Below are 56950 nucleotides of genomic sequence, written 5' to 3'. Positions count from 1 at the left end.
CATTGTGGGGCTTGGAAACAGGTAGGAACACGGAGAAGCATCTTACTAGATAGGCAGGAACACAACCCTTGAAAGATCATTTTTCATATTGCTGACTTCAGAAATGCAGCCTGAAGTGATCACAGAAAACATTGTCTGGAGTCCTGTGCAGAGGACAATTTTAGTCTCATTCAAGACAAAACTCATTTAACCCCCACTCTATGACCACAACCTTAATTTCTCATGATGGTAAATTCATGTTCATTAATCCTTGTCATTCTCAACTCCCTTCTTTATCTTAGTATTCAGTCCAGCTTGGGCTCAACAGGTCTTACACATGCTGTCACAGCCATGGTGAGTTCATACAAGGAGCCGTGCATAGATTATTTTAGGAAATGCATGCAGAGGTAGGAGGTAGGTTTCTATATGACTTGTTTAAAATCCTTCAGTACTGGAGTTGGGGATTTAGCTCAGTGGTAGAGCCCTTGCCTAGCAAGTACAAGGCCCTGGGTTTGGTCCTCAGCTCTGAAAAGAAAAGAAAAAATCCTTCAGTGCTCTTTATCCCTCCCATTTTCTTTCCTCTACCTTATCTGCCTCCCCTCACTTTAACCTTTCTTGAACTGTAATTTTCTTTTAACCCTTTCTACCAGTGTATACTATCTCTCCTCCCTTCATGGTCCCACCCAATGGCCACATAGTAATTTCAAAGTCTCTGTGGATATTCCAAATGCATCACACATATTTGAACAGTGGGAGCTAACATCCACAAATGAGAGGAATGAAATGATGTTTATCTTTCTGGGCCTGTGTTACCTCACTCAGAAGGATGCTTCCAGCTCTATCCATTTTCCCATGAGTTTTAAGTTTCAGTTTGCTTAACAGCTGAGTGATATTCCATTCTGTCCTGGTGCCACATTTTCATTACCCTTTCCTCAGCTGATGGGTGTCCAGACTATTTCCATTCCCTGGATATTGTGAACTGAGCATGAATGAACATGGATGAGCAAGTAGCTCTGTAGTTGGATGTAAGTCCTTTGGGATTATGCCCTGGAGTGACAGAGCTGGATCTTGTGGGAAATCTATTTCTGTGGAGCTTCCTCACAAATTACCTTAGTGGCTGTACCAGTTTGCCCTCTTACCATCAGGGACTGAGCTTTCTCCTTTCCGCATATCCACAGGGCTCAGAAACATCCTTTTTAATTTTGGGAGTCAGTCTACAGCTTATTGACAATATGTGCATATTAAACAGTCCTCTGTGGATGGATGTTGAGAGGAGTGTACAGTGCCCAGCTCTTTTCTTCGGCTCCGGGCACTTTGATTGTCTGCTTGCTCCCGTAGTTATGATGTGCATGGACTGCCCCTCTGATTCTCTAAGCAAGCACCCAATTAAATGTTTTCTTTTCTATGTTTCCTTTGTCATGGTGTCTCTTCACAGTCAACGATAAAAATCTAAGACATTAATTTCAAGTTATAGTGGTAAAAATAGTATGATCCTACCACATAAACACTTATTAATCAATGAACTAGTATCAGGGGCCTAGGTATAAATCCACATACCTACACTCACCTGATTTTTGACATTTATGTTAAAGACAAATACTGGCAAATATATAGCATCTCCAAGAAACTGAGCTGGGAAAACTAGATATTTAACATGAAGAAGATGAAACTTGAATGTCATCACTCACCTTGTCCAAAAATCAGTTTCAAATTAATCAAAGACTTCAAGGTTATCTGAGATTCTGAAACTCCTATGGGAAATTATCAGGAGTACATTTCAGGATACAGGTTCAGATAAGATCTTCCTGTATAGAATCTTCTCCACACAGGAAATGCAGCCATCAATTAAGAAGTGTGACTTCATGAAGTTAAAATGGGTACAAACGGTGAAAGAAACTGTTATTCTAGTATAGCAGCCTTCAGACTGGGAGAAAATCCTCACCAGCATTAAATCAGTTAAGGACCACTGTCAAACAGACATAAAAATAAAAAAAAAAAAAAACACTGAGAAAACAGTCACTCCAATTAAAATTGATTATGGGACTGACCAGAGCATTCTCATAATGAGAAACACAAATGAGTAGAAATATTGAAGAGTGTTCACCATCCTAGTTATGAGGAAACTTCAAATTATAACTATCTGAGATTTTATCTAACCCCAGTCAGAATGGCTAAGTTTAAAAGAAAGTAAGCGGGACTCTGGCCAGGGAGGCAGGTAGGCTAACTCTTGAGCTTTACCTCTCCCTCCCCTTCTCCAAGTGCAAAAAAAAAAAAAACAAAATCAACAACAACAACAAAAAAGGCCTTTTAGGAATATTAAATTGAACATGAATAACAAATTATGGTAAGTCTAGGCACAACCCCTCATATCAATGCTAGATGAGGTAACCCAAGTGCAGGCAAAAGAATCATTGATACCAGCCACTCCCATTGTTAGGATTCCACAAGTAGTGAAAAAACATCTTTTTTTTATTACAAAAATTTTTCCATTCATTTTCCGCACCAAAGAACCCCTAGTCCCTCTTACGTCCATCCTCCCAGCCTCCTCTTCCCAACCCATCCCCCACTCCCCCACACAAGAAGGCAAGGCCTCCCATGGGGAGGCACATCCAGTAGAGGCAAGTCCAAGCCCCTCCCCCTGCCTCAAGGCTGCACAAGGTGTTCCATCATAGGTAGTGGGCTCCATAAAGGCCGCTCATGAACCAGGGATGTATTCTATTCCCACTGTCAGGGGGGCCCCAAGCAGATCAAGCTACACAACTGTCTCCCCATGAAGAGGGCTCAACCCAGTCCCATGCAAGCTCTGCAGCCATTGATACAAGTTGGTTTGGTCGCCTCTTCAGGTTTCCCCATCATGATCCTGATGCACTTGCTCATAGAATCCCTCTTCTTTCTCCCTGACTGGACTTCTAGAACTCTGCCTGGTGCCTGGCTATGGATCTCTGCATCTGCTTCCATCAGTCACTGGAGAAAAGCTCTGAGATGACAGTTAGGGTATTCACTGATCTGATCACTGGGGTAAGCCAGTTCAGTTCAGGCACCATCTCCACTATTTCTAGTAGTCCAAGCTGGGGTCATCCCTGGGAGTTCATGGGACCTTCCCCAGCACCGGGTTTCTCTCTATCCCCATGATGTCTCCCTCTATCATGGTATCTATATCATTGCTTTCCCACTCTGTCCCTGTTCCAGCTTGACCATCCTGTTCCCTTATGTTCTCATCCCCTATCCCCTACCCTCCATTGCCCACCAACCATTTCCAGTTTACTCATGGAGATCTCATCTATTTCCCCTTTCCAGGGCAATCCTTGTATCCCTCTTTAGGTCTTCATTGTTAGTTAGCTTCTCTGGAGATGTGGGTTATAGTCTGGTTATCTTTTGCTTTACATCTAGTATCCACTTATGAGCGAGTACATACCATGTTTGCCCTTTGAGTCTGGGTTACCTCATTCAGGATGATATTTTTGAGTTCCATGCATTTGCCTACAAATTTCATGATGTCATTGATTTTCTCTGCTGAGTAGTACTCCATTGTGTATATGTACCACATTTTCTTAATCCATTGTGAAGAGAAAACTTAATGGAGGATATTGTGGTTGATTTTAATTTCAACTGGCCACAAATTAGAATGAGTTGATATGGCGCCTCACCTGAAGAAGTGTCCTGATTGCTTTGATTGATGGTGGAAGACCCACCCCGATGCCAAGGGTAAGGAGGGGGATGATGACTTGCCTTGTGCTGGCTTGGCCTTCCCTCTTATTGTCTCTGCTGCTGATTTCTTCACTGGTACCACAACAAGCATTTCCAGGAATCCGTCCTGGACTCCGGATCAGTGACTCTCCAGGAAGCTTCCGGGTTTTCTGTGCCAGACTGGAGCTGCAGAGGTACCCTGCCTTGTGACCTGAGCAACCATGTGATTTTTGGTCTGCCTAGTGGATGAGAGACAGCCGTTGTGGGATTACTCTCACTACTGATGTACTCCCCTTCAAGTATGGAGCAATTAGCAGGTTGTCAGCCTCTCAACTGGGAGTCAGCTGTTGATACTTTTCAATGTAAACTGTCTTAATACGTGATTCTATATATTATGCATATATTACAAATACATTCACCCCATTGATTATCTTCCTCTACAGAACCCTGAGTAATACAGAGGGGCTAAGTAGAACACAAGTGGTGTGAATAGGGAAAGGTGAGTAACGGGGAAGAGGTTAGAGGGCAGGACAGAGGAGGGGGTAGTGAGGGAAGGAATCACTGAGGATGTCTGAGAAAACACTGTACTGAATCCTACCATTTTATGTGTGCTTGAAGTTGAGGTGGAGCCTCACCTGAAGGAGCGTCACCTTTAATCTGGGCCATACTTTCTGCTGAAAGCATATATAAGAACATAGAAGAAGGAAGCTTTTGCTCTTTGCCTGCTTGCCCTCACCTTGCAGGCATATCCCTTCCTTCACTGGCATTGAAGTCTATTTCTTTGAGATTCCAGTGTATACTAAAGGCCAGCTGAGACATGCAGCCTTGTGGGACTTGGAACTCATCTCAAAAGGAATATAAACTTGCAATAATATAAAACTTCTTTACCCTTAGAGTCCGTGTTAGAATCCATTTATTCAATATAGCATTTCAGTGTCCTCAAGTCATCATTTAGACTCATTATTTTCTTTTAAATCCATTATTTAATATATTATATGTAAAATATTTTTTCTCTTGTGTGTGTATCCATGCAAGGAGGCTTTCAGACAAGGTCAGATGTTGTCCTTTATTGCTCTCTAACTTATTCACTTGAGACAGGGTTTCTCATGAATCTTGATCATAATGTTTCAGGTAGACTGGGAATCCAGCTAGCCACCCAGCACTGGGATGACAGATGCATGGCTTTTATGTGGGTGGTGGAATTTGAACTTAGTTCCTTATGCTTGCATATGAAACACTTTATCCTACTTTCTAGGCCTATAAATCTTCTTGTTTGTTTGTTTTTCAAGACAGGGTTTCTCTGTGTGATATTCCCGGCTGTGCTGGAACTTAATTTGTAGACCAGGCTGGCCTCAAACTCACTGAGATCTGCCTGCTTCTGCCTCCTAAGTGCTGGGATTAAAGGCATGTCCCAACACTATCTGGATTATCTTTTTTTTTTTTAAAGAACAAAAAAGAAAAGGTAAAACTTGGGTACTACTAAAATTAAGGCCGACCAAAAAAGGGAGCACATCAGAGATCCATGTCCCTTGTATTGCCTTGGTTTATGTAACCTCTTCCTTAAGGAGGACAGACAGTTCCATCACTCTTTACACCCCCAGTGTCCTCAGGCTCCTTCCGTCTGCACATCCCTCAGCCCCATGAACGAGGCTGTGAGAGTCTCTTCTATTGTTTGTTTAAAAGTCCCAGTTAGAATAAGTCTTCCTCAAGACCCAGTTATACCACTCTTGGGTATATACCCAAGGAATGCTCAATCTTACCACAAGGACACATGCTCAACTCTGTTCATATCAACATTATTCATAATAGCAAGAACCTGGAAACAACCTAGATGCCCCTCAACTGAAGAATGGATAAAGAAAATATGGCTCATATACACAATGGAGTACTACTCAGCAGTAAAAAACAATGATATCATGAAATTTGCAGGCAAATGGATGGAACTAGAAAATTTCATCTTGAGTGAGGTAACCCAGACTCAGAAGGACAAATATATGTACTCACTCATAAGTGGATACTAAATGTGAGGGAAGGGATGGCCAGACTGCAACCCACAACTCCAGAGAGGCTAGCTAACATGGAAAGACCCTAGGAAGGACACATGGATGACCCTGTGAAGGAGAAGTGAATGAGATCTACATGTGTGAGTGGGTGGCAGAGAGTGAGGAGTGGGGGATGAGAACATAGGGAAATGGGAGGGTCAAGCTGGAACAGGGACAGAGTGGGAGAGCAGGGAGGAAGATACCATGATAGATGAGGACATCATGGGAATAAAAAGAGACATGGTGCTGGGGAGGCTCTCAGGAATCCACAAGATTGACCCCACCTTGGTCTGTTGGCAGTGGTCCAGAGGGTTCCAGGACTGGTCTACTCTAGTGACCAGCCTAGCAAATAACCTAGCTGTCATCATAGAGCCTTTGTCCAGTTACTGATGGAGATAGATACAGAGATCCATGGTAAAACACCAGGCTGAGCTCCGGGAATGCAATTGATGAGAGAGAGAGATACTGCAGGCGAGGGACGTCGAGATCATGATGGGAAGACGTGCAGAGATGACCAGCCACATTAATGGAAGCCCATGAACTGTGGACTGGTGGCTGTGGAGGCCCATGGGACTGGACTAGGCCCTCTGGATATGGAAGATGTTTGTTTGGCTTGAACTATTTGGGGGGCACCCAGGCAGGGGGATCGGGATCTGTCCCTGGTCTGTGGGCAGGCTTCTGGAACCCAGTGCCTGTGGTGTGATGCCTTGCAAAGCCTTGGTGCAGTGGCAGGGGCCTTGGATCTGCCTAGACTCAGTGTGCTGGGCTCTGCTGACTCCCCATGGGAGACCTCGATCTGGGGGATGTGGGGATGTGGGGTGGCTGGGGAGGGAGGGCTAGGGGGTGGGAGGAGGGAGGAAGGGGCATCTGTGGATAGTATGTGGAGTGAGTAGAAAATTTCTTAATAAAGAAAAATGAAAGAAAAAAATAAAATATCTGTACTATAATAGTAAAATAGACATTTTTTAATTGATATTAATGATAAATTATACCTTGTATGATAAAATACAAATATTTAAAAATTTTTTAAAAAGTCCCAATTAGAGCAATCCTGTGCCTGATGTTCCTTGATTGTCACATTTCCTCTCCTGGGCTGATCTTAAGGACCCCAGCTGCCTGCTGAATCCTGGAATTTTCCCTTACTCTGTATTAAAAGTTTGGCCTCAAAGCTCTCTTTTATCAGTTTGACCCTGTTTTCTTCCTGCTTACTCCCCAGTTTTCCCACAGGTTCCAAGTTTTAGGATCCCAGGAAGCGCTCTTTAGCACAGATCTAATTTGTACTATTTGCTCCCTGCATTCTGCCAGCTGTGTGAACTATCAAAACAACACCTCCCTTTCATCTTCTTTTCATCTGCTTGTCCTGAGGTCAGAGATGTGGAGGTGTCATATCCAAGGTTGATATGGTGGTATTTTATTTGTACTGAAATGTAATTTTCATTGTATGTTAATAAATAAAGTTGCCCAGGGGTCAGAGCTATTAGAGCCATAGCAAGAGCATGGTGGTGGTGGCGGCGGCGGCGGTGGTGCACGCCTTTAATCCTTTAATTGGTAGAAGAGCTAGGTAGATCTCTCTGTGTTCAGGGATACAGCCAGCATTGGAGACATATGCCTTTAAGACCTGGAGGGTGGTACTTACAGGCAGTGACGAGGCAATCATGTGTTTGGGTTTACAACCAATGAGAAGGCAGAACAGAAAGACTATTTAAAGACAGACACACAGGAAGTAGCTCTCTTTCAGGGAAGCTAGGAGCACTGCAGGAGGTAAGATTTTAGCTCTGAGCTCTGACCTCTAGGCTTTCTCTTTTACATTGGTTCTGTGTTTCTTATTTTAATAAGATGGTTGGTTACATCTACATCTGGCACCCAATGTGACAAGAATCCATTAAAAACCGCTTGGGGTCGGCTCCCTAGCCCGAGCAGCAGGCTCCCTTGCCCCGGCCCAGGTCTACTTGGCCTCAGGCTGGACTAACTGTGAGCTGCTTGCTTAAAGCTGGTGCTACAAACAACTCAGGCCTGCCCTGCTGAACAGGGCCCCTGCCTGTAAAGCCAACAAACGTGGTGGGAGCTTAAGGAAGCCAGACCCAAGCCTTGACTCGGCTCAAGAGGGAACACGTGGCTGGATTTAAGCTTTAGCCAGCTATGCTTTCTTGTTTCTCTCTCTCTCTCTCTCTCTCTCTCTCTCTCTCTCTCTCTCTCTCTCTCTCTCCACACATAGGACACTAGGAGGCTATTTTGAAATTTCCTCGGATTTCTACTGTTCTATACAGATTTGGTAAGTCATAAAGGAAACTATTTAAAAGACAATTTTTTTCCACATTTAAAAAAAATGGGTTTTATGTGTACATTGGAAGAATGGGTTTTGTTTGAAATTTTAGGCAGTCTGACAATGGAACAACTATATGAGAAGATTAGTATTATTGGAATTATGCAGTTTATCACTATGCTTATCCTCATTTTACAATTTAAAAAGATAGTCAATTTAAGTGCCAGGATGACAGCTTTAGAAAAACTTGTTAAACCTGTAAAAATTCAGACAGAAGAAATTAACAGTGAAGTTGTTTCAAGTTTGGATCATAAGTTTACAGAAAGAAAGCCTGTTTTCACACAGTCACCCTTAATTTATCCTGTAACCATACAGCAGTTGCCTGATCAAATGACTACACAAAATATTTGGGCTCCAATTGAAATGTTGGATTTAAAAAGGTTTAAGGAGGCAATAGTATCTTATGACATGCATTCCCCATATGTAAAGCAAATGTTAAACTCTTGGTCAACATATAATAGGATTGTAACACAGGACTGGCAGGAGCTGGCACAAGCTGTTCTTGAACCCAGCCAGAGGCTTCAATTTCTAACTTGGTTCAAGGATGAAGCTAAAAACATAGAAAAACAATGGAGGGATAAAGGAATACAAGTTTGCCAGTATCAGCTTATTGGAGAAGGCCAATATGCTTCAGTACAAACACAGTTTATATGATGTCCAAACCCTAATTTTATGTCGAATGGCAGCCTTGAATGCATGGGACAGAGTTGAGGAACCAGGAAAAAAAACCCTGAGTCATTTACAAAGGTTATGCAAGGCCCAAAACAATCTTTCACAGATTTTTTACAAAGACTGGCTTCAGCAGTAAAGAGAATGGTCTCGGATTCAGAAGCTAGTAAGATAATAATTGAATCTTTGGCTTTTGAGAATGCAAATGCAGCATGCAAAAGAATAATCAGGCCCTCAAAGGCAAGATCTGCACCTTTGGAAGATTGGGTTAGAGATACAATTAATGTTGAGGCTCATGAGCATGATGATATGTGGGTAGGAGAAGCAATTTCAAAAGGTTTGAGGAGTGTTAGATGCTTTGGATGTGGAAAGCAAGGACATTTGAAAAGGGACTGTAAACAGGTCATTCCTAGAAACAATGTTTCTTCAAAAAACAATGACAACAGAATGCCCCTTCCTTCTGGAGTATGCAGAAGGTGTGGTAAGGGAAAACACTGGACCAAGGAATGTAGATTAACAAAGGACAGACAGGGTAATCCTTTGCCTCAGTTTTCGGGAAACTCCCAGAGGGGCCTCATGCAGGCCCCCATAGCAAATGTTCAAACCTTTACTGCAGCCATAGAAAAAAAGCCTGCTCAGAGCAATTAAATAACCAAATGCCTATTGGAATAAATCATACTGGCCAGGATGATGAAACAGAGAGAATAGAAAATTCAGGAAAAAACAAAGAACATTTTTTGGCAAACTTCTATTAATGAACAGAGACCAAAATTAATGATAAAAATAAATGGTCATATAGAATACTAACTAATTCTAGAAAAAAGGCTTCAATTAGCTGCATATATATGTCTTTGTGTTCGAGTCTCTTATCAGTTTTCTGCAGGAAATCACGGCAAGGCCTAATATCAACTGAAGTCTCCAGGAAGAAGACAGGGCCCCACAACAACAACAATTCCACGTGGACAATAATAGTATCATTAAGCTGACAAACATCATCTACAGATCAGCTTTGAACTACAAGGTGCTCAGAGCAATTTTGAGATGACTAGCTGAGATGATCCATTCTGAAATACTACTTGAATAAGGACTCGAGATAAACCCTGAAATTTGGCATTATACACAGACTGGATAATAATGAAGGATATAGTTACCTTTCCTAGAATTTGACAATTAACCTAAAATGTTTCTTTCAGGATAAAGATAACTTCGCCCATACCCAGCAGGAAGCATTTTTAAGAATACGACGCCTACATTCCCAAAGAGGTGTTGTGGGGTGGGAGGTTTTTTGGTCTTTTTAATGGGTTTTGGGTCTGGGATAATTTTCATTGTTTAGGGGGATTGGTTGCAAGTTGTTGTCAAGGGTTAGGAAAAAGGCTAAGCAAAGGAGATTAGATTTAAGGTTCTTGTTTAAAAAAAGAAAGAAAAGAAAAGAAAAAGACAATTACTAGTTTAAAATACTTTACATTATTGCCAACTATTAGGATATAAAGAAATGAAAGTTAGTAGTTAGATATTACAATAGAACTTGTAGTCATATTAGATATGTTTTAAAAATTGAGCAGATATATTTTAGACAGGTCATCTTCAAACCCTTCAGAGATCTACAGAATATGGCATTTAAAATGTTTTAATAACTTAGAAATTTTTCTTTTTTGAGACATGTCGGCTCCTGGCAGTACCAATCTACTTCAGAGAAAATATGGGCATTGAAGAAACTGCATATGGAGTTAACTTTCATTGTGGCAAAAGTTAGCCACTGGACAACAAAGTATCCTCGAATCAACAGGACAAAATGGACAGACAGGACACAAAACAAAGGAGTACTGATTGTTGCCAAAACAAGTGTGGTTATGGCTTTATCAAAAGGCATCTTCTGAGGCCAGGACATTATGGCACCATCCCTGAAGTGGCCTTTGCAATCTGGAAAAGGTACAGTGCCCTTTTCTTCGAAGGCAGCTGAACAGTCAGTGGGCCGATGGCTTCTGTTGTGCAATGGAACAGCAGCTGAAAGCTCATGCCTCTCAATAGTAGACTGGCATTTAATAAAGGGATGTGGAGAAGAAGGGGATGCTGAGATGAAGCCATATATACACAGCCAAGAAGAATGGACAGCTGAATTCAAAAACTTTCAACAATTTCCAGAATTTAAAATCCTGAATCATGATATGACACTGGTGGAATTCAGGCGTTTCTGGTACATGGACTGCTCTCACCCAATGTGAGATTGAACTGTTGACCTTGTGTACATCCTACTCCACAAATGAGTCTGCCAGATACGCTAAGCCTATAGGCTGAAGATGATGCCCCAACACTGCGGAGAAACCTCAGGTGATTGCCCAGGCTGCTGGCTGTTTCTGTCAACTCACAAAATTTTTGGAAGTTGCTTACATGCACTTCCTGTTTTTATTTTTGTTAGCTTATATTATTTCCTTCTTGGGTCTCTGAGGGAGTTGAAGATTAGTTAGTTATAGTTGAAGGTTAGTTAGTTATAGTTGAAGATTAATTAGGTTAGAAAGTGAATTAGATACATTTTGTACTTACCAAAATAGGATAGATAAGGGAATTATTTTCTCTAATTTGTCAAATACAAATGGACTAGACATTGTTTAGGTATTTGTTACTTGTATATATTGTGTATAGTTATTGTACTTGTGTATATATAGTTTTTCTTTTGTAAGTTATAACCTTTTGCCTTTTTTCTTTTTATTAAAATAGAAAAGGGGAAATATGGTGGTATTTTATTTGTACTGAAATGTGATTTTCATTGTATGTTAATAAATAAAGTTGCCCAGGGGTCAGAGCTATTAGGGCCATAGCAAGAGCATGGTGGCCGCAGCACATGCCTTTAATCCCAGCACTTGGTAGAAGAGCTAGGTAGATCTCTCTGTGTTCAGGGATACAGCCAGCATTGGAGACATATGCCTTTAAGACCTGGAGGGTGGTACTTATAGGCAGTGACGAGGCAGTCATGTGTTTGGGTTTACAACCAATGAGAAGGCAGAACAGAAAGACTATTTAAAGACAGACACACAGGAAGTAGCTCTCTTTTGGGGAGAGCTAGGAGCACTGCAGGAGGTAAGATTTTAGCTCTGAGCTCTGACCTCTAGGCTTTCTCTTTTACATTGGTTCTGTGTTTCTTATTTTAATAAGACGGTTGGTTACATCTACAGGTTGATGTAGCTAGAATTTTCCTGCCTTGCCCACAGTCAGGACAAATCTCTGTCACCCGCCAGTCCCACAGCCGCTCAGACCCAACAAAGCAAACACAGAGACTTATATTGCTTACAAACTGTATGGCTGTGGCAGGCCTCCTGTTAACTGTTCCTATATCTTAAAGTAACGCATTTCTACAAATCTATACCTTGCCACGCGGCTCGTGGCTTACCAGCATCTTCACATGCTGCTTGTCCTGGCAGTGGCTGGCAGCGTCTCCTTCTGCCTTCCTGTTCTTTTATTTCTCCTCTGTTAGTCCCGCCTACACTTCCTGCCTAGCCACGACCAATCAGGTTTTATTTATTGACCAATCAGAGCAACTTGACATACAGACCATCCCCCAGTACAGCCAAGTGCAGACCATCTCAGACACCTGCACTCAGGCCCATGGTCCTAATCATCCTCTATGCAAACCTGCTGGGTAACGCCACAAGGAACCCAAGAAGGGCTCCCACAGGACATACATTAACATCCCACAGCACTTCCCCTTTTCTTTTTTTTAAAAAGGAAGGTTTTAACTTTTACACATCTCCAAAGCCAGCTTGGTATATTTGGGAATTTGGGCGTAGCTTCTCTTACTACTTCCTGCTGGAGGGGGGCGATGTATCTTATGGGGACACAAAGAATATTTAAGGATCATGGAGTAGTCCGTGAGGCTGTATCGTCTGAGCCAGTTTCCTTGAAACAATTCTGGATGTTGAATCATCTGGGCCATGGTGTCATCAGAGACATTTCAGGTGGTCTTGGCTGGTCAAACCTGATGTATCTTAATCTGGAACAAATCCATTGCCTCTGGCTTTCTGTAGAAACAAAAGCAGAGTCTCCTTTCCAAAGCAAAACATCCTTAGACATAAATTTCAAAATTGAAATACCTTTAAAATATACACATTGATTCAACTGAGCAGTCTTTACAATCAAATGTCTTTCTGCAGTTAAAAATCCCAAAGACAATATAATCCAGACTCTCTGTGTGATATCCATCTTTACATGGCTTATTTTTTATATTACTTTTACTTTCTCTTTAAAGACTTTATTATTTTAAAACTTTCTATTTCTTTATATAACTGTCTATGTTCCTTTTCCTCTCTCTTCCAAGCCTATGTACATTTTTACACACATTGTAAAGCATTTAAAGTCTTGTTCCATCTGAATCTGTCTTATTGTGAATCTATTGCTTTAAACTGCAGCATTTGTAAGACTGAAACAGCGCTATGGCTGCTGGCTCCGCCCACCTCAGCTTCCCAACATGGCGGTGGTACGTTTACCGCCAGCTCTGGGAGCTATCATGAGTCTATGCTTTTATCTAAGCAGCGTGTAGCCCAGAAACCTTTTTTGTTTTGTAACTAGCAAAGGCTAAATCCACCACGCAGCTTAATGTGCCACTTGCAGAGGCCTCATTTCCGCCTTACTGCAGGTTAAGCGCACATGCCAGGAACGCACAAGTAGCTCAAACCGGCAGCTGCCGCTCATTTGAGAGACACAATTAGGAAGCTGTTTTTAGCTCCATTTTAGAATCTTTTCTCAGGTTTTAGGTAGAAACTCTTGCCCCACGTTGGGCGCCAGATATAGATGTAACCAACCGTCTTATTAAATAAGAAACACAGAAACAATGCAAAAGAGAAAGCCGAGAGGTCAGAGCTCAGAGCTAAAATCTCACCCTTCCGCCTGCAGTGTCCCAGCTTCCCGAATGAGAGTTCTATTTCCTGTCTGTTCGTCTATTTAAAGTATTTTGTTCTGCCTTCTCATTGGTTGTAAACCCAAACACGTGACTTTTTTAAAAAAAGAAAAGGGGAAGTGCTGTGGGATGTTAATGTATGTCCTGTGGGAGCCCTTCTTGGGTTCCTTGTGGCGTTACCCAGCAGGTTTGCATAGAGGATGATTAGGACCATGGGCCTGAGTGCAGGTGTCTGAGATGGTCTGCACTTGGCTGTACTGGGGGATGGTCTGTATGTCAAGTTGCTCTGATTGGTCAATAAATAAAACCTGATTGGTCGTGGCTAGGCAGGAAGTATAGGCGGGACTAACAGAGGAGAAATAAAAGAACAGGAAGGCAGAAGGAGACGCTGCCAGCCACTGCCAGGACAAGCAGCATGTGAAGATGCTGGTAAGCCACGAGCCGCGTGGCAAGGTATAGATTTGTAGAAATGCGTTACTTTAAGATATAGGAACAGTTAACAGGAGGCCTGCCACGGCCATACAGTTTGTAAGCAATATAAGTCTCTGTGTTTGCTTTGTTGGGTCTGAGCGGCTGTGGGACTGGCGGGTGACAGAGATTTGTCCTGACTGTGGGCAAGGCAGGAAAACTCTAGCTACAGGTTGATGCTCAGACTCTTTGTCCATTGTTCTTGACCTTAGTTTTTGAGGCCAGTGCTCATAACTGAACCCAGAGCTTGCCAATAAAGCCAGTTTAGCCAGTTTGCACTGAGTATCCCTGGTCTCTAATTGAGAGTGCTGGAGTTACTCACAACCACTCAGCTTATACGTGGGTTATAGGGATCTGAACTCCAGTGTTCATGCCTGCACAGCAAGCCCTTCATCCACTGAGCCCTGCCTCCAGTCCCCTCCTCTTGGGAATGAGACAATTTTCAACTGAGAAACAGTTACATAACATCTAATCTTATCTTTGTGTTTGTGTGTGTTGTATGCATGTGTGTTCATGTACGTGTGAGGGTGCTTATACTCCTGCTTGCATGCATAGTAGAGGACAGAGGTTGATGTTGGCTGCCTTCCTTGATCACCTCCCCTGCCCCCAACTTGTTTTTTGAGACAGGGGTTCTCAATGAGTTTTAAGCTTATCAATTGTCCAGACTAGCTGGCCACTGCTTTCTTGAGAGCCTACTGTTTCTGCCTCCAGTGATGGCATTACAGGTACATGCCACCCCATCCAGCATCCTTCATGGGTGCTATGGGTCTCAGCTAAAGTCTTCATGCTCGTGAAGCAAACAGTTTATACCAATGACTCATTTGTCCCTCTCATCAGCTGCTCATATCTTAATCAATGCTATGAGTCATCAGCACTTTCAGAGAACTCATAAATTCTTAAAGTGTGATACAGTTGAATGTACTTCATCTTCTTTTCCCCCTTTTTTCTTGATCCTCCCAAAATGCACTCTTCCAGGAATGCAATTTATAAATTATAAAATTATATTTCAACAATACAAATAGAAATTTATTTATTTATGTTTTTACATTTGTTTCTTTATTTCTGTCTCTCTGTGTATGTAGAAGAGTTCACACCTGCCAGGGCTTGTGTGTAGAGGCCAGACAACAACTTGTGGGAGTTTATTATCAGATTGTATAATGTGAATTTTGGGGATTGAATTCTCATTTTTCAGGCTCGGCAGAATACACCCGTACCCACTGAGCCATCTCACCAGACCCCAAATACCTTTTCTTATTGAAATTTTAGTGTATGTTATGTTCTTTATATGATCATCAATATGACAATATTATAATTGGACACAAATTTAACTTAGAGAATGAAGCTATGGCCAAGATAGACAGCTAGCGGGATAATAGAGGTGGTTTTCAGCTGCACACTCAGGTTTGATCCTGTCTTTGTGATTGCAGTACTGAGGCCTTTCATGTCAAGCTAATCCTTGTTCTTCTTTCCTACTGCCAATTAATTTGTGTTCCCTTTCTTCTATATTTTCTCTCCTTCTATATAATCTATTTCTTTTTAAAAGTTATATTTTTTGTATTATAAAGTAAAAAAAAATGTATTTGTGTGTATTGCCTGCATATCTGTAAGTACGCCATATGCATGGAGTGTGTCTAGAGGCCTGAAAACTGGAACTGGAGTTTTAGAAGGTTGTGAGCTGCTTGGTGGGTTCTAGGACTTGAACCTGGCTGGGTCCTCTGATCTTAACTGCTGAGTTAGCAGCCAGTGATCTTAACTGCTGAGTCATCTCTCCAGTCTCTGTAAGTGGTAGAACCTTTAGTATATGTGGTCAAATGTAGGTGCTTTGATGTTGTGTGAATGTCCTTCAAGGGGTTCGTGTGATAGTGTCCTTTCTATTGCTTTTGCTTCCTGCTTGTGGGGTGAACAGTTTGCTTGGTTACAATGTTGACCACCGTGTCAACATTGTAACAACCATGATGGTGTAATTCAGCACAGTTGTGAAATACCTAAATCAATAGATACGCCCAATTTTGTCACAGAATCTTTGACCATAAGCCAACATAAATCTTGCCTTTTTTTTTTTTTTGAGAGATTAATTATTCCAGGTATTTGGGTATGTCGATGGTAAACTAAGGCTTTCCCAGCCCATGCATTTTGCATCAGGTATATTCAACCTTTATCTCCATTAAACTTAAAAACACTTTGAGTTGTTGTTGTTTGTTTTGTTGAAATGAATGTCTTAGGTTCAATAACTTGCATTATAGGCTTGTTATATGAAATGAATTTATTAATAACAAGCTCCATCAATGATATTGGAGGAAGGGTTTTGGGAAGGCTATGATGCTAACAGAGGTCATGAGGATGACACAATGTCAGGAGAGATGGTTTTATGGAGAGAGCAAGAACAAGTGACACATGAGTAAGGTAAGTCATGTGTGGACATGAGGATGGTTGACGTCCCCAAGGACCTGCCTGACTATGGTGGCACCTGGACCTTAGATGCCCAGTGTGCACAAGTATGAGTAATACTTCTACAATATTATTACTGCAGCCTAAACTACTACACCATTTTCTTATTCTGTTTCTCTTCCAGACATTCTAATTAAGGTACCAATCATCATACTTCATCCAGAGAAAAACAAAGTGTTAGTCCTGGGAACAGGATGTGAGATTATCAGCAAATAAAAGGGACACTGCCAGCAATCCAAAGGATCATATCATGGGTGTACTGGGAATGTCAAACACCAACATCATATGCCCTTTTTAATCAAAAGTTTGTTAAGTATTTTATGGTGCCATATATAGATTAAAGTAATTCTTCAAGATAAGTAATGACAAAAAGAGGATCTCAGGGTTCTCCACTGGTCCGAGCACAGAATTATAAACGTTCTTTAGTTACTATCGCTAGAAAGATTCTGATGAGGAGTTTTAAGAATTGATTGTGCATTAACAAATTTGTGGTCTCTAAAGTTATGGTTTCTTTTGACTTTAGCTTTAAGTCTACCTGTTGAGAAAATCTTTAAGTCATACTAGACCTTTTATAAACAGGCTTGTTGAGAGCAGGAAGGGCGTAAAGCTCAGTTGAGTGTGTTTGTGTTTGTGTGTGTGTGTGTGTGTGTGTGTATGTGTATGTGTTTATTTGTATTTGAGATACAGAAAGGAAGGAGGGAGAGAGAATCTGAGGGAGATGATTCTGTTATAACTCAGGCCCGTGGGCTTATCCTTAAGTTTTCTCATGGTGCTACAGATAGGAGAAAGACTCTCTGGTGTTAACCATTAGGTGTTATGGTCAGTAGCTGTGGGCGAATTGAGTCTGATCTAGTTTCTTGTTTGTTTTTAGTGTTTTTGTTTTTTTGAGGCCAAGCATCACCATGTAGCTCTAACAGGAATTCACCAGGCTGGCTTCAAACTCACAGACTCATGCCTGCCTCTGCCTCCTGAGTGGAGACCTAGGGTTAAAGGCAAAAGATGTGCACCACCCTGCCTGGTCTGTACTTGTCTGAACTAGTTTTTTTTTAATGTCTCTCTAAGGAGAACTTTGGCGTCTTCAGTCACCGTGTCAAGGAAAAGAAGTTGAAAGTAAAAGGTTTTCCTAAAGTAGAGACCTGTAGCAATGGACCCACCCTTAGCTGAGGCAAATTTCTCCACATATTTCAAAAAATTTTCTCCAAATGTTTTTTCTTTCTTAGTTTCTAACAAATAAGGAGATTTAATGATTTCTTTCAGTTGTTCAACAGGCACTTGGGAAGCCTTTGCCATGAATTCCAGGGATTCATCATCCACTCCAAAGAGGACTCGAAAGTGGTTTAAACTTGCCTTCAGCCTCTCCACATCCTTGTCCTTGAGGATGCCCTTTACAGGAACAGTAGCCAAAGTTCCAGCCTTGATGGCCTCCAACCAATTCATCTGTTGCATAGCCTTGTGCTTTCTGTCAATGGCTGCCTCAGTAATATTCGGTAAGGAATTCATAAAGTTTTGAAGTGTGTGAGTAGAAAGTTTGTTTTTCAGCAAGTCCTTCAGGATTGGGAAATCATAGTCAGATACATTTTTGTTAGAGATCAAGAAGATCGGTGGTACATCAAGGTTGTTTTTCTTAAAGATATTCTCACAGCAGCTTCGGATATGCTGCAGTAACTTTACTCTGTCAAAGGTATGTTTGCATGCTTTCTCAAATTCTAAATCTATGTCCACCTTGGTTCTCACGTAGTAGAAATCCTTCTTCATCATGCTGAGTGCTTTGGCGAGGTCTATATCATTTTTCTTAAATCGTGTGGCAGAAACAATAATGAAGAAGTCATACTCATTGAATTTCATTTTCTCCACATAATCTTTAGGTGGGAAATTTGTGGTTCCAATCCCAGGCAGGTCCCATATAACCACATCTGGAATGTTGGGGTGTCTGTATGGAGTTCTCCTCATGGTTGTCTCCACCACCCCAACTGGAGCTGAATCTTCCTCTTCATGTCCAACCCCCCTGAAGGCATTGATGAAACTGGACTTCCCACTTCCAAACTCTCCTGTTACAGCAATATTGAGTGGGGTCCTGCTAATTTCTCTTAATGCATCAGTAATTATAGCATTTGCCTTCTGAATGTTTCCTTGTGCCAGATATAACTCAATTGAAGTGATGGTTTTCTGAGAAATGATCCCGTTTTCAGCCTTAATCATCTTAAAACATCCAATGAAGCTGGAGCATATGTCTTCATCCTTAAATATGTCGGAGAACAGCTGACTCATGGCGGTAAGCAAATAAAGGCACTGAAAGGAAGAAGGGAGAGTAAGTTGCTAGAGACTGATGTCAGAGGGATAACTTTGTGCTTTGTCCTCCCAAACCATTGTATCATCCAGACAGATGCCTGTCACGCTCTGATGGGGACTGGTTCTTATGTATTTCTACTTGCTCTTAGTTAAGACTTTTATGATGAAAAATTTCAAACTCAACCAAAGTAAGAGTATTCATGACACCATCTGCATGAGCCCTTCAGCTTGCTTCAACTACTTTAGAAACCAGAGTCACTCTGTTGCATCTAATTTGACTGGAGTATTCCAGGCAAATCCAAGATATTCTTTCATTCATGTATATTTCCTTCAGTATGTGTCTTCAAAGTATGGGAAATTTTAACCACCACAAGTGTAATTTCTCAAACTGAGAAGCAGGTAATAACTGTCATCTATGTTTAATCAAGGTCAAATCTTTCCAACAGTCACATAAACCTTCAGTTTACACTTTTACTTTCAGCCATTTTTATTTAGTTGACATAATTACTAATTTACTTTACTTCTTTCTTTTCCATAACTTAGAATCCATCTCCATGAGCAATGAAAACTTACAATAATAATACAAAGCTTCTTCATGCTTAAAGTCCATATTAAAATTCATTTACTCAATGTAAAATTTCAGTGTGCTCAAGCTATTATTTAGCTGTTTTATTTTTAATGAAAATCATCTCCCTGTGCACTGGAGAGTTCCACAGTTTGTAGAATGCTTCTAGAATGAAGAAGGCCCTGGGTTCAATCTGAAATATTGTGTAAACTCTGGATGTGAACACACATATAGATAAAATCTTACAAACTCATCTACATGTTGGTCCATATGCAGGTAAGATTATGTATTAAAAAGCAGACTAACACAGAACATAGCAATGAGCACTTTCAGCATAGTAGCAGAATACAAAATCAACAGAAAAAACAGTAGTTCTTCTACATGCCAGTAACAAACTTCCTAAGAAATAAATCAGGGTGGAATTAACTAAATTAATTGACTATCCCATCAAATTAACTAAAATACAAACACCCAGGCATAAGTATAATCAAGGAGACCAAAGACCTTCACAATAAAAACTTGAAGAAAGGAATCAAAGATGACACTAGAAGATGGAAAGACCTTTTGTGCTCATGAAGTGGGAGAATTAGCTCTATGAAAATAATTGTATCACTAAACCTGACCTTTGGGTACAAGGCAACACATGAAAATTCCAGTTCCATTTTTTTTAATTAAGAGATTTTCTATTCATTTTACATACCAACCACAGATTTCCCTATCCTCTCTCCTCCCACCCTGAGCCCCTCCCCAACCTACCCCCCATTCCCATCTCCTCCATGGCAAGGTCTCCCATGGGGAGTCAACAGAGCCTGGTACACTCAGTTGAGGCAGGTCCAAGCCCCTCCTCCCTGCACCAAGGCTGCAAAAAGTGTCCCACCATAGGCACTAGGCTCCAAAAACCCAGCTCATCCATTCTTCATAGAAGAGAAAAACCAACCCTAAAATCCACACAGATGGACAGAAGACCTATAAAAAAAACCCTCAGCAATCCTGAATGAAGAGCAATCGTGGATGCATCATAATACCCGTGAACTACCTAGAATGCAACCACAGTGACAAGAAGCAGCCTGGTATTACAGAGAAAACAAACAAGCAACCAACCCACCCCCAGAAATGCAGGCCAAGGAGTTGGATAGAGGAACCAGAAATAAAGGCAACCATGGAATATTGACAGAAGCATCACAAATATACATAGGAGAGGAGACAGTATCTTCAGCAAATGATCTGGGAAAGCTAGATATTCTCATATAAAAGTGTCTAAATGTTTCCCTTTTTACTTTGTTGGGAAACCACCATTGTAATTGTCCATGGGAGCAGAACTAATATTTACATTCCTGCACTCCCCCCAAACCAGCAACATTTGGATGTTCCTTCCCTCTCACCTCCCTCCTCTCTGACATTTGTGTGATTTTACCCCTGCTGATTAATAACTGGGGTGAGACAGAATCTCAATGGAGTTTGTGTTTTAAGAGTTACTGTGTTTATTTATGTGTTTATTTTCGGGGGGCGGGGGAGGTGGATAGCATTGCTTGCCGCTGGGTGCCTGTGTGTGTAGAAGCCAGAAGTAGTCATTGGCTTCCTCTGCCACCACTTGGTGCCTATTACTCAGGAACAGGGTTTCCCTCAATCTGGGTCTCACTTCTCTCCTAGGCTGGAAATAATCAAGCCCCAAGAAATCTTCTTGTCTCTGGATCCACTCAGTGCTCGTGTTACAGGTATTTCCTGGTTGTCTGCCCAGCTTGTTATATGCTTGCTGGGATGTGAACTCTGGTCATCACAATTATGGAGCAAGCTCTGTTGACCACTGAGAAATCTTTCCAGCTCTTCAGTGTAGTTTTTGATTTGCATTTTCCTGGGCAAAAGATTTTGAACGTTATTGTCAGATATCCATTGGACATTTTTGCTTCTTTTGATGAGTGTCTGTTTTGTTCATTTGTTCATTATGGATGGAATTTGATATATTTGTGTTTAAAACAGCATGTCCTATATACATTCTGTATACTTATTCATCACTGGATGAATCCAATCCCAAATGGTCACCCTAAATACATCTATTAATAAGCAACATTAAATGGACTCATTGTCGGTTGTATATGTACATATACTTATGTCTATATACACAACAATAATTAAAGAAGTCATGAATTTGGGAGATCATGGGATGACTTTGGAAGGGGAAAGAGAGGGGTAGAATTGATATAAATACATTGCTCATGTATAAAATTCTGAATAAATTTAAATTTAAAAAGAGACTTTGTTGATGAAGAGTGAGAGCTACTTTTATCTGTGGTTATAAGGACAAGAATTTCCAATACAGTTAACGCCATAATGATTTAGGAAAATGCAGTAATAAGTGCTTCTCTAGTGTCTATAACCTCTCCAATTATGGATAGTAGTCTAGGTTTACAGTACCAGGCATAAATTCCTTTCTATAGAATGGGACTGAAGTCCAATTAAAATCTTTGATAATATAAAGTGTCACCATTGCATCTTTGGGGACGTCTTGCTGGGCTGGTCATTGTGGTTTCTAGGCTTTACAGCTATGTGGGAATGGTTTTTTCTGAGAAATGCTGTCTTTACAAATCAAACTTTCACCTGACCTGGAACCAAGTTAATAATGTGCTTGGAGATCATTTAGGAGTATGCACTCATTCTTCTTACAGGCTGAGTGTTCTACTGGGTCAGAACCAGCTGACCTGTGAGAAAAACAATGTAATCCATCTTACTATGTTTTGGACGCCATGCTGAACTTGTTCCCTGATTTTCCTTTGTGACCCATTCATATCCCTGATTCAGGAGAATGTAAGTATGCCTAAAGTGTAGTGGCTAGACCTAAGCACATTTGCTGAAAACAGTGTGTTATTGAAAAGTGTCCCTCTTTCAAGTAAACTGTTGAAAGCCACATGTGGGTATAGACTGATGACATCTGATTGTGAAATTGGGTGCTGTTCTGAGTTAATAGGGCCAAAGAACACTCTCCCCCCAGCTTGTGAGGCTGCTGTAAAGATTGATTATCCCCCATTCCTCCACAGTACCATGTTTGCTGTGCTGATGAATAAACATGATAACCTTTGTTCAAGGGATCAGGTCAGAGGAGAGAGCAGATCTGTTCTGACAAATCAGGCTCGCTCTTGGGTAAATGACACCAAAGTTCAGTTTCTTTTCCTTCTCATCGTGCTCCAGTGGGGTTAGGCCCATTGCTTGCTTTCCCCCCTGGGCACTTTGCATAGCATCTGATACTGGGAGAGCTAGTCTCAATGAGGAGGCTTCCAGGTCAATTCCAGATGGGTTCCTCCAAGTCCTGTGTCCAAGGTGTTTTTAGTAATAGGGCCTTATCACCAAGTTCTGGGAGGCCCCCAAGGGCAATGCCAATGGCCTGGGTTGTTTTGGTGGTTTTCTAGACCCTCTGATTGAAAAGTCAAAGAAAGGCTTCCCATGCCTCATACTGGGATTTTCCTCAGATGGTCTTTGGTTCTTAGAGGTGAGCATTATCACTCCATGTTGCATGCTTCCATTAAAATATGTGCATTTACATTCATACACATATATTTATACATGTATGGTACATATGTATTTTAAAGTAGGCTTGTAAAGTAATATATTCCCCCATGGCTTTTCAAATGGCCTTAGTGTTATTTCTCCTTCAGTCTTCCCTCTCCCTCTGAGATGCCCTGCCCCCAGTTAAAGCCCCTCCTGCTTTCCCCCTTTCCTTCTTCACAGCGTGTGTCCTACCTGCTGTGGGATGGTCTGTATGTCAAATTGCTCAGATTGGTCAATAAATAAAACACTGATTGGCCAGTGGCCAGGCAGGAAGTATAGGTAGGACTAACAGAGAGGAGAAAAGAAAGAACAGGAAGGCAGAGGGAGAGACTGCCAGCCGCCGCCATAACAAGAAACATGTGAAGATGCCGGTAAGCCACGAGCCATGTGGCAAGGTATAGATTTATGGAAATGGATTAATTTAAGCTATAAGAACAGTTAGCAAGAAGCCTGCCACGGCCATACAGTTGTAAGCAATATAAGTCTCTGTGTTTACTTGGTTGGGTTTGAGCAGCTGTGGGACTGGCGGGTGACAGAGATTTGTCCTGACTGTGGGCCAGGCAGGAAAACTCTAGCTACACCTACCACCCTCCTCCATAGAGTGTCTTTTCCCTCCTTCCCTATGGCCCCTGTCTGTTCTCATTGCTTCTGTAATTATCTCATATTATACACTCAAATCTGATTCTCAGCTAGAACCCACAACTAAGAGAATAAGTAGAGTCTGTCTTCCAAGGTCTGGTCACCTCACTCAGTAACCGTTCCCCATTCTATCCATATACTGGCACATTTCATCATTTCATTTTTCTTTACAGCTGAAAAGATTTCCAATTTATATATGTACCACATTCTTTAATGATCTATTCATCATTTGAGGGACATCTAGGTTGTTTACATTTCCTGACTATTGTGAATAGATCAGCAATGAACGTGGCTGAGCAAGTGTCTTCTCAATAGGATATAGATTCCCTTAAGTGTATGTCAAGGGGTGGTACAGAGGTCCATGACCAGTCACAATACAGACAGCAAGTGACAATACAGGGAACAAGTGATGCTGGGATACCCAACCCCAACTGATGCATCTACAATGAATCCATCACATCTAGGACTCAGGGAATATCACAGAAGAGGAGACAGAGAGACTGTAAGAGTCAGAAAACCAGGACATCAGCTGTAAATGTCTTTTTTTTTCTTTTTAGACATGGCAAGGATGCTCTACCCATAAAATATCAAGACTATGGTTGCCTATGCAAGGTGAGCATAATGACATCAATTGACATATCCACGTGGGTGGGAGAAATTTCTCAAAGTCTCATTTTTAGATGAATAGTTACAGGCAAAACCAACGGCTGCTGAGAAAGGGAGAACCAGTTTTCTTCAGCAACAAGTCTACTGATAGGTCATCCAGTTCAAGCTGCCAGTCCTAAACACATGTACATATGAGCAGCACTAAATGGATTTAGTAGGATGTGGGTATATATTTTTTTGTGTGTATGTGTGTGTGTATGTGTGTTTGTATTTGAGATACAGAAAGGTGGGAGGGAGAGGGAATCTGAGCAAGATGATTCTGTTATAACTCAGGCCCATGGTTAAGTTTCCTTAAGTTTTCTCATGGTGCTACAGATTGGAGAAAGACTCTCTGGTGTTAACCATTAGGTGTTATGGTCAGTAGCTGTGGGCGAATTGAGTCTGATCTAGTTTCTTGTTTGTTTTTAGTGTTTTTGTTTTTCAGGCCAAGCCTCACCATGTAGCTCTAGCAGGAATTCACCAGGCTGGCTTCAAACTCACAGACTCGTGCCTGCCTCTGCCTCCTGAGTGGAGACCTGGGGTTAAAGGCAAAAGATGTGCACCACCATGCCTGGTCTGTACTTGTCTGAACTAGTTTTTTTTTAATGTCTCTCTAAGGAGAACTTTGGCGTCTTCAGTCACCGTGTCAAGGAAAAGAAGTTGAAAGTAAAAGGTTTTCCTAAAGTAGAGACCTGTAGCAATGGACCCACCCTTAGCTGAGGCAAATTTCTCCACATATTTCAAAAACGTTTCACCTAATGTTCCTTCTTTTTTTAGTGTCCAACAAATAAGGAGATTTAATGATTTCTCTCAGCTTTTTTTAACAGGCACTTGAAAAGCCTTTGCCATGAATTCCAGGGATTCATCATCCACTCCAAAGAACTCAAAAGTAGTCTAAACTTACCTTCAGCCTCTCCACATCCTTGTCCTTGAGGATGCCCTTTACAGGAACAATAGCCATAGTTACAGCCTTGATGGCCTCCAACCAGATCATCTGCTGCATAGCCTTGTGCTTTCTGTCAATGGCTACCTCAGTAATATTTGGTAAGGAATTCATAAAGTTTTGAAGTGTGTGAGTAGAAAGTTTGTTTTTCAGCATGTCCATCAGGATTGGGAAATCATAGTCAGATACATTTTTGATAGAGATCAAGAAGATTGGTGGTACATTAAGGTTGTTTTTCTTAAAGTTACTCACACAATCGCTTCGGATATGCTGCAGTAAGTTTTCTCTGTCAAAGGTATTTTTACATCCTTTCTCAGTTTCTAAATCTATGTCCACCTTGGTTCTCACGAAGTAGAAATCCTTCTTCATCATGCTGACCGCTTTGGCAAGGTCTATATCATTTTTCCTAATTCGTGTGGCAGAAACAATAATGAAGAAGTCATACTCATTGAATTTCATTTTCTCCACATAATCTTTAGGTGGGAAATTTGTGGTTCCAATCCCAGGCAGGTCCCATATAACCACATCCGGAATGTTGGGGTGTCTGTATGGAGTTCTCCTCATGGTTGTCTCCACCACCCCAATTGGAGCTGAATCTTCCTCTTCATGTCCAACCCCCCTGAAGGTATTGATGAAACTGGACTTCCCAGTTCCAGACTCTCCTATTACAGCAATATTGAGTGGGGTCCTGCTAATTTCTCTTAATGCATCAGTAATTACAGCATTTGCCTTCTGAATGTTTCCTTGTGCCAGATGTAACTCAATTGAAGTGATGGTTTTCTGAGAAATGATCCCGTTTTCAGCCTTAATTGTCTTAAAATATCCAATGAAGCTGGAGCATATGTCTTCATCCTTAAATATGTCAGAGAACAGCTGACTCATGGCGGTAAGCAAATAAAGGCACTGAAAGGAAGAAGGGAGAGTAAGTTGCTAGAGACTGATGTCAGAGGGATAACTTTGTGCTTTGTCCTCTCCAAACCATTGCATCATCCAGACTGATGCCTGTCACGCTCTGATGGGGACTGGTTCTTATGTATTTCTACTTGCTCTTAGTTAAGACGTTTATGATGAAAAATTTCAAACTCAACCAAAGTAAGAGTATTTATGACACCATCTGCATGAGCCCTTTAGCTTGCTTCAAGTACATTAGAAACCAGAGTCACTCTGTTGCATCTAATTTGACTGGAGTATTCCAGGCAAATCCAAGATATCCTTTCATTCATGTATATTTCCTTCAGTATGTGTCTTCAAAGTATGGGGAATTTTAACCACCACAAGTGTAATTTCTCAAACTGAGAAGCAGGTAATAACTGTCATCTATGTTTAATCAAGGTCAAATCTTTCCAACAGTCACATAAACCTTCAGTTTACACTTTTACTTTCAGCCATTTTTATTTAGTTGACATAATTACTAATTTACTTTACTTCTTTCTTTTCCATAACTTAGAATCCATCTCCATGAGTAATGACAACTTACAATAATAATACAAAGCTTCTTCATGCTTAAAGTCCATATTAAAATTCATTTACTTAATGTAATATTTCAGTGTGCTCAAGCTATTATTTAGCTCTGTTTTATTTTTAATGAAAATCATCTCCCTGTGCATTGGAGAGTTCCACAGTTTGTAGAATGCTTCTAGGATGAAGAAAGTCCTGGGTTCAATCTGAAATATTGTGTAAACTTGGCTGGATGTGATGCTGGGATACCCAACCCCAACTGATACATCTACAATGCATCCATCACATCTAGGACTCAGGGGAAATCACAGAAGAGGAGATGGAAAGACTGTAAGAGTCAGAAAACCAGGACATCAGCTTCAAATTCAGTAGGATGTGGTGTGTGTGTGTGTGTGTGTGTGTGTGTGTGTGTGTTGTGTGGTAACGGGAGTAGAGATTATAAATTTGAGAATGAGTAGTGGAGGATATAGGGTGAGTTGGAATGGAGAGAATGAGGGGTGGGAATCACATAAGAATAGTATTCATGTATGGAATTCTGAAAAAGTTAAATAAAACCCCCACCAATGGAGAGTTCTATGCAGGACCGGTTACAAGCATACATATTAACAGGAAAATATAGAACACTAGAATAGGTGAATTTGTACACTGGAGCACAGTGAGCTTAGGGAATGAGTGTAAAGTGTACACTGGAGCACAGTGAGCTTAGGGAATGAGTGTAAAGTGTACAATGGAGCACAATAGGATGAAGAAGGGACAGACAGTCTCTGTTAGAAACCCTGACACCGGCAATCAACAATGTGACTCGGGATTTTTTTTTCTATGAGTGTAACTGAAGACTCAAAGAGCAAAAGAACATGAAGACAAATACAGCAAGAAATTTAACTTGGATTTATATAAAAAAAGGGGAACAGCAATAAGCCCAATGTAGGAAGAATAAAGAAACTAGCAAACAAAAACTCAATTGAAATCCCTTTGCTTGCTGAGCCCCATAATGCTATGAATAATTACTCAAATTAGAGGCTTTAAGGACTATGAATAAAGGCTGGAGGAACTTGGCTTAGTGGATAGGACTGCTTGCTGAGCAAGTACAAGGACTTGAGTTCAAATCCCAAGTGTCCAATATAAGAAAATGAAGCCAGTCATGGCCAAGTGCACCTGTGACCTCAGCGCTGGGAGACCAAGTGTCAAGAACAAGCAAACAAACAAATAAGCAGACAATATCAAGTAAATAGGAAGTAAGAGTAAAGACAGACCATACACAAACGTGTGGAAGCAAGCAAGCGAGCAAGCAAGCGAGCACGCGCGCGCGCACACACACACACACACACACACACACACACACACACACACCCGGGGGTGGGGTAGGGTGGGGGCAGGAGAGGAGGCCATGGAGAAAGAGGAGAGAAAGGACCATTTGTAGTTCATGCACAGGTTCAGTTTCATTGAAGATATAGCTTCTACATGCTGGGATGATTATAGATCTCAAGACAGGAAAATTCTACTAACATCTCACCGATTCACTCTATTAAAAAAAAAAAAAAAGGAGCCTTCAGTCTAAGCTTCTAAATCTAACAGGATATTCGGTAATGAGATCAACTCCTCCAATTTTCCTGAGCTGTTTCTAAGAAAGCATTCCCAATATTCTGGGGCTGTGCAGGCTTGGCTTCCAATGACAGCTGTTTCCTTGCTGCCCTGGCTCTCCTTTCCAGCTGAGTCAGCAGAGCCCTGCTTCAGGCAGCTTTCCTGCCTCTGAGAGCCATGTGACTGGCACTCTTCTCTTCCTGCTGAACCACTGTTGAGAGTTTTTGAAAAGGGTGTAAGTCGGGAAAGCACAGGAGGAGATGCTGTTGGAGACCTGAATCCTGAGCTACACAGACTTCATGTGTGGGCTAAAAAACAAACAAACTAAAAACAAAAACAAAACAACCCCCTCCCAAACCCATTTTCTTTCTGGCTCACAGTTATGACAAAATGTGAGCTGTCCCCCACTGGAAGCCGAGTATCTTAGTCCTCCAAATGTCTCCTGTGTATCTTACAGATATGGCCCTGACGTCTGGAATGGCATACAGATTGTTTTGGAAAAGGTGTTTATTTTTAAGGAATGTGTTACTGATCTTGTGTCTCCCTTGGAAGAGGAAGAGGAAGGGTCACAGCTGCTGGTGAACTGTCTGCAGGAGTGGGGGACGGGGTTGCAGAATAGGGGGAGGGTTTCAGAACAGCCGCAGCAGATCTGCAGGCTTTAGGCCACAGTGCTGGCAAGGTTACACCCTGAAGCCCAGGAGCAGGCAGACTTCTGAACATCTCTGGAGTTCTAAAGCCAGTCTCTCCCCTCACCTCTCTGCTTTAATGGACGTTGGTCCCACAAAGCAGTGGTATTGTACCACATGTTCACGGGCTCTCTGTGCATCTTTCTCCAGCAGATTTGAAATTTAGATTCTCAGTCATTGCCATCGTTTTTTCCTGGACTCAGTAGCCGACGCACTATATTGTCTTTCTGGCTATTAAATAGAGCAATTATATAAATTATATAAATAAAGCAAACTTCCGTTATTTTGATTTCCAATGATGAAAACAACGTACTAACCCAAATTACTGATTAACATACAAACCCAAAAGAAAACACGTCCCCCAATCACCACCCCCCTCCCCGTTAGGACCCTCAAACTTAAACAATGTACAGGTCCCCTCATTTTCCTCCCTAAATACAAAATTGCAATTTTAAGTTTAAATTTCTTTTCCCCCAGTGGAAAAGGACACCAGTGTCTCAAGGGAAGGACAGGAATTAAAAGGTAAGTGTACTGGCTGGTGCCACTAACACTAGCATTTGTAGGCATAGGCAGGAGGATCAAGAGTTCAAGGCCAGGCTAGGTTACATAGAGAGGTCTAGCCTGGTCTGGACTATAGGAAACTTTGGAAAACTTAAATTAGGAAACAAAGTAACAAACAACAAAGCAAAGCACTCGAGGGTTGGCCCTTAGTGCCGAGTGCCTGTAGTTGCTCAGATGCTCAAGACCTTTTGTTCAGGCTCCTAGTTCTGCCAAACGGCAGGTGAGACACACTTGGTGTGTGAGCTGCTGCAGGACTCAGAATGGAGAGCCACGAACATTTCAGAGAGATCCAAAGAGGTCCCAGGAGAAGAACAGGAGGAAAGCATCCTCACGGATGTGGTCCAGAGGGATGTGCACTTAAGTACCCACCTGCTGTGTGCTGCTAGACCATTTCCATAGAGAGCAGGGTTGAGGGATGGGGCAGCCAAGCCATGAGGAGGCCTGGGCAGGGGTGCTGGGGAAGTGGAGCACCTGACCCTACTCTGGTCCTGCTACTCAGAAAGTCAGCTGATGCTCAGCCTCCAGCTTAGTGCCCCTGGGGCACTGCCCTGGTTCTATGGCCCTGCTTGAGTCAAGCTTCAGGGCTGGACCACTCAGACCTTCTAGGCACAGGTCCTTGACTCTCTTCCTCACGTGTTCTTCTAGCTCTGTAGCCAGGACCACAGTTTTTCTCCTTACTATGGAAAGGCTGTTTAATTAGCTCAGACCTGATTTCTTTAATCTTCCTTTTTCTACAAACCCGTTTAGTTCAAGGCTTCCCATGGCAGTCTGATGGACCTCACTGTCAGTTAAGGAGATGGCAAGCTTCTGCTGTTACCTGGAGCCTCCTCTGTCTGACTCACCCATATCAAATCAGTTCACAGACTTGAGCTCTATTTCCAAATCCATTCACAAATGAACACTCTGCCCGTATCATCTTCTTCAAGACCTCCTCAACCCCAGCTTTGATATTCCCATGTTTTCTGTGACTGTTCTTGTAACAACATGGACGTTCACAGTCAGAGTTATCCGATGGATCCTGAAGTCATGTCATGTCAAGTCAGTTCTGAGAGACACCATAACGATCCTCATTTCACTCAGGGAAAATCCATCAGGTATACAGTGCTACATACAACACACCTTTGAACTTTATTATTATACTTCTGGGCTGCTGGGGTCAGTCTATCTTCTCATCTCAGGACTTTGTACTTAGTGACTGCTTCCCTTCCTTCTTGCTCTCCCCCAGTAGCCACATGGGTATCAACTTAACTTCCCTGCTCTAGGTTGTGCTTTGATTAGGCAAGATTCAGGACTGATGCTCCCAGTGGGATCTAACACTGTGCCTGCCTACATCACTCACCATCCTTTCCTCTTTTTTTCTCTCTCTCTCCACGGCACTAGATGCATCATAATGTGATGTTTTTACACATTCATTTGCTGTCAGCTCTTCACCATATAATGAACCCCAGGTAGCAGAAAGTACTTCTGTCTTGCTCAGTTCATCACCAACACACAGGTATATGGTGGCTTATCCTGAAAGTATGGATGGGGGAAATGAGGAAACCACTTGGACTTTATTGTAGACATTTGTGCCTGTTCTGTAATTCTACCTGGACAGTGGGGAATTGAAGTCCTACTACATTCATAGAGAGTGGGTGCCAAGACTCTTGGGGAGAGTAAAAAAAAAAAAAAAAAAAAAAAGAACCACCCTAATACAAAACAGAGATCTCCATAGAATCACTAAGCACTGTGTGTTGTATGAACCCACACAAGCACATACAGACTGGAGGCACAGGCAGCCCCTCTCCTCTGTCTAATCTACACGTCTAATGGACACAGCTGTGCGGGAAGCCAGAGCGGCAGAACCCTCTTCAGACTGACCACAGACACAGGTCCAAACATGTCTAACCGACACAGCGGTGCGGGAAGCCAGAGGGGCAGAGCCCTCTTCAGACTGACCACAGACACAGGTCCGAACATTCCAAGGAGGAGCCTGCCACCCACAGGCTCACAACTGAACCTCAGTGCTTGCTCAAACATTAAGAAAAAGAAAGGGTGAGATTAAGAACCTCTGCAGACTTCATGAACCCCAGAACTGATACTTTTGCTGCTGTCACCCACATGATTATCATACTCCAGTAAAAGCCTCAGTAACTTCCTTCTTAATTATAACAACATCCAGCACTCAGGTGTCTCACGGCGCATACACACATGAGTAGGAAAAACAAAACATTTTGATAGGTAGTGTGAAGTATAGGTTGCCATTGTATCAGGGCATGCTTTACAGTATGCTCTGCAAATGGTCCCTAAAGACATGTCTCTAGAGTAGATAGACTAGATCTTCAAAGATCATAAAACTAGTAGCAAAGAACATGGTTAAACTGCATGCATGTCCCTGTTGGTAGTTTTACTCTTTGTTGACTTTTAGGAACCTCTGGAGACAGTTTGTATGGCACAACTGGGAAGCCACAGCAAACTTGGACTTATTACACAGAGACAACAGAGTTTTCTAAACACCCAATAATGTTCCAGACATAAATGTTCCTTTCCTACTTACATTTCTAAATCTTAGCAGACTCCAAATGCCAAGATTAAGAAACTGGCTTTTGGAGTGAATGATCCAGTTGTCCCTAGTCAGGCCCTTAGAACATACCACAGTCCTGGAGTCAGGTGTGCAGGGCACAGAGAGAATTAAGGAAGAAACTGCTTTTATAGCTCTATAAGACCCATCTGAATGACATTATTAATGATGACATCAACTGTTCAAAGCACAGAAAAGCAGAGACCTAAGAAGGAATCCATTCAGTGTGTCTGACTGTATGTTGAGGACCAGGTTGAAGGCCAATCATATGGCATATGTTGACACTTCCTCTAAATGGGAATTTTCTTCTCATACTAGTCACTAGAGGAGACTGGTAGATGCAGAGGATGACAAGGCATGAAGGCATGAGAAGACATGAAGCAAACAGCGGGACACCTTCCCTGAGTGGGTGCAGTTGATTGCTGAGGATCAGAGAGGTGGCCAACGATGGCAAGATTGGCTCAGAGTGAATTCAGAGCAGGTGAGAACAGTGAGGTGCCAGGATAAGAGTAGAGTTCAAGAACAGAGTGCAAGATCATCCTGCCACAGGCAGGGAAGATGTGGGCAAAGACAATGTACTGAGAGAGAATATAAGCGAGATTAAATAAATAAACTCCACAGCCAGATTTCCTGTTGAAGGGGACAGTCACCCACAGGGCACAGACAGACATCCCTGCAGCACCCTGGCTGTTCTGTCTCTTCAGTTCCCTCTCATTCTTTCAGTTCCAGCTCCTGGATTTGTGATGCAGACTCCAATGTGACAGGTGTCTGCAAGGTCTGCCCACAGCATGTGAACACAGGGAATGTGAAGGCTGTGATACAGCAAACATTACAAAAGGAAGCCTGCCTAAGTGACAGCTGTCACCACATCCTGACACAGCTCAAGTTCTCACAGATGGAGAGAAGTTGCTTAGCACTCCTGCTTTACAATAAAGAAAAACACAGTGAAGAAGATTCTTCAGGCACAGATTTCCACAGCCAGCTACAGCAGACACAGCATATAGAGAGACCTCCTCTCCACAAGCCAGAGGCCTTGGGATATAAGGAATTGAATAATTGACCCTGAACTAGGCAGCAAGAGGAGAGTGAGATACAACAACCTCATGCACACTGCAGAGATATTCCATTACCTGAAGCATCCGTTGACAGCCATTATAGGGAGAGTCATAAGAGGCAAGCCACACCAATTGGATACGTTTACCAAAAACAATATCCATATCATTTCCTTTAGGTTTATCTCAGCTTGAAGGATTGGCAAAGACCATCCACAGCCTGCCCAATCCAGAAACTATCAAAGCATCCTAGCTTTGAAACTGAGGACCCCCACTCTCAGGCATGTTTCTAAATATCTTGTTACCTATGTGTTCCTTAGAGAAAAGAAGATGAGTGTCAGAAGTTAAATATGAATGCTCCTGTACACTTACCAGAAAATCCCCTGTCCAGTGTATGGGCTCACTGTAGGTCAGCTACAGGAACCACTGTCCACAGCAAGAGGAGAGTGAGATACAGCAACCTCATGCACACTGCAGAGATATTCCATTACTTGAAGCACCCATTAAGAACCATTTTAAAGAGAGGAATAAGAGGAAGCCAAATAATTGGACACTCTTACAAAAAAAAATCCAGATAATTATTTTAAGGTCCCTCAACTTGAATGATTAGCAAAGACCATCCATAATCTTGTCCTGCCCCCTTCCCACCAAAGCACCTTGGCTTCCAAGCTGAGGATCACACTGTCAGGGCACGTTCCTAAATGTCTTGTTACTTATCAGCTCTTCAGCGAAAAGAGATGGGGAGGGTTAGAAGTTACATCTAATGCTCCTGTCCACTTACCAGAAAATCCTGAGTCTTGTGTATGTGCTCACTGTAGTTCAGCTACAGGAACCACTGTCCACTGCGTTCCAGGCTTTTCACATGAACCCACCCCTGCTTCCTCTGTGGAAAGCAGTCAGTTCAGCAGGATTACACACTCTTCTGGGTTCTGCTCCTCCCCTTTCAGTGTGTGTTTGCCAATCACGGAGGAGCATGGATCTAGTTGCTTTTCATAGTCTGCTTTTCCAAGAAAAGGAAAGTGAAAATAAAACAAACGACTGTTTTTCATTCTATGAGCTCTTTGTTTCTTGGCAGAAAAATCTGGACAGTCTTAAAATAAAAAAAGGTGTGGAAGGAAAGGCTTAGAATCTGAGGGAGAACATGAGAAGCAGCTTACTAGCTAGGCAGGAACACAACTCTTGGAAGATAATTTTCCTGGCCCCTGACTCCACAAATACAGCCTGAACTGAAGTCTCACCACACATTGCTTGGTGTTCTGTGCAGATACCAAGTTTAGCATCACCCCAGACACATCTGCTTCCTCACAACTGTAGACTCATGTTCCTTAGTTCTTGTCCTCCTCATCTCCCTTGTCAACGCACAGATTTGGTCTGGCTTGGCCGTGACATGTTTTACACATGTTGTTAGAACCACTGTGCGTTTCTGTGCCCAGCTGCCTTGCTGTGTCCAAAATACAGTGTTCCTTTGGAGTTGTCCACTGACTTTAGCTCTTAGTTTGTTTTTAATTAATTAATTAATTAATTAATTAATTAATTTTTCTTTATTAAGAATTTTTCTACTCACTCCTCATGCTGTCCACGGACCCCCCTTCCTCTCTCCTCCCACCCCCAAGCCCTCTTTCCCAAGTCACCCTATATCCCCACATCCCCCAAATTGAGGTCTCCCACGGGGAGTCAGCAGAGCCTTTTTATCCCCTCTTCACAACCATTCCTGTGCCTTTAGAAGTAGAATTAATATATTCCATTTAGAGTTGGATATTCTTCTTTGTCTTATTCTCTGCATTTTGGCCAGTTGTGGGTCTTTGTATAAATTATCATCTACTAAAACATGAACATCATAATAAAGAATGATAGATGTCTTAATCTATGGGCATAATGATAAATCATTAGGAGCTGGGTTACTGTTATGTCCATTTAACAGGATAAAATAGTAATTCTCACCTAAGGTCTATGATATGTCTAACCTTAATTTCTTGCCCAGGTATGGGTTTCATTTTGTGGAGAAGCTATTAAGTCTAATCAGGAATCAATTAGTTACATGGATGACATTCTCAAGACTGTCACACTGGAGGGTATGTTTTATCTGTCCAGTCATTATTGTAACTCACAGAGTTCATAGCCAGGTATGATTAATGATTACTTTTATTCTTTGGTAGTATAGATAGAATCTTCCAGAACTCTGAAAGCTAGCCAGTAGGGATGGACTTTCTGGGTCAGTATCAACTTGATTTCTCCATGTTCTATAACTCAGGAATGTGGTGTTTTCACTAACAGGATCCCACCATCAAGATCTGGAAGGTAAACAGGGGCACTGACAGTGATGACCAGGGTCATCATTGGCCAACAAGTCAAAAAAAGCTAAGTAATTCCTGGATCTGGACTTTTTATTTGTCACCAAGTGGTGTCTATCAGGGTCATTGTTACCCCCGCGGAGGGCAGCTCCATCTTAACTACGTTTACATATATGAATAGATGTATTTTTGGAAGCCTCTACAGTAGTAGATTTCTATATGACTTTTTGAAAAAGACTTTAGTGTTCTTTATCCCTTCCACTCTCCCCCTTCTACCCAACTTAAATTTTTCTGTTCCATAATTCTCTTTTAACACTTTCTACCACAGTGTCCTATGTCCCCTCTTTTGAAAGTCATACTCCATGGCACCACAGCAATTTCAAAACCTTCATGGGTGTTCCCAATGGAACATGCTTATCTGAAGAGTGGGAGCTCACATCCACAGAAGAGAGGAATGAAATGGTGTTTATCTTTTTGGGCCCGTGTTACCTCATGCAGAAAAATGCTTCCAGCTCCGCCCATTTCCCCACGAATTTTATAGTTTCATTTGGTTTAACGGAGGAGTAATATCCCATTCCGTAAAGCTGCACATTTTCATTATCAGTTGCTGGACCTCTAGATTGCTTGTATTGTTTTGGCTATTGTGAATAGAGTATGAATGAACACGGATGAGTAAGTAGCTCTGTAGTAGGAGGTAGAGGAGTTTGGGAATATTCCCAGGAGTGGGACAACCAGGTTCGTGTGGTAAATTTATTTCCCTTTTTGGGGAACTCCCACGTGAATTACCTCAGTGGCTGCTCCAGTGGGCACTCCCACTGTCAGTGACCGAGTGGTCACCTTTCCACACATCTACAGCAGCATTTGCTGCCATTTGTATTTTTGATCTTAACCAATCTGACTGGGATGAGACAAAAAAAAAATCTCATTTTTTATTTGCATTTCCCTGTTGGATAAGAATGTTGAAAATTAAAAAAAAAATGTTTCTCAGCCATTTGTATTTCATCTTTTGAGAACTCTCTGTTTAAGTCCATGCTCCAATTTAATATTTGGCTGCTTGTTTTCTTGATGTGTGATTGTTCCTCATAGATTTTGGATACTAAATCTCTGGTATATAGTTGGTAAAGACATTCCCCAGGGGTTGGGGATTTAGCTCAGTGGTAGAGCGCTTGCCTAGCAAGCACAAGGCCCTGGGTTCGGTCCTCAGCTCTGAAAAAAAAAAAAAAAGTCAAAATAACAAAAAGACCAAAAAAGACTTTTCCCATTCTGCTGGTGGCCTCTTTAGTGGAGTGATGGAGTCTTTTTCTAAAATTTTGAGACAGCGTCTTCCTGTGTGTTTCAGACTGTTCTGGAACTTACTATGTGATCTGTCTCAGCCTCCTGAGTGCTAAGATGATTACAGCTGTCAGCCACTGTGTCTGACTGGCTCAGACACTTCCTTTATAATTTTGTGAGTCAGTCTACAGCTTATGTACATATTACACAGTCCTCTGTGGATGGAGGTGGAGAGTGTGTAACGTGCCCACCTCTTACGTACTGCTCCAGAGCCATGCTTGCCTGCCTGAAACCATGTTCTGGCAATGACATTTATGGATTCACTCTCTTAAACTCTGAGCAAGCCCACATTAGATGTGTTCTTTTATATGTTGTCTTGGTCCTAGAGTCTTTTCACAGCAATAGAAAAGAAATTAAGAGACTGATTTCAAGTTATAATAGTAAACATATCTTGGTTCTATCACAAAAACTGTATAATGACGAATGGACTAGGACCCAGGTATAAATCTAAAAACTTACAGTTGCTTGTTTTTTGACACATGTCAAAAATGTATACTGGAGAAAATATAGCAACTTTTTTTTAATTTTAAATCTTTTTTTCTTTTTTCTTTTTAAATTAAGAGATTTTCCATTCATTTTACATATCAACCACAGATTCCTCTGTCCTCTCATGCCAAATGTAGCATCTTTAAGAAAATGTTCTGGGAAAAGCTGGATATTTTTCATATAGAAGAATGAAACTTGATTGTTATCTCTCACCCAATCCAAAAAATAAATGCCACAATAGTCAAAAACTTCAGGGTTACACCAGAAACTCTGAAACTTCTATAGGAATGTATAAGGAGTACGTACATTTCAGAACGTAGGTTCAGGTAAGAACTTTCTGAAGAGCACCCTCTTCACACAGGAAATGCAGCTACCAGTCAACAAGTGTGACTTCATGAAGTTAAAATGCTTCCACACCATGAAAGAAACCGTTAATGTCCTGTAGTCAGCCTTCAGAATGGGGAACAGTCTCCCCAGGAGTAAATCAGAGGAGAAGGATTAATACGCAGAATGTGCAAAGAACTCGAAAAGGTAAACACTACAAAACCAAACAATCCACTTAAAAAAGTGTCGTGGAACTGACGGGAGAATCCTCAAAAGGAGGAACACAAATGATTACAGCATATTGAGACGAGTGTTCAGCATCCTAACCATAAAGATACTTTAAATGATACTTTGCTATTTCATCTAACCCCAGTCAGAATTGCTAAGAGTAGGACAACAAACAAGACTCTGGCCAGGAGGCCAACTGCAGATATTCACCCCTCCTTCCTCTCTTGCAGAACTGGTCTTGCAGCCTCATGCCCGGTTCTGCATCAGACCAAGAGAGAATCCCATGCATTGAAGAAACAACAGAAGAAATAATTATCTTGGTCAAAGAAAATATTAAATCTTAAAAAAAAAAATACTTATTGGCACATAACAGTCAGGAAATCTGGGGCACTATGAAAAGACCAAATGTAAGAATGATAGGAATAAGGGAAGAAGAAGAAACCCAAGTCAAAGTCACAGAAAATATTTTCAACAAAATTGTAGAAGACAGTTTTCTTAACTCAAAGAAGGAGATGCACATCAAGGTACAACAAGCATACAGAACACCAAATAGAATGGACCAGAAATGAAATTCCCCACATTCCCCACAACACATAATAATCAAAACACTAAATACCCAGAACGAAGAAAGAATATTAAAATCAGCAAGGGAAAAAGACCAAGAACTTATAAAAGCAGACCTATCAGAATAAAACCAAACTTCTCAATGGAGACTCTAAAATCCAGAAGGACCTGGACAGATGTTCTACAGACTCCAAGAGACCACCAATGCCAGTCCAAACTAATATACCTAGCTAAACTTTCAATCACAATAGATGAAGAAAATTCATAATAAAACCAATTTTGAAAACATCTATCTCCAAAACCAGCCCTACAGAAGGTAGTAGAAAAAAAACTCCAACCTAAAGAGGTTAAACACAGCCAAGAAAATACAAGGAATAAATAATTTCAGAACAGTAAATCAGAAGAGGGGAAACACACATCACCACCACTACCACCAACACAACAATAACAATAGCAAGAACAACAAAATAACAGGAATCAACAGACAGTGCTCATTGATATTGCTCAACATCAATGGTTTCAGTTCCCCAATAAAAAGACAGAGTAAGAGAATAAATGCAAAAACAGGATCCATTCCTCTGCTGCATCCAAGAAACACACAGTAACATTAAGAATAGACATCACCAAAAGGTAAAGGGTTGGAAAAATATATTCCAAGCAAATAGACCCAAGAAGCAAGCTGGTGGAGCCATTTTAATATTTAGCAAGATAGACTTCAAACCAAAAGTAATCAGAAGAGGTGGGGAAGGACATTACATACTCATCAAAGGAAAAAAAAAACACGAAGAGGACATTACAATTCTTAAGATTTATGCACCAAACCCACGGGCACCCAATCACATAAAAGAAATACTCCTACAGCTTAAATTATATACTGACTCTAAAACACTGATACTGAGAGACTTCAGTATCTCACCTTTGCCAATAGACAGGTCATCCAGACAAAAACTAAACAGAGAAAAGCTGGAGCTAACTGATGCTATAAACCAAATGGACCTACCAAATATTTACAGAACATTTTTACCCAAAGACAAAAGAATATACTTCTCAGAAATTCATGGAACATTTCCCCCAAATTGACCCCATCTTTGGCACAAAGCAAGTTTCAGCAGATACAATAGAACTGAAATAACACCCCACATCTTATCTGACCACCACACATTAAAGCTGGATGTCAACAACAGAGACAAAGGAAGCATACAAACGCATGGAAACTGAATAACTCTCTAGTGAGTGAAAAATGGATCAAGACAGGATTAAAGACTTTCTAGACTTGAATAAAAATGAATTCACAACATACCCAGACTTATGCAACACAGTGAAGGTGTTTCTAAGAGGCAAGTTCACAGCACTAAGTGCTTACATAAAACAACAACCACCAAAACAAAACAAAACAAAAAACCTGAAGAGATCTTATCCTAGTAATATAACAATCTCAAAAATTCTACCAGGGAACTTCTACAGATGATAAACACTTTCAGCAAAGTGGCTAGATACAAGATTAACTCAAAAAATCCAGTACCCTTCCTATACACAAATGACAAATGGACTGAGGGAAAAAACAAACAAACAGGGAAACAAAACCTTTCACAAATACCATAACATATCTTAGGGTAGCTCTAACCAAGCAAGTAAAGGGCTTGTCTGGTATAAATGTTAAGACACTGACTAAAGAAATTGAAGAAGTCCTTAGGAAATGAAAAAAAGTCCCATGTTCATGGATTGGTAGGATTACTATAATAAAAACAGGCCATCCTACAAAAGCAATTTATGGATTCAATGTAATCGTCATCAAAATTCCAACAAAATTCTTTACAGAATCTTAAAGCACTATTTTCAGCTTCACATGGAAACACACACACACACAAAAATTATGGTAGCTAAAACAAATCCCGAATGACAAAAGAACTACTGGAGGTATCGCCGCACCTGACTTCAGCTGTATTACAAAGTTATACTAAAAAAAAAACCAACATGGCATTGGCAAAGAATCCCAAACATGTTGATCACTGTAATTGAGATGAAGAGCCACGAATAAATCTCACATGTGTAGACATCTGAATTTTGATTAATAAGTCAGAAATACATACTGGAAAAAAGATAACATCTTCAACAAATAGTGCTGGTGAACTGGATGTCAGCATGTAGAAGAATGCAAATAGATCCATACCTATCTCCTAGCACAAAATTCAACTCCAGATGGATTAATGACCTCAGCATGAAACCAGATACATTGAACTGGATAGAAAGAAAATGGGGAATAGCCTTGAACTCCTTGGCATGGGAGAAAACTCCCTGAATAGAACACCTTGAGCACAGACTCTAAGTCCAACAATTAATAAATGTGATCTCATGAAACTGAAAAGCTTCTGCTTGGCAAAGGACACTGTCACTCGGACAAAGCAGCAGCTTACAGAATGGAAAAGCATGTGTAACAACTACACATTCTATAGAGGACTAACACTCAAAATATGTAAAGAAGTAAAATAAATTGGACACCAAGAAAACAAATACAATTTTAAAAATGGGGATATATATATATACAGAATTCTTAAAAGTGAAAACTCGGATGGCTTAAAGAACACTTAAATATTCACTATCTTTATTTATAATGGAAATGCAGATCAAAACTATTTAAGATTTCATTTCACACCCATCCGAAAGGCTCAGATCAACAAAATAACTGAGCTCATGCTGGTGAGGATATGGAGTAAAGGGAACCCTCATCCATCACTGGCTAGAGTGCAAACTTGTAGTCACTATGGAAATAGGTAGTTAGGGATGAGTGGAGGGAAATGAGTGGGGGCTAGAAGAGGAGGGTCATGTGCGGAGGGGCAGGCGGGGGGGACAAGGGATGGAATACTGTTAGACACAGCTAATTTTTTAAAAAACTTCTTATCGATTCTTTATGGATTTCACATTATTCATCCTGATCACACTCATCTCCCTGTCCCCTAGCATCTGCCCTCTGCCCTTGCAACCTCCTCCCAAAACGAAGCAAAATTTAAAAGAACAATCAAAAACCAACCAAAAACAATAAACTGAAAAAACCAAAACCAAAACAAAAAACTCTCAGCATAGAAGCTGTAGTGCAGCCCAGTGAGTCACACAATGTACCCTTTAGTCCACACATCTTTACTTGTAAATGTTCATTGCTGGGTCATTGGTCTGACTGATCCTCTGGCTTCTGCTGTATTTGATGCAGGGCCCTCACTGAGACTCCTCTCGGATAGCCTGTTATTGTCCTGTGTCATGGAGCTCCTGCAGTTTTGGATCTGTAGGTCCATCCCCTTCACATGTTCCTACAGTTCATAGATGAGGTGGATGCTGGGGTGGGCTAACTCATAGCCCTGCTTCTGAGCCTGGGTGGTAGCTGGGTTGGTCAGGCTGCCAGCTTTCTCTCATTGTCACTACTGGGGTGAGCTCTCCAGCCCTGCCCAGGCTAGCTCACTCAATGTCACAGGCAGCAAGGAGTGGGGCTGGTTGTCCCATTCTCTCACCCTCAGGGTTGGTTCACCAGCACACACACCAGTTCGACCTGATTGCTGTTAGGGGGCTTATGAAGGAGTGGGAGTCAGCACTTCTACTCTCATGCCTTCAGAGCTGGCTCACCTTTATCCCCTACAGCTCCAGTGTACTGCCCAGGCAAGGTGTAGTGCCCACTCTCTATGTTCTGCAGCCCATGAGGGGCAGGGTTAGCTCTCCCACTCTAGAGACCCTGGGCCCATCTCTTGCAACTACCGCAGGTGGCAAGGGGCAGGGGTGGGGCTGGGGAGGAGGGCATCTTTCTCACACCCATCCTACCACATGGTAGGCGGGGGGGGGGGGGGGGGGCGGCTCTCCTCCTTTCATGCCCTCAGGGCCAGCTTACCTGCACCCCTGCCAAAAGCGTCAGCTCAACTGTGCTGCCCAGGTGAAGTGCAGGCCTCACTCTCTCACATGCTGCAGCTGGCGAGGGTCAGTGCCAGTTCTCCCACTCTCAAGACCGTGGGGCCACCTCTCCCACCAGCCACCGGCAGCTGGGGTCGGGGAGGGAGGAGGTATTCTCTCCCTGGTTCATTCTACCACATGGCAGATGAGGGGTGGGGCCTAATCTCCCACACATGTTGGCAGGGTTGGCAGAGCTATGCTCCTTTCAAGAGGGTCAGCTCCAATATGCTGCCCAGGTCAGGAGCAGGATCTGCTTTCCAGAATTCTGCAGCCGGCGAGGGGCAGGGTCAGCTCTCTCACTCTCTTGATCCCAGGGGAGCTTTTGCTGCCTGCAGTAGGTGGGGCAAGGGGTGAGGGGCAAGTGTAGCAGGAATCTTAGAGAGTCTTATTAATAAAATCAAACCCTGGGCCAGGTATTGGGGTGAAACGCTGGATGGTCAGAGAGACAGAACAAGCCACAGCTACCTCACCTGCCAGATCCTCAGCTGGTCTTGTTTCCTCAGACTGGAAGCCTCTATGTCCTCATATCCGCATGGCTCTCAGTTGAACTGTGCTGCTAGAAGCCTGAAAGCTTAACCAGCCAAATGCTTCTAGTTCCTGGTCCTCATGCCTTATATATCTTTCTTCCATCTACCATCACTCCCTGGGATTAAAGGCTCACTTTCTGGGATTAAAGGTGTGAGTCACCATGCTTGGCTGTATCCTTGAACAGATGGATTTCTGCCTAGCTCTGTCTCCCAAGTGCTGGGATTAAAGGCGTGTGCTACCACTGCCTATCCTCTATGTTTAATATTGTGGTTGTTCTGTCTCTGACCCCAGATAAGTTTATTAGGGTGCACAATATTTTGGGGAACACAATACCACCACAGGCAAGGAGCGAGGGCTGCTATCTGTCTTTTACCCATGCCACTACTTGACAGACAGTGAGGTTAGCTCTCCCATTTGATCTACAATGATGTTCTACCTGTAACACATGCTAGGCCATGGAGGCACAGAGCTTGTGGGAGTAACCAGCCAATATGTGACTTGACTTAAGACCTACTCTACAAGTTGGTACCCATATCTGACACATCTTGTGTGGCCAAGGACCAGAGACTAAAGAGATGAGATAACTCAGGGACATAGGGTAAACCAAAATACTGCTGTTCAAAAAAAAAAAAAAAGTAGCAGTAGAATGATTTCTAATGACATTCTGCTGTACACAAGGATCAGTGCCCTGCTCAGCTCTCATCAGAGAAGTTTCTTTCTGCAGCAGATGGGAGCATGTGCAGAAACCCACAGCCAGACATTATGAAGAGAGTGAGATGCCTTGAAACACTCAGTGCTGAATGGGGTGTTTCTGTCATATCCCTCCCCTGAAGACTCTGGGTACTTTTCCAAAAGGAGTTGAGAAAGAGTATAAGAGCTAGAGGGAATGGAGGACACCAAGGAAACAGACCCTCTAAATCAAGATTATCAACACACAGAAACTGAGGTAGATGCACAGGTTGCACATGTGTACACAAGGCCCTCTATGTACACCTTATGGCTTCCAGTTTGGTATTTTTATGGGATTGCTGAGTGTAGGAATGAGTGGTTTTTTTATATCTTCTCTTTGTCTCTTTTCCTTCTGTTTGTTTGTTTTGTCCAATTTTAAGGTTTTATTTTTATTTTATCATATTATTATATTTTATTATATTATATGTATTATTTTATTGTTATCAGTTAGAGTGTTTTCTTTTTTTATTTTATAATTTAATTTAATTTTACATATCAGCCATGGATTCCCTTATTCTCCCCCTCCCAGCACCCCCCACCCTCCCCCCAGCCCACCCCCCATTCACATTTCCTCCAGGGCAAAGAGAGTCTGTTTTCTAATGAGAGACAGAAAGGGACTGGATCTATATGGGATGTGAGGTGAGAAGGAATTGTGAAGAGTAGAAGGAGGGGAAACTGTAACATATATATAGTATGAGAGAAAAAAATCTATTTTCAAAAGAGATGTTAGAAAAAGAAAAAAAAAACAATAAATCCTGGGCAAGATCTGAGGTAATGGAAACTCTTATTCTTGGTTGGTTGGAGTGCAAACTGGTGCACCCATTCTGAGAATCATTGTGGAGGTTTCGAAAGCAAGCAAGCAAGCAAGCAAGCAAGCAAACAAAACTACTAGAAATAGATTCACCATATATCTAGCTATATCAATCCTAGGCATATACCCAAAGGACTCTCTCTCATATAACAGAGATACTTGTTCATCCATGTTCATTCCAACTCTATTCACCATAGCCAGGAAATGGAAACAGTCTAGATATCCATCAACTGACGGATGGGCAATGAAAACATGACACATACACAGTAGAAGTTTATTCATCTGCAAAGGAAAATAAAATCCTGAAAATTTCAGGTCAATGGATGGGTCTGGGACACATACTGAGTGATGTGTTCTGGACCCAGAAAGACAAAACACCACATGTTCTTTCTCATACTTAGATCCTAGCTAGCATTGACTCTTCAGATTTGAGTCATTCACTTGGAATGATCATAGAATCCAGGAAACTGGAAAGGGGTCACTGCAGGAGGGAAGAAAGGTCTTAGGATTATTTTAATGTCAACTGGCCACAGTTAGAATCATTTGATAGGGAGCCTCACCTGAAGAACTGTCCTGGTTGCCTTGGTTGATGGTAGAAGACCCACCCAGACGCAAAGGGTAAGGCAGGGAGAAGATCACTTGCCTTGTGCTGGCTTGGCCTTCCCTCTTAACTATGTGTTGTTTGACCATGTTTCTGCTACTGATTTTATCACTGATATCAGACAAACATTTTCAGGAATTCACCCTGGACTGTGGATTGCTGACTCTACAGGAAGTGTCCAGCTTTTCTGTGCCAGTTAAGAATGCAGAGGTGCCAACCTTGTGGTCTGAACAACTACGGGGTTGTTGGCCTGCCTCGTGAGAGACAGCCATTGTGGGACTATCCTAACTGCTGAGGTATGACCCCTCAAGTATGGAGCAACCAGCAGGTTCTCAGCCTCTCAGTTGGGATTCAGCTGTTGATATTATTCCAATGTAAGCTGTCTTAATATATTATTCTATATATTATGCATATATTACAAATATATTTGCTCCATTGATTCTCTTCCTCTAGAGAATTCTGACTAATACCAAAGGGGTTGGTAGAACACAAGTGGTATGAAGATGGAAAGGTGAATAATGGGGAGAGATTAAGTGGGGAAGATGGTGGGAGGGCAGGGCAGAGGAGGAGGGAGTGGGGGAAGGAGTCAGTAACTGAGGATGTCTGAAAACACTATACTGAATCCTGCTATTGTATGTGTGCTTCAGGAGTTCAACTGGAGTTAGTGTGCGCAGGAGTGAGGGGGTAATGCTCATTCAAGAGGATACAGTGTATTGTATTACTCAAGTTTCTCTAGAGTCACAGAACTCATGGAATGAATCTCTCTAAATATAAAAAAGGGATTTATTGGAATGACTTTCAGTCTGCAGTCTAGCAAATCCAACAATAACTATCTGTGAACATAAGGTCCAAGAATCTAGTAGCTGCTCAGTCCAAACAAGGCTGGTTTTCCAGCTGGTCTTCAGTATATGCTGGAATCCCAAAGAATTAGGTTCCAATGCTGGTGAAGGAAGGAACGTGCTGGCATGGTCAGGGCAAGAGCCAGAGCAAAATCTTCCTTCTTCTATGTCCTTAAATATACTTCCACATAAAGTATGGGCTATGTTAAAGGTATGTCTCCCCTCCTCAGGCTTTGGATTAAAGGCATGTGTCTTTCTACCTCAAAGGTCCACACTAGAAGTGGATTCACCCACTTCAACCCCAGTGTAAAAATCTCTCACAGATGTACTCTTCATTTCTGTATTGTAGTTCATTCCAGACACAGTCAAGTTGACAACCAAGAATAGCTATTGGAGTTATCAAACAGAAACTCAGTGCCAGGTGTGTGATACCTGCCCACGAGTTGTTGAGCAGGAAGTTTCCAGAAGCTTAAAAACAATATAGGCTACTGCTGTTATTCTTGATTCCTCAACAGAACCTGATGGTAGATTCTGTTATTGAAGATGCTATTTACTTTGGTCACAGGACAGAGAGAACTATTGGTACTGATCAGAAAGTTTCCTGCTTTGTGGCCAGTATTGGAAAGTGCTATGCAGGCTAATGGAGGAGAACAGTCATCAGCAGTTTTACCTGACTGAGGATTTGGTCAAAAACCAGTCCCCATGAGAAAAACACTTACCTTTCTCTTCTGCAGAACCTTTGGCATCTAAATTGACCACTGCCCCATGAAATCAAGACCCAAGGCCCAGCTGTACCCTGTCATTTCCAGCTTAATTTTCTTTTACTTTATCACCTGGATTTCCAGAGCCTGGTTATTGCCAGACTTACTAACCCAGAGTCCAGAGTCACTACTGCAGCTTGCCTCATCCCTGGGGGTCTGCAATGCTATGTTGTTGACAATTATGACTCATATTGGATTAGAGTCCTGTTCCACTAAGTGTGAGTCTCTGGAGCATCCCTTTTCTGTTAGAGCCATGCCAGTGCTGTGCTCTGTTTCCCAAGGACAAAGTTATTATCACATCCCTTCTCCTGACGTAAGCTACTGAGCTATATGTCTGAATCACAGACCTGTGTGTTTGTGAGCTATATTCTTCTGAGCCTTAAGGAATGAATACGAGCCTAAGTGCTAGGACCCACAGACCCTGAGCTCAGGACCATCACTTCACTACAGCTCCAAACACATCTGCTTCCAAACGGGCTAAAGTGATGCTGTGGTTTCCTGTGGACCACATTATTCTTGGACCATTTCCAAATAGCCCTGACTTATACTAGGTTTTCAAAAGCTCAATTATATTGCACATAAAGTCCATACTCACCTAACAACCCCCACCCCTGGGTATCTGCCCCATAGAGATTTCTCCCAGAGTCCAAAAGAGATGCTACAAATGGCTGGTATTCTAATCTGAGGGATATCAATTGAATCTACAAAATAAGACAATGTAAAAATTATTCTTAGGGCCTGTACCACCAAATTCTGAATTGGGACAATGGCTATTTATGCCAAAACACCTGTCTTATTATATGGCTTTTCCTAGGAAGAGATGAAGAAATGTCTCTTTAGACCACAGAAGTGCACTGAGGACAAGTTAAAGAACTGATCCCACCCATGTCAGGTCTAATGAGTCAGTGAGTTTATTAAGGTTTTATTAGTGCTTTTTATTGCCCTCTGTCCTCCCCTTCAGGTGGGCAAGAACGTGAGGATAGCTTAGCAATCTGGGCTCCACTTGCTTTGGGTTTTACATACACTCCTCTTCTGATAATGCACTGGGCAACCCAGGACCTTCACCTGCAGGTATTATGCATGCAAATCCCCATTTTAAGACTGCACCCACCATCTTAGGATATCACCCATCCCCAATTAGGCTGTATGTACACCCCACTACAGACAATGCATAGGATTCTCTGTCCCAACAACTCATACTGAGAGATCTACCCTTTTGTGTCTAGTTTCTATTCAGATAGTTTGGGTATGGGCTTGAGGAGACTGATCACATGGGCAGCCTCACTGCCATATGTCAGCACCCATTGTAAGGACAAGACAACCAGGCCTCTTCAACTCATACTTGGTTCTTCTGTCCCTGTTCAAGGCGTCAATTGTGTTGTATGAATTTTTCAGGGGAGACACAAACAAGTGTCTATTCATCCCATCTAAGTACCCACGACAGACCAAAGAAACATCTTTCTAGTCTAGTTTGTGAATGAGTGAGTTTATTAGAGTGAGGGTTACTTACAGGAACATTGACCAATCAGAGTCAGCTGCATCTCTGAAAAGCCCATCCCAGCAAGGCAATGTTTCACCACAGCTTCAGCCATGGAGCCCCCAGCATGATTTGCAGGAACCTCAGCTGCTCTGAAATCTCCACTTCCACAGAATGCTTTTTGCTTGTATAACCTTGAGGAGAGCTTAAGTCTCTGTACTTTCTAAGATTTGTGATTTTTTTCTTCATGAATCTTCTTTTACTTTATATTTAAAATGCATGTCTCATGCATGTCCACATGTGTGTCGAGATGTAAGGCTCATGTTAGGCCTCAATCACTTTCTGTCTTTTTCATCAAGGCAGGGTCTCTCATTTGAACCCAGAGCTTGCAGATGTACACACTCTCTAGCATCCAGCTTGCTCCATGGTTCCACTGTCTCTGCCTTCTGAGTATGGAAGTATAAGGTGAACACTGCACACACTCAAAATTTATGTGGATTCTGGAATTTGAGCTCTGTTTCTTATATCTGCATTGGCATGGAAAGTGCTTTATGTACTGTGTATTTTTTTGCGTGTGTGTTCATGTGTGCATGTGGAGTTGAAAGATAGAGAGGAAGGTAGAGAGTTGAAGTTGAGTATTGTCAGGATCTGACATATTAACACGCATAACCCTTAGTTTTCCCATGATGGTAGTGGTTTGATCAGTGTAAAGAAAAGATATCATAGAGGGAATTCATCCAATGACTCCCTGGCATTAACCATTTGATGTTGTCATGGTCAGTAGCTGTGGGTGGGTTGAGTTTGAACTAGTTTGTTTGAGCATGTCGCTTGAAGGAGAACTTTGGCATCTTCAGTAATTGCATCAATGAAATAAAATTGCAAGTAAAAGTCTTTTAAAAAGTAAAGATCTAAACCAAGGAGCCCACCATTAGCCGAGAGAGATGTCTTCAAATATTTCAAAAGCTTTCCTTCTAATGTTTCTTCTTCCTTGGTTTCTAATAAATCAGGAGATTTAATGAGTTTTTTCAGCTGTCCAACAGGCATTTGGAAATCCTTAGCCATGAATGCCAGGGATTCATCATCCACTCCAAAGAGGTTTCGATAGTGGATTAACTTCTCCTTCAGCTTTTTCACATCATCCCTGAGGATGCTCGCTACAGGAACATTAGCTAAAATTCCAGCCTTGAAGGCTTCCAACCAGATTAATTGCTGCATAGACTTGTGCTTTCTGTCAATGGCTGTCTCAGTAATATTAGGCAAGGAAAACATTAAATTGTGGCGCTTTTCATTAGGAATATCCATTGTCAATGTGTCCATCAGGACTGGAAAATCATAGCTAGATAAATCGTTGTTAGAAATCAAGAAAATCTGCGGTGCATCCATGTTATTTTGCCTAAACGTATTCTCACAGTAGCTTTGAATTTGCTGTAGCACCTTTTTTCTGTCAAAGGTCCGTGGTTTGGATTTCTTTTCATTGTCTAAATCAATGTCCACCTTAGTTCTCACAAAGTAGTAATTCTTTCCCATGAATCTGATTGCTTTGGCAAGGTCTAGTTCAAGTTTTGTAAAACGTGTGGCAGAAATAATAATGAAGAAATCATACTCTTGGAATTTCATTTTCTCCAGATAATCTTTTGGCGGAAATTTTATAGTTCCAATGCCAGGCATGTCCCATAAAGTCAAAGTTTTAATTTTGGGGTGTTTGTATGGAGTTCTTTCCATAGTTGTCTCTACTATCCCAACTTCAGCTGCACCTTCATCTTCATGTCCAACCCCCCTCACGGCATTGATGAAGCTGGACTTCCCTGCTCCAGACTCTCCTGTCACAGCAATGTTGATTGGGATGTCATCAATATTTTTTAATGTAGCATTGATTACAGAGTTTGCCCCATAAATGTTTCCCCTTTTCAGATGAAATTCTATTAGATTGATGGTTTCCTGAGAAACTATTTTGTTTTCTGTTGCAATAGTCTTAAAATATGCAGTGAAGCTCGACTCCAAATATCCATGGTCTTCATTTGGAGGTGTATAAGAGGAGGACTGACCCATGATTTTGATAAAAACAAGTCACTGAAAGAGGAAGTGAGAGTAAGTTGCAAGAGATCAAAGATGACTTTGTGCTTAGCACTGTGTTCCTTCACTATGCTGCAGCCTTGGTTGCATTCTGATATTGACTAGTTCCCATGTATTTTGTGCTTTTTTTTTTTTGTCAACAAGATACAAGCTATTCTTATTAGAGGAGAAAATCTCATTTGAGGAATTTCCCCCATCAAAATGGACTTGGGGCATGCCTAGAGAACATTTTCTTAATAGATCTTGATGTGGGAGGTCCCAGCCCACTGTGGGTGATAACACCCATGGGCTGGTGGTCCTGGGTAATTTAAGAAAGCATTGTTGAACTATGGGGAGCAAGCCAGTAAACAGCATTCTCCCATTGTTCCTGCCTCTACTCCTGTAGAATTTCTGTCCTGACTTCCCTCTGCAATGGACTGTGTTGAGAATGTGTAAGGCCCCCTAAATCATTTTCATTTCAAAAAGCCTTTGGTCATGGTGTTTATGAAAGCAATAGAAAGGAAACTAGAAAAAAATTTCACGAAAATTTCAATTGAACCTTTAATTATGGAAAAAATAAAACTTAGGGAAGGAAATAAGGGACAATGATATAAAAATCTGCATGAGTCCTCTAGCCAGCATTAACAACTATAAAACCGTGAGCAACTGTGTTACTTCTAGCCTGACTGGAGTATTGTATATGAAATTGAATGTCCTCTTCATCTGTGCATACTTCCTTCAGTGTGTGCCTTTAAAAGAATGGAAACTTAACTAACAAAATCTAGTTTCTGAAGGTGAAAAAAATAAGTAATAATGAAATAATAATTGACAGTGTTTAATCAATCCCAAATCTAATGATCAGATAAATATAATTCGTCTCTTCCATTTATGTTTTCAAAAGATGTCAGTGAGTCCAGCTATTGTATTTGGTTGAAATAGTTTTTAATTTTCCTGAACTTACTTTCCTTCTGTCTTTTTCATGACTTGGAGCTCCTCTGCATGATAAATATAACTTTGCAATAATGTAAAATGTTTTACTCTTAAAGTCCGTGTTAACATCCATTTCTTCAATACAACATTTCAATGTCCTTACGTCATCATTTAGATTCACTGTTTTCTTTGAAACCTTTTGTTTTATGAAAGTAACCTAACTGTGCACTGCAGATGTTGGTCAATGGTAGAGCACTTTTCCAGCTTGAATATAGCCTTGGGTTCAATCCCTAGTACCTCATCAAATGCATGTGTTTGCAGATCTCTATAATTCTGGTACCCGGGGATTAGAGCTAAGAGGGTCAGTACTTCAAGGTCATCCTTGTTATATAGTGAGTTAGAGGCTAGCCTGAGCTACTTGAGACACTGTCTCAAAAATAAAATAAATATTATGTTCAGCAAGATGGCTCGACAGGTAAATATAATTGCTGTCAGGCCTGAGGACCTGAGTATGATTGTTGGATATTTAGTTAGCTCAGATCTCATATTTGTGACCTTTATTTTTCACAAACCTGACAACTAGACCTCCAATGGCAACACAATGGATCTCACCATCCGTTATATTGGATCAGAATGCTCCTGTCCACTTACCAGAAAATCCTGAGTCCAGTGTATGCACTCACTGTAGGTCAGCTACAGGAACCACTGTCCACTGTACTCCAGGCTCTTCACATGAACCCACTCCTGCTTCCTCTGCAGGACTTATATACTCTTCTGGGTTCTGCCCCTCCCCTCTCAGTGGCCAATCATGGAGGAGCATGGATCTAGTTGCTTTTCAGAATCACCTGCATTTCCAGGAAGAGGAAAGTACAATAAAATGAACAGCTGTTCTTCATTCTATCAACACTTCATTTCTTGGCAGAAATAGCTGGATGGTCCTAAAATAACAACGTGGAACAGGGCTTGGAAAAAGAAGGGGAACACAGAGAAGCAGTTTATTAACTAGGCTAGACAGCAACCCTTGAAAGATAATTTTCCTGGCCCCCAACTCCGCAAATGCAGCGTGAACTGAAGTCACACAACACATTGTCTGGCGTCTTGTGCAGATGCCAGTTTTAGTCTCACCCAAGACACAACCCATTTGACCCTCTCTGACTACAACCTTATTTCTTCACAATTGTGGATTCATTTTTTCTTAATTATTGTCCTTCTCAACTCACCTCTCAATGCAGGGATTTGGTCTGGCTTGGGTCTTACACATGCTGTCACTACCACTGTGGAGCTGTTCTGCTGTGTCCAGAAGACACTGTTTCCTTGCCCTCATTCACAACTCTGGCTCCTACAGTTCTCTCACCCTTTCTTCCACAGCCATTCCTGTGCCTTTGGAGGTAGAAATATGTATATTCCGTTTAGTTCTAGGCATTTGCCAATGTCTTGTTCTATGCATCTTGGCCAGTTGTGGATATTTGTATTGATTATTATCTACTGCAAATATGAGCTTCCATGATAAGGGTCAAGCAATGCCTTAACCTATAGGTATTATGGAAGATTATTTGGAGCTGGTTTAATGTTATATCCATTTAGCATAACAATAGTTGTAGGTTCTCACTAGGCTATATGACCAGTATAGCCTTAGGTTATTGTCCAGATATGATACCAAGTATGGGTTTCATATTGTGGAGTAATATTAAATCCAATCAGGAAGTAGTTCATTACTACCATGGCATTCTTCTCACTATAACATTGGTGGTTATATCTTATCTGACCAGACATTATTGTAGCACACAGAATTCACACCTGGATATCATCAATGTTTTATTTTCTACTATACTAATGTGGCAAGAACTTTCCAGCACTATGAAAGATAACCACTAGGGATGAATCTTCTGGATCTGTATTAGTTTGATATCTCCATGTTCTATAACTCAAAAATGTGGTGTTTTCACTAACATGATCCCAGCATCAAGTTTTGGAAGGTAACCAGGACCACGGACAGTGGCCTGTAATGACTTTGGCCATCACTGGCCAACAAGTCCAAAAAAGCTAAGTAATTCCTGGGTCTGGACTTTTTATTGTTACCCTGTGGTGTCTAGCAGGGACATTGTTGCTCCAGTAGAGGGCATAGATACATTTTAAGAAACAGCTACATTAGTAGGTTACATAGGGCATTTTGAAAATCCTTTAGTGTTAGTTATCCCTCCTACTTTCAGCCCCTTCCCCTTTTCTCACCTTTCAACTCAATTTAACCCCTTCTTTGTCAACAATTCCCTTTTAAATCCCATCTTTCCTCTCTTGCAAGTCTCACTCCATGGCACCATAGTAACTTCCAACCCTCTGTGGGTATTCCAAATGGAACACACATATCTGAAGGGTTGAAGCTAAGATCTACATATGAGAGGGATTAAATGATGTTTGTCTCTCTGAGCCTCTGTTAATTCACTCAGAATGATTATATATATATCTCCATCCAATTCCCCATGAATTTCATAGTTTCCATTTTGCTTAACAGTTGAGTAATATTCCATTCTGTAAAACTGCACATTTTCCTTATCCATTTATCAGTTGATGGGCATCTAGATTGTTTCCCATTTCTTGGCTATTGTGAATAGAGCAGGAATGATGGAGGAGCAAGTAGCTCAAAAGCATTTGGGAATATTCCCAGGAGTAGTACTACTGGATCATGTAGTAAATCTATGTTCCCATTTTGTGCAGCTTCCATATGATTTACCCTAGTAACTGCCCCAGTTTGCATTCCCACCATCAGGGACTGAGTGTTCTCCTCTCCCCACATCGACAGCAGTATTTGCTGCTATTTATATTTTTGTTTCTAGCCACTCTGACTGGGGTGAGGTGAAATTTCCAAGTATCTTTGACTTGTGTTTCCCTGATGAATAAGAATGTTGGACATTAAAAAAAATACTTCTCAGCCATCTGCATGTCATCTTTTGAAAACTTTCTGTTTAGTTTATGCTCCATTTTTAGATTGAGTTACTTGTTTTCTTAGTGCTTAATATTTCTTTACAGATTCCAAATACTAATCCCCTGTCCAGTACATAGCTGATAAAGATTTGCCCATTCTGTCAGTTGCCTCTTTTTTCAAGTGATGGTGTCTTTTAAAAATATTTTGAGACAGACTCTTTCTTTCTATATCATGTAGGTCTAGTATCCCTGTAGGACTATGTAGTTCATACCAGCTTTGAGCACCTGGTAATTCCCTTGCCTCAGTCTCCTGACTGTGGATATTACAGCTGTGAATCCCTGTGCCTGCCTGACTCAGAAATCCCCTTCTTGATTTTGTGAGCCAGTCTACAGCTTATTGGCATTGTATGTACATTAAACAGCCATCTGTGGATGGAGACTGAGAAAGTATAAAGTTCCCAACCTCACCAATTTCAATTTCTTTGAGTTCTCATGAGAAACAACACATAACTCACCTATAGCAGCTGTTTTTAGGAACTCCAGTTTATCCTAAGCAACTCTGCTGGCTGAACACTGAGTAGATCCTGGTCACAAGTGGCAGAGATCAGCCAATACCAATGAAGACACCTGCCATGGTCAATATCATCATCTGAGCCACTGGAGCTCATTTCCAGGATTGTAATTTAGTTAGGTGTTGATGATGTTGTTGTTTTCCCTCAGGCTGGGTCAGAACCTGGAGCATTGTCTGCTCACAGTTCTTTCTTTCTTTCTCTCTCTCTCTCTCTCTCTCTCTCTCTCTCTCTCTCTCTCTCTCTCTCTCTCTCTCTCCCTCTCTCCCTCTCTCTCTCTTTCTCTCTTTCTTTCTTTCTTCCTCTCTTTCTTTTTCTTCCTTCCTTCATTCCTTCTGTCCTTTGTTCCTTCCTTCCTTCGTTCCTTCCTTCCTTCGTTCGTTCCTTCCTTCCTTTTTCTCTCCCTTTCTTTTTCATTAAGAGATTTTCTATTCATTTTACATACCAACCACAGATTCCCCTGTCCTCCCTCCTCATGCCCCCCAGTCCTCCCGAAACCCACCCCTCATTCCCACCTCCTCTAAGGCAAGGTCTCCCCTGGGGAGTCAGCAGAGCCTGGTACATTCAATTGAGGCAAATCCAAGACCCTCCTCTCTGCACCAAGGCTACACAGACACCATAGACTACTGGCAACAGTTGAGAGGGTGCCTGAGTTGGCCTACTCTGGTCATATGATGGCTGAATACCCTAACTGTCATCATAAAACCTTCTTTCATCCAGTGACTGATGGAAGCAGATGCAAAGATCCACAGCCGGGGCCCAGGCCGAGCTCCAGGAGCCTCCTCACAGTTCTTAGGGGAGAGTGAGAGCTGTTCTGACCTTGGAAGGAATGCAGGACTCCCAGTGGACTCTTTGCCAAAATAAGGATAGCTGCATTTCCAGTCGTTGCCAGGAATGCGAAACCGAAACTCCTTCTCTATGCTGCTTGCTGGTCAGAAATGGTGCACACAGGGAATGTGGGAAGAAGTGGAAGCAACAGAAGGGACGTTGTGGTTGAGCCTCCCCGCTCCATGTAGACCCTTCACTCTTCCTTCTCCCTGTCTGTCCCTTTCTCACCTGCACACCATCCTTCAGCCCCACCACGGTGCACTCACCCCCATGTTTTGTATTTTTTCAACACATTCTTACGCAGCCAGGCTGGCCTTGTTTTGCACTGCAACAGTTGATGAGCTTGAATTTCTGCTTGGATCTCTAGCTCCCCAGGGCTGGCGTCTGATGAGGGATAAATCCAGGGATTTCTGAACTCTCCCAACTACACCCCCCAGTCTTACTCTTTGTTTCTTTTCAAAAAATTTTAAAAAATTAATATAAATATTTATTCATTTACTTGAGACAGCACCTCACTATGTCACCCTGGCTATCCTGGAACTCACTATGTAGACCGGGCAGACCTCTAACTCACAGAGATCTGCTGGGTCTTGCACTCTGAGGGGTGGACTACAGGCATGTGCTACCACTGTAGGACCACTTATCTCCAAAAGTGGAATATTGAGTGTTGGCTCAGTGGTAAAGCACTTGCGATGCTAACATGAGGACCTCCCGTGAAGCATTGCCACTCCCAGAAAAGCCATGTGTGGTGAGGTGGGAGCACTGTGCCGTCTTCTACCCATCAATGATTACTAGGGTCAATAAGAGACCCATCCTTAAAAAATAAGTTGGAGAGTGACGGAGAAAAACACCGTACATTGATCCCCAGCCTACACATGCACATGCATGGTTGAGTGCACACACATGCACACATGAATATACACCACACACACACAGAAATCAAATTTGAATTTCTAAAAATTCTAAAAACTTGTTGTAAAATAAATTAAAAAGTAAAAAGCCATTTTTAACCAATGACATGAGCAGAAAATGATTCCCGTTCTTCTGATGAAAAAAAAAATGGTGCATAAACTCTTTAATCTCATTTTACTGCTTGCTACAGATGTCAGTTACTTGAAATGATCTTATTTGTAGGATGACTTCAGTGTTGCCTGCTTATCAGTGAGAGCTGGAAACAGAAGCAGTGACAACCTCGGTAGGGCTGTAGTGTCCTCAAAAGAGAGCTAACTGCCTTACATCGGCTTAGCAGTTGTTTCAGAAAGGTCTACTTGTTTAGTTGCCTCACTAGACTTCTTGAGGGGTTTAAATGTCATCAGTTGATTACAAAATGGCATCTGGCCTCGGGACACATAAAAGCACCATTAGGTGTTCGACACTGCGATTCTAATCACGTCCATAGAGAAATGAATGACCACAGCGGTCTCTTAGCTAGCATCCCTTGGGTTAGATTGAAAGGCCATGAAGAGTTTCAAAAGTGACACACAGCCCTGCACCTCACTGGTCAGTGGGAGACAAAGCCGATTCACCTGATTCATAAGTGATTGTAGTGAATGACTTATAAAGCAGTACAATGTTAGCATGGGTTAGCATATTGTGGAAATACACTGTGGACATGAATGGGAAAGCACCTGTGGCTTCTGACATAGATACTTTAAACCAAGGAGGAAATTGTAATTAACTATAATATATTGTCTAGGCCTGTAACGTCTTACACATGGTGAGATGCTG

At 41.7% G+C, this 56950-nt stretch overlaps 3 protein-coding genes across 3 annotated transcripts; all 3 read right to left on the bottom strand.

The window, feature by feature from the left end:
- Positions 1-15071: 15071 nt before the first annotated feature.
- On the bottom strand, positions 15072-33907 carry LOC143269596 (interferon-inducible GTPase 1-like). Its single transcript, XM_076555304.1, has 2 exons — positions 33805-33907; positions 15072-18793 (listed from the first exon to the last, which is right to left on the bottom strand). The coding sequence occupies exon 2, from the start codon at positions 18770-18772 to the stop codon at positions 17540-17542; it is 1233 nt and encodes a 410-aa protein (XP_076411419.1). The 5' UTR covers positions 18773-18793; positions 33805-33907; the 3' UTR covers positions 15072-17539.
- Positions 20015-33934, bottom strand: LOC102905293 (interferon-inducible GTPase 1). The gene is made up of 3 exons (XM_076555305.1): positions 33805-33934; positions 25087-26028; positions 20015-21210 (listed from the first exon to the last, which is right to left on the bottom strand). The coding sequence occupies exons 2-3, from the start codon at positions 26005-26007 to the stop codon at positions 21184-21186; spliced, it is 948 nt and encodes a 315-aa protein (XP_076411420.1). The 5' UTR covers positions 26008-26028; positions 33805-33934; the 3' UTR covers positions 20015-21183.
- A 13991-nt stretch (positions 33935-47925) lies between these two features.
- LOC102908793 (interferon-inducible GTPase 1-like) lies at positions 47926-51704 on the bottom strand. The gene is made up of 2 exons (XM_006985116.4): positions 51558-51704; positions 47926-49994 (listed from the first exon to the last, which is right to left on the bottom strand). The coding sequence occupies exon 2, from the start codon at positions 49971-49973 to the stop codon at positions 48702-48704; it is 1272 nt and encodes a 423-aa protein (XP_006985178.1). The 5' UTR covers positions 49974-49994; positions 51558-51704; the 3' UTR covers positions 47926-48701.
- Between the last annotated feature and the right edge of the window lie 5246 nt (positions 51705-56950).

Source organism: Peromyscus maniculatus, chromosome 19 (assembly GCF_049852395.1).
Source record: "Peromyscus maniculatus bairdii isolate BWxNUB_F1_BW_parent chromosome 19, HU_Pman_BW_mat_3.1, whole genome shotgun sequence".
Classification (NCBI taxonomy): Eukaryota; Metazoa; Chordata; class Mammalia; order Rodentia; family Cricetidae; genus Peromyscus; species Peromyscus maniculatus.
Note: the sequence above shows the minus strand (reverse complement) of the source record. Positions and strands in the feature narration are given on the sequence as shown.

What these genes read in the sequence shown, in the direction of transcription:
- LOC143269596 (XM_076555304.1), bottom strand. Translation starts at nt 18,772, where the DNA reads ATGAGTCAGCTGTTCTCCGACATATTTAAGGATGAAGACATATGCTCC.
- LOC102905293 (XM_076555305.1), bottom strand. Translation starts at nt 26,007, where the DNA reads ATGAGTCAGCTGTTCTCTGACATATTTAAGGATGAAGACATATGCTCC. An exon ending in AGGATGTGGAGAGGCTGAAG is followed by an intron (nt 21,211 to 25,086) that starts GTAAGTTTAGAC and finishes TCTTTTGCCCAG; the next exon opens with GAAAATGCAAATCAAAAACT.
- LOC102908793 (XM_006985116.4), bottom strand. Translation starts at nt 49,973, where the DNA reads ATGGGTCAGTCCTCCTCTTATACACCTCCAAATGAAGACCATGGATAT.